This window comes from Phyllostomus discolor, chromosome X (genome assembly GCF_004126475.2).
Source record: "Phyllostomus discolor isolate MPI-MPIP mPhyDis1 chromosome X, mPhyDis1.pri.v3, whole genome shotgun sequence".
Classification (NCBI taxonomy): domain Eukaryota; kingdom Metazoa; phylum Chordata; class Mammalia; order Chiroptera; family Phyllostomidae; genus Phyllostomus; species Phyllostomus discolor.
In genome coordinates, this window is record NC_050198.1 from 47858398 (window position 1) to 47930486 (window position 72089).

Genomic DNA, 72089 nt, shown 5'->3' on the forward strand with positions numbered 1-72089 from the left:
AAAAGATTTGAAGCTTTAGTTTCCCACACTGAAACCCTGGGCTGGACAGTCTATCTTGCTCCCTAGTTGTTCCTCTTGGTTTATCTGCCCGCAAATGTGGGACCACCCAGTCCACCAGCTGCCACCTTGCCATGTGTCCTCTCTGCCCCTTCCACCAGTCTGGATGAATGTTTCTTCTTTAACTCCTTGGTTGTCAGACTTTCATACAGTTTGATTTTCTGGCAGATCTTGTTGTTTTTGTTTTTAAGTTGGTTATTGCCTTTCTTTTGGCTGTACGAGGAAGCAAAGCATATCTATCTATGCCTCCATCTTGACAGGAAGTTCTATTTGATATCTTTTTTTTTTCTTTCTTAATGTAGTCATGCAAAGCAAGAAATAAATCTCAATGCACTGTTTAACTGAATGCCCTAAGTTTGGGTATAGTATGTCTTCATTTTTATTCATCTAAAGTTTATTTAATTTTCATTCTTATTTCTTCTGTCTCTTTTGTTTTTTAGGAGTTTGTTGTTTAATTTACATGAATTTTGTTCTGTATTGATTTCCAACTTTATTTCACTGTGGCCAGAGAACATAGTTATTTTTTCCAGTTTTTAAAATGTATCAAGGTCTATTTTACAGCTTGACATATAATGTATTCTGGAGAATGTGCCAAGTGCACTCAAGAAAGATGTGTTATAGTATAGACATCTTTGAAGTCTAATTGATTTGTAGTGTTATTAAGTCATCTTGTTGATATTTGCCTACTTGCCTATTAAATGTGGAGTATAGAAGTTTTCCACTATTAATGCCAAATAGTCTATTTCTCCATTTCTTTCAAGTTTTTGGTTCATGCAATTCAGTGCTCTGTTATTAGGTGAATACACACACACACACACACACACACACACATGCACACACTTTTATATCTTCCTGATGGATTCTTTCATCATTTTTAAATGTTACTTTCTATGTATAATAAATTTATTTGTTTTCATGTGAAGCTATCTGGTGGTTTCTCATTCTATGATCTATTCCTTTTTATCTCTTAATGTAATTTTTATTTTTATGTTTTAATTCATTTTAGTTTATTTTTTGTATTTGAATAGAAATTGTGGCATCTATGTACAGAAAACATTTGGACCAGTTTTTCATCTGGTCTGTTGCTGATTTTGAGTAAACTTAAATTCATTCACATTTAATACAATTATTGATATATTTGGATTCACATCTTCCATGCTAGCTTTTGTCTCTATATATTTCATAGTCTCTTCTAGTCCTCCTTTTTCCCTTATAGCCCTCCTTTACTGCTTTCCTTTACATTAAGTGATCATTTTGTAATGTAGCATTTTATTTTGAAGGATTTTTACTATTTTTAGTTACTTTAAAATAACTCAAATAATTATTTTCACATATTTGTATAGCTCTAAGTATTATAATATACATCTTACATTACCAAAATCAGCTTTTGATATCTAACAATTTTAGCTAAATATAGGAACATTACTCCTTTACAGATCTATTCCTTTCCCTCTTTTGTGATATTATTGTTATACATACAATATTATACCAATAAATTTAGAAACACACCTTTATATTGTAATTATTACTTTATATAATTTTATATCTTTTAAAGAACCTGAGATAGGATAAGAGAACATTTTTGTATTTATAGTATTTGTTTTATTAACCTTCTTAACATTTTAGGTTCTCTTCATTTTTTCATGTGGATTTAAGTTACTATCTAGATTATTTCTTTTGCTTATTATACCTTTCTTTCCACTTACCTCCTTTGTGCTGACATTGAAAAATATGTTACATTTCTATATTAATATATTAATACACCATGTATATGTTTATACAATTTTAAATCAATCAAGAATAAAGAAATATACACATTTATATCTTTATAATTTAAAAAAAATTACCATTACAGCTGTTCTTTGTGTTTTCTGTACATTTGCGTTAGTATCTGGGGTCATTTGTTTTCAGCTTGAAGAACTTCCTGTAATATTTATTGTAAGACAGGTCTTCTGGAACAAATACTTGCAGGGAATGACTTTATTTTGCTTTAATTTTTGCAACATAAATTTTCATAGTATTGGCTACTTGAACAACATTTTTCTTCTTTAACTATTTTGAATGTTATCTCACTACATTCTACTCTCCATTGTTTTTATTGCAAGTCAGCTGATTATCTTATTATGATTCTCTTGTGGATAATGAGTCATTTTTCTCTTGCTGCTCTTAAAAATTATCTTCTCTTTTGGCTTTCCTCATTTTGACTATGATGTGTCTGTGGATCTCTTTGCATTGATCTAACATGGAATTTATTGAATTTCCTACATGTATAGATAATGCACATTCAATAAATTTAGGAAGTTTTCATCCATTACTGCTTAAATATTTGTTCAGTCTTTCTATCTCTTCTCTCTCTCTCTTTCTCTTCTCTCTACCAGGTATTTCCATTATATTTGCTATAGTGTACTTAGTAGTGTCCCACAATTCTCTGAGATTCATTTTATTTTTCTTCATTTTTGCTGTTGGTTCTTTGGCTCATATACTCTTTATCAATATATCTTGAAGTTCACTAATTCTTTCTTCTGCCACTTTAAATACCATGTTTTGGTGTGTATAATGCATACTTTTTGCCCAAATATTTGAGTGAAAAATAAGGGTGCCCATTATACTTGGGTAGTACTAATTCAGTACATCTGATATTGACAGTGACAAAGAGTTCTTGGCCTTAACTCTGATGCATAAATATTGTGAATTTGTTACTGGTACATAAAATTTCTTATACCTTGTATCTGTTTTTGTGTTTTGTAATTGTTTGTTACATAAAATTTCTTGTGCCATAATATGTTCAAAAAGAAATGCTAAAATTTCTTTATAATGCAAAAATAAATATCTAAACATAAACAAATAATTGAATTAAAAATTATAATGAAATATTTTTCCTGAAAGTTTGGGCCAGAAATGTGGGTGCGCATTATTCACCCAAAAATATAGTATACTGTTGAGACCCTTAAGTGATTTTTTTCATTTGAGTTATTGTAGTTTTCAACTCCAGAATGTCCATTTGCTACTTTTTGTATAATTTCTATTTCTATTTCTATCTTCTATTTGATGCTACATTGTCATCATATCTTCCTTTTTTTCCTAACTTCAGTTTCCATTAGTACTTAATATATATTCATAATAGCTATTTTCAAATATTTTTTGATCTGACTACTATTTGCTTTCACGAGTAATTTTTTAGCCTGCTTTTATACCAGTATATGGGTCATGCTTTCTTTCTTTCTTTGTTTTTTGGTGTTTTTTGCAGGTTTTATCATTTTTATGTTAAAAAGTAAAGGCTTTAGATAATATATTTTAACAATATTTGGAACCTGACCCCCATCCATGGATTATTGTTATTATTTGCTTTTAATTAATTTAGTGATTGATTGGGTTATTTTAAGGATGTCTATTCTTGCCCTGTAGTGTTTAGGCTCCTATGTTACTCCTGAGGGAGGCATAGCCTTTGACATGCCCATATTGTGAAATGATCACCACAAGATGTTTTAGTTAACAACTGTCATCATATACAGTCATAATGTTTTTTTTCTTGTGCTAAGACCTTTTAATATCTGAGAGATCTGGTCTTTTAACTCCAACATTTTTTACCAATTCAGTTTATTTATATTGACTTCTCTTTGTTTCTGTTTCAGTTCTCACTTTTCTGTTTCTTTGGATAGTCAATAACTTTTTATTTAAAAGTGCACATTGTTATATATTATGATACTCATACTTCTTGTTTTATCTTATGAAAAGTATTATTTTTGTCTTCTAGTAAGCAGTTATCTTCCTGGACTCAAACTATAAAATGTACCCTTCAATATGCAGCATCTAAAGCCTATGCTCAGTTTCCTTGGCTTCCAGCTGCTTCTTTTTTAGTGTTCCTACAATATTTTCCTCTGTGCCCATATAGTTTAAAGATCAGTCAAGGATTGGGGCAGAGTTTATATACAGATTTAAATATTGCTAATATATTACTAAGGAATTCTGCATCCATGTACATTAATGATATTGTTCTGTGTATGTCCTCTCTGATAAGGTTCTTTTCTGGTTTTTACACCAGAGTTATGCTGGCCTCATGAAGTTACTTAATGGTGTTTCCTCATTTTCAATTATCTGAAAGCATTTGTGTAAATTTGATAATGTTTCTCTCTTAAATGTTTGCCAGAATTCACTGATGAAGCCATGTAAATCTCAATTCATTTTTGGGGAAATGTTAAAATATTGATTTCATTACTTTGATATGTGAGAAGTAATATTAACTTTTTTACTTCCTTCCATTTTGATTCATTCTAGTTCATAGCCAGTTTATAAGACAAATATAAATTAAATGAAGATAATAAAAACGGAAAAGTTGAAACTTTTATACTTGAAAATAACCATCTATGTGGGAACTCTTAAAGAACTTACAAAAAGGCCCTTGGCTGGTGTAGCTCAGTGGACTGAGTGCAGGCTGTGAACCAAAGGATCGCTGGTTCGATTCCCAGTCAGGGCACGTGCCTGGGTTGCAGGCCACGGCCCCCAGCAACCACACATTGATGCTTCTCTTTCTCTCTCTCCCTCTCTTCCCTCTCTAAAAATAAATAAATAAGATTTTTAAAAAATTGTTTAAAAAAATGAAGAAAATTTAAATATAAAAAAAGAATTTACAAAAAGGAAACTTTACTAATATCAATAACTAAATTTATAAAGTAGCACAATATCAGAATTAATATACCATACAAAAATAAATTGTATTTCCATACACTAAAAACAATTGAAATATGTGAAAACATTCTACACTATAAACTTCAAAATACTGTACAGAAGAATTAAGATAGACTAATTAGCTGGAGAAATATTCTGTATTCTTGAATTGGAACTAAAATCTAAAATATCACACTCAAATTAATCTATATATAGACTCATAGAATCTCAAAATAATACTATCCATTTCTTGTACAATCTGACAAAGTTATTTCAAAATTTATATGCAAATAAAAAACACTGAGGATAATCAAAATAATTTTGAAAAAACGAATGTAGGAACACTTACGCTATCTGATTTTAAGATTTATTATAAAGCTAAAGAAGGCAACAGGATTTTTACTGGCAAAGGAATAAATTGATGCAATTTTTAAAAATAGTTTAGAAAATACACTACAAAATCAAGTTTCAAAAAACGTGCCAAAATAATTAAAGGTAGAAAATAGTTCTTTCAACGTGTTCTGAGTCTTTTGTATATATTGACATGAAAAATACTAACCTTGATCCCTAACCCATACTATATAAAAATTACTTTAAAATAGATTTAGACTTAAAAGTAAAACCTAAAGATAAAATTATTATAGATAAATTTTAAGAGATTATCATAATAACCATGCCATAGGCTAATATTTTTAAATAGGAAACAAAATACATTAACAATGAAATTGCAAAGTTGATAAATTGAACTTTCTCATAATTAAAAACTGCTTTTCCTATGACATTGCTAAGGAAATAAAACCAAGCCACAGACTCAGAGCAAATCTTGGCAAAATAGTTCTAACACAAAACATATACTAAGAATATTTAAAGAAGTCTTACAATTAGATAATAATAAGGTAAAAAACTCAAAAATTGGCAAAATCTTGATCACTTTTAAAAGAATGCATCTGAATGGCAATAAGTACATGAAACAATACTCAGTGTCCAGATCTCCCACCATTTGTTGAAGAGGCTATTTTTACTCCATTTTATGCTGCTGCCTCATTTGTCAAATATTAATTGACCATAGAGACTTGGGTTTATTTCTGGGTTCTCTATTCTGTTCCATTGTCTATGCGTCTGTTCTTATGCCAGGGCCATGCTGTTTTGATTACAGTGGCCTTGTAATACAGTTTGATGTCAGCTATTGGGATCCCTCCTACTTTGTTATTCTTTCTCAAAGTTGCTGTAGCTACTTGGGGTCCTTTATGGTTCCATATAAATTTTTGAAATGTTTGTTATATATCTGTGAAATATATAATTGGTACTTTGATAGGGATTGTGATAAATCTGTAAATTTCTTTGGGTAATATGGACATTTTTATGATGTTAATTTTTCCAATCCATGAACACTCTATCTGTTTCCTTTATTTGTCTTTCTTAATTTTTTTTTCAGTGTTGTATAGTTTTCTGAGTACTGGTCTTTTACCTCCTTGATTGGATTTATTCCTATGTGCTTTATTTTTCTAGTTGCTATAGTAAAAGGGATTTTTTCCTGATTTCTGCTTCTGATAATTCATTGCTGGTATATAAAAATGACTTTGATTTTTGAATTATGACTTTGTATCCCATTGTTTTGCCAAATTCACTTATTAGTTCAAGTAGTGTTCTGGTAAAGTCTATAGATTTTCTATGTACACTATCATGTCATCTGCAAATAATGACAATTTTATTTCCTTCTTTCCAATTTAGATGCCTTTTATTTCTTTTTCTTGTCTGATTGCTGTGGCTAAAACTTCCAATATTATGTTGAATAGTAGTGGTAAAAGCAGACATCCTTGTCTTATTCCAGATCTTAGTGGGACCACTTTTAGTTTTTGCCCATTGAATATGATGTTGGCTGTAGGTTTCTCATATACAGCCTTTATTATGTTGAGGTATGCTCCCTCTACTCCCACTTTGATAAGTGTTTTTATCAGAAATGGGTGCTGTACCTTATCAAAGGTTTTTCCTACATCTATGGATATGATTGTGTGATTTTTGACTTTCCATTTGTTTATATGATATATTACATCTATTTGTGTGCAAATATTGTACCATCCTTGCATTCCTTGGATGAATCCCACTTCATCATGGTATATGATCTTTTTAATTTATTGCTGAATGTGGTTTGCCAATATTTTCTTGAGGATATTAGTGTCTATGTTCATCAGCACTATCGGCCTATAATTTTCTTTCTTTGTTGTCTTTATCTAGTTTTGGGATTAGAATGATGCTGGCCTCATAAAAAGAGGTTGGCAAGTAAAACATATAGTGTGCCAGAGGAAGTTAAGGTTTTTGGAGAAGAAAAACAAGGAAGGAGCTAAAATGCTAGAGGCAGGGTGAGGCCATCATAATTAGATCTGTCCTCAAAAGGCTCACTGGTGAGCAGAGGCTTGCAAAGGAGAAAAACATTCACACTTACTTTATTTTATTTTATTTTTATTATTTTATTTTATTTTATTTTTTGACTAGTGTCTTATCTCTTCTACTATACTGACAGTTCCAAAGGGCTGTGCTCTGTTTTTATTTACTGCTCTATTTCAAGGTTTAACACAATGACTAAAATAGAAGTACTCAGAACTTGTGTAATGGATAAAGAAACCTTATATAATAGAGTATGGAATAATAAATTGTGAAAAAATGGCATTAAGAAATATAGCACACAAAAGTAATTACAAAAGACTTAATGCAATAAGTAAACTGAATATTAGTTTGCAGTTGTTGTATGAATTTTATGCAAACTAAAGGGAATCCAGTGTTTTGTATTCAACCATATTGTTTGATATAACAGAAATTAATTAGATGTTTCCAGAATCAAATTTTCTAAATTGTGTTGTAGAGAACATTCAGTGTAATGAGAATGTGTGATATCCAATTAAAACAAGTTTTATGTAATTAAAGATGTTTAGGGGAGAAAAGGAGTTTGGAAATCTTCCCTCTTCTTGGATTTTTTTGAATAATCTGACAAGGATGGTGTTAGCTCTCTGTTATAGGTTCTGTAAAATTCTTCTGTGAAACCGTCTGGTCCAGGACTTTTGTGTGCTGGGAGTTTTCTGATTACTGCTTCAATTTCAGTATCTGCTAGTTGGTCTCCTAGGATTTTCTGCTGCTTCTTGATTCAGTTTTGAAAGATTATATGTTTCTAGAAATTTGTCGATTTCACCCAGGGTTTCAAATTTCTTGGCATATAGTTGTTCATAATAATTGCATACAATCCTTTGTATTCTGTGGTATCAGTTGTAATCTTTCCTCTTTCATTTATGATTTTATTTACTTGTGTCACCACTCATTTTTTTCTTGATGAGTCTGTCTAAAAGCTTGTCATTTTTTGTTTATCTTTTCAAAGAACTAGTTCCTTGATTTATCAATCCTTTGAATTCTTCTTTTAATCTCTATGTCATTTAATTCTGCTGTAATCTTGGTTATTTTCTTCTTTCTATTTGCTCTGGACTTTGTTATTGTTCCTCCAGTTCTATAGATGAAGGGTTAGTTTGTTTTTTTGAAATGTTTCTGTCTTTTTTAGGTACACCTCTATTATTATGATCTTCCCTCTCAGGACTACCTTTGCTGTGTCCCACAGGTTTTGGACTGTTGTGTTTTCATGTTCATTTGTTTCCAGGTACTTTTTTTTCTTCCTTGATCTCATTATTAACACATTCATTTTTTAATAGCATGCTATTCAATCTCCACAGGTTTCAGTATGTTTGAGTTTTTTTCTTGAGGTCAGTTTCTATTTTCAAACCCTTGTGGTCTGAGAAAATTCTTCATATGATTTCAGTTTTCTTGAATTTGTTGAGGCTTCTTTTGTGTTCTATTAAGTGATCTATCTTTGAAAATGTTCCATATGCACTTGAAAATAATGTCTAATTTGCCTCTTTGGGATGAAAAGTTATATATATATATATATATATATATATATATATATAATCGGTTAAGTACATTTGATCTAGGGCATGGTTCAGTGCCACAATATCTGTGCTGATATTTTGTTTGGAATATGTGTCCCTTGTTGATGGTGCAGTGTTAAAATTGCTTAGTGTAATTGTGTTGCTATCTATCTCTTTTTTGAAGTTCTCCTAGATTTTCCTTATATATTTGGGTGCTCCTATGTTGGGTTCATATATGTTTACAATGTTTATGTCTTCTTGACAGATTCTTCCCTTGAGTATTATAAAGTGTCCTTCTGTGCCTGTTTTTATGGCCTTTGTTTTGAAGCCTATTTTGTCTGATATAAGTATTGCTACCCTGGCTTTTTGTCCTGTCCATTTGCTTGGAATGTTTTTTTTCTAACTCTTTACTTTCAGTCTGTGTAGGTCTGAGGTGGGTCTCTTGTAAGCAACATCTGTGTGGGTCATTTTTTAAAAATATTTTATTTATATTTTTTTTAAGAGAAAGAGAGGGGAAGGGTAAGCAAAAGAGAGGGAGAGAAGCATCAATGTGTGGTTGCTGCTCATGTACCCCCAACTGGGGACCTGGCCTGCAACCCAGACATGTGCCCTGACTGGGAATTGAACCGGCAACTGTTTGGTTTGCAGGCCCGCACTCATTCCACTGAGCTATACCAGCCAGGGCGGGTCATATTTTCTTATCTATTCAGTTACCCTATGGCTTTTGATTGGAGCATTTAATCCATTCACATTTTCGGTTATTATTGTTAGGTACTTATTCTATGCTATTTTGCCTGCTTGGTACCTGTGTCCCTCTTTCACTCTTTTCCTTCATCTTCTTGAAACAGTCCTTTTAGCATGTCTTGCAATGCTGGTTTGATGGAGGTATATTCTTTTACCCTTTTTTTGTGTGGGAAACTCCTTATTTCTCCTTTCATTTTAATTGAAATGTTTCCTGGACAGAGTAGTCTTTGTTGCAGCCTTTGTTTTTCATTACTTGGACTATTTCTTGCCATTCCCTCCTGGTTTATAGTCTTTTGTTTTTGTTTTTGTTTTTTGAGAAATCAGCTGCCAGCTTTATCAGAGCTCCCTTGTATGTTACTATCTCTTTATCCCTTACTGTCATTAAGGTTCTCTCTTTGTCTTTAAAATTTGACGTTTTAATTACTATGTATTTTGGAGTAGGTCTCTTTGGGTTCATCTTGACTGAGACCCTCTGTGCTTTCTTAACTTGTGTGGCTTTTCCCCTCTCCAGATTTGGGGAGTTTGCTGTTATTATTTTTTTCAAAGAGGGTTTCTATCCCTTGCTCCTTTTCTTCTCCTTCTGGTATTCCTATGATTCCCATGTCATTGTGTTTCATGATGTCCTGCAGTTCCCTTAAGCTATCTTCATATTTTTTTAAATCTTTGTTCATGCAGCTGCTCGACCTGGGTAATTCTTTCTAGCTTTTCTCCAGGCCACTAATTTGGTCCTCTGCTTCATGCAGCCTGTTTGTGAGTCCTTCAAGTGTATTTTTTATTTAAGAAATTGTATTCTTCATTTCTTCCTAGTTCTTGTTTATAGTTTCTATTTCCTTTTTCATGCTGTTATAGTTCCCATTCAGTTCCTTATAGTTGTCACTGGGTTCCTTGAGCATCCTTATAATCATTCTTTTGAACTCTATGTCCATAGTTTGCTTGCCTACATTTCATTTAGCTCTTTTGTTGGGGATTCTTCCATTCCTTTCTATTGCAGGTTCTTTCTTTGTTTCCCCATTTTTGTGACTCTTTTTGTTTGTGTCTGTGATTCCAGATGCTCTACTTTGCCAGCTGTCTTTGTGGGGTGAACTTCTGTGGTAGAAGACTGTGGAACTCATTGGTACAGACTCTTTGATCTCTTTGTCTAGATGCTCTAGGGTTTCCCTTTCTTCTGTTTGTGTGGGCTCTCTTGTTGTACTTTGGGCTTTACTTGTTGGTGGCTTCTTTGTCGGTGGGTTCTCCCCTCCAGCTGGTTTACTGAAAGTCACAACTCCCACCTTGTCTTGTATGCTGTTGTACAGGTGTTGGTTAAGAAAGCATTATTACCACACAACCAAAGCTACATCAGCAAAAAGAAACTCCCCTACCACATCAGCAATCTCAACTACAATTGGAGATTGTGGATATTATAAAATATGTCAAAGAGATATGATATGACTAAAAGAGGGGAAACTGTTATTGCATGGTAAGAGGGAGGATAATTTATGAGTTGGGATTAAACCAAGGTGAAGAAATGGAAAGAGAAAAATTTTAAACATAAGTAAAACATGAAAGGGCAATGGGAACAATAGGTTAAGAAAAGGGAAGAATATACTATGAGATTTGAAGTAAAATTGAAAAGGTACTGGACCAATTGGATCAAAATTGCAGAAAAACACAGCCAGGTCAATAGCAACAATAACTTAATGATGTTTAACAAAGATGGAACAGGAATGAGAATATTGTAGAAAAGTGAAAAGTGAATATGAAATGTCTACAATAAAAAAGAATTATTTTGAGAGGATGGGGGAGGCAAACTAATAAGGCTAAGGAGTAAAGCCCAGAGTGAGAGAGGGTAAAAAAGGGGAGGGATAGGAGAAAATAATGAAATAAAATTCCTCACTCAACTGATCAGGGGCAGGAAGAAGGCAAAATGGAGTAAGACATTGGGACCGTATTCTATGAGATTTAAAATGCAAACAAATAGTGAACAAATAGGAGTTCCTTTGGAGAAGTACAGCAATAACTGTGCTATTTCACCCAAATAGCAACTGTTTATAAAAGGTAAAAAAGAAATAAGACTCTTATTAGAGGGAAAAAAGAATATGATCTGACTTAAGAATATGATCTGACTTAACCTTATGCAAGGTTAGTTGGAGGTGAAATAGTGAGAGTAAGGGATAAAAACTTGGCATAGTATGAGAGAAAATAAAGTTTACAACAGTAATAGAGCTCAGAAAGGTGATAAAACAGATTAAGATCAGGGAAGGGTGCTGTGTGGGATTTGGAATAACAATAGTATGACAAGAAGTATATAATCTGAATAAAAAGAATAAAAAGTAAAAGACCAAGAGTAGTGAGTTATTTGGAATATGAGTGAAGTGAAAGAAGAAAAATTAAAATGCAATCTGAAAGAAGAATAAAAACAAAACAAACAATCAAAAACTAAATAAATGGAAAGAAGACAGAGAAATTAAGAAAACATGCAAGTTCTGCTGAAGAGCAAATGAAATTTGTCTCAGCTGTTGGTTTTCACCTTCTGACTTCTTTCTGGATCTGTCTCTGGTTTTCTGTCAGCTTCAGGTCTTACTGTCTTCCTCTTGAAGAAATAGCAAAAGTTTGCTTAGCTGGTTTTGCAGATCTTCCCAATTCCTGCAGGCAGAGGGGAGCTGGGCTCCCATTTTTTTTTACCTTTCCTGTGATTCTGCAAGGATGGGGGCTCTGTCTAGGCTATAATAATCAGAGGTGCCCAGTTTCCTCCTGCACCTTCAAAGAACTGTGTGGCCCACACTCTCCACTGTGTGCATTTGTGCCCATTTAATGCCAATAAGCTACTTCACCTTGCTCCCCTTGATCAGTCTGTGAGGTGCACTGAGTGAGAGCAAGTTGTGTTACCTCTCCTCCTTCTTTGTTCGCCTGGCTGCTGCATACAAGGTCCCTACACAGTGCACCTTAGTCCCCCTTTTGTAAAAAATCCGTGGGCACCCATGCCACTCTGAGCCACCACCTGGCTTTCCATACAGTCCTATACTCTGGCAAGTTGGGAGTCTATATGGGTCACAGCCAGTCTTGGCCCATCTCCTCTCCCAGCTCCAGGTGTCACTGGGATCTCCAAAATTCTCTGACAATGTCCCAGTATGCAACTGTAGCTACAGCCTGGGTACTCTGCTGTCTGTGCTGCTTGCTGCCTCCCCCCACCCCAGTGACCTTCTGTGTTCAGATCTCTCCTGGTGCAGGTCTAGGACTTCCCCACCCCAGGAGGGGAGGGAGCTGCTAGGCTGCTATCACTGATCTGGCTCTCCTCCAAAGTCCCTGTGGCAGCCCAGGTCTCCAGAGTCAGGCCCAGAGACCTTTCCTGTAGGCCAATAAAACCTCTTTACTGCCTGTTTTAAAGCATCCTCTGCACACTTTGGCTTCCAAACTTCACATTGGTTGAGATTCAGTTTGCTGTTCACTTTGTTTTTCAGAATATCCCCCAAGTATCCTAGTTGGGTGTATGAGCAAGTGGGCTCAGCTCCCACCTGCATAGCCCTCATCTTCTCCCTTCCTCCTTATTTTCTTAATACGTAAGATATGTAGTGATATTCTCTTTTTTATATTGATATTGATAATTTGTGTTCTTGCTCTTTTTCTTAATATGTCTCGTTAGAGATTTGATAATTTTATTGAACTTTTCAAAGAACCAGATTATTCTTTGTCAGTTTTCTCTATTTGTCTGTGTTCTCTTTCATTGAACCATGCTTTTGTCTGTTTTCTTTCATTGATTCATGTTTTTCTCTTTATTATGTCCTTCCTTCTATGTAGGATTTACTTTTCTTTCTTGTTTTCTAGCACAGACATTCATGGCTAAAATTCACTCTATACACTTTTCAAAATCTTCATCATAGTGTTTTAACACTTTTCCTTGAGATCTCTTTTTTGCTCATGAGTAATTTAAATATTGTAATTTGATTTCCAATTATCTGAGGAGTTTTCTCAATATCTAATTATTTCAGACTTCTACTATGGCATTTATTTTGAAATCTACTTTTATTGACTTTATTCGATTGACACTGTTTACTAAAACTATGTAAATTTCAGATGTACAATTCTATAATACATCATCTGTATATTATATTGTTTGTTCACCAGCCCAAGTCAAGTCTCTTTCCATCACCATTTATCTCCCCCAGACCCTTATCTACCTCTACCCATACCATTTTTCCTCTGTTAATTACCACATTGTTGTCTGTGTGTCTATGAGGATTTGTTTTTGTTTTTGTTTTTTGTTTGTTTTTTTTTGTTTTTTTGCTTAATCCCTTCACCTTTTTCACCAAGCTCCTCAACCCTCCTCCCTTCTGACAGTTGTCAGTCTGTTCTCTATGAGTCTAATTTAACTGTTTTTTGTCAGAAAACATACAGTAAAAGATTTCAGTATTTTTAAACTCCTAAGATATAGTTTACATTCCAGCATATGATTTACCTTGGTGACCATTCCATGTGAACATTTAATATATAGTAAAAGACACGTGTTCAGAAGTATTTGGAGTAGTCTTTTGTGAATGTCAGTTCCATCAAGTTATTTGAGAGTATTAATATTTTGTATATCTCGACTCTTTTTTCTAATAGTTACTGAGGGAGAAATGTTAAGTTTGCCAATTGTGATTGCAGATTTGTTCATTAATTCCTTTAGTTCTGTTAAATTTTGTTTCATGTATTTTGAAGCTGTATTATTTGAGAAAAACATTTAGGATTGTTATGTCTTACTCTTGAACTTATTGTTTTATTGTTTAGAATGACCCCTTTTATTTCTGGTCATATTTTTTCTCTTTGCCTGTTATTAACTTGGCCATACCAGTTTTTTACAGTGACTGCACGATGTCATTTTCATTTTTTTTTAATTTTCAACTTATATGTGTCTTCATATTTAAAGTTCATCTCTTTTAGACAGTGATAGTTTGCTTTTTTATCCTAATCTAAGAAGTAATGCCTTCTAACCAAACTATTTCTTCCAAATGTTCCACCAATGCTGTTCTGGAGCAGAGGTGGGGTGCAATTGCCTGCAACCAAGAAGTGTGACTCCCAATACAAGAGTTTTGTGTAAAAGGAAATAATTTGTTTATTTAAAGGTTATGCAGATTTAGAATAATGGCACATGTCTGCTGTTAAGTCCAACTCCCTTTAAAAATACCCCAAAACACATAGTCCTGCCTCTCTTTGCCAAACCATGGCAGTTTCAGAACATGCCAATCAGAGGCACCATCTTTCAAAGAAGCAGAAGTCTGCAGCTCAGCTTTTCTGGTTATAGTTCAGCTCCAAGCATCCCCCAGTGAATACAGGAGGCTAAGCAGGTCTCCACAATTCCACCAGCTCTGACAACTGATTTCTCCAGTCAGACTTGAATCTGGGTGGCTGCACAAGTCCCCCACAGCTGCACCACCAACTGTGGCAACTCACTGAACTGACTTTCAGGCCTTCTCTCTCTTACTCAAGACTCCCTGCCTCTTCCCTTTCTTACTCCAGACTGTGTGACTTCTCTTCCACATCAGACCTCATGGCAGACCCCCTTCTCTGTCAGCCCACCCTCAATGCTTGGCCTGAAACTTCTGGCATGATTTCATATCTTGCCCTTCCTATGATGTGTTAGTGTCTGCCATTTTTGCCTGTTCCACCATATCTTTTAATTTTGGGGGGCTGCCATCTTTAATCAGAGCAAAAGATCCCCACCAATGCAGGCACATCTGGGGTGGGCATCCATTCCTACCTTTCTCACAAGTGCCACCTAAGCCCCCCACCCCCTGGCTATGTCATGAGTCCCTGAGTGTTTTCACAGTCAAGTGTACACCCTGGGCAGCAGCCCTCCTCCCTTCAGGAAGTCATGGTGTTACAGGTGTGCACAGGTAACCAGGTTCTTAGTGATTGAGGACAAAGAATTGAACTGAACACACAAAGTTTATAGCATAAAGAAGGAGGGCAGATTTATTAAGCGATAGTACACTCCACAGGACATGGGAGTGGGCCAACTCTGAGCAGAGAAGGAACACATGGGCTGGAGGAATTCTATTCTCATAGGGCAGAAGCTTCCTGGCTAGTCTTTGGCGGGCTTTTCCTGCACAGGTACAAGGAGTTGGATTTCAAAGCTACTGCGCATGTGTGGTTTCCCATGATTTTCTTGATTGGCTACTGGAGAAAGGAGTTCCACAATGTTAATTCATTATAATACTATTATAATGAATCAGGGGTAGTGCGCAGGTTCATTCCATGATTCAGAGTTATCCCAGAAAACAGGAACAACTGGTCTTAGGGGGTCTTTGTCATGTATGGATGTTTTTTATCTCAGCCCTTGGGGGCCTCTGGAGTTTCCTTCCTGACTATCCCCTGCCTCAATGGCTATTAACTTGCAATTTTTGTGCAATGTATCTTAAACACCATATCATCCACTTCCCCCTTCTCCAATTCAAGGATTGTGGGGGTTGTTTTCCTCTTTGGGGGAGACTTAGCTTCTATACCCCATTACACAATTACATTTTATATAATTATTGATATGATTGGGTTTAAACATCTTGCTCTTTGTTTTCTATTTTTCTCCTCTTTTCTTGCTTTCTCTTCTGTTTATCAATTTTTTTGGCATTGCATTTCAATTTCTTTATTAAATTTTTAACTATACATATTTTTAATTATTTTTAGCTGATCTAGTGATTACCATATGCTCTCTTAGCTCATAGTCATCCCTAAATTTACTAATGTTCCACTTTCCCATTTCAGACTTCAGAAATGTGAGAAAAAAAACAGTATAATGTCATTTAGTAGGCCTGCAGTGTTTTGCTATTGCTACTGTTGCACATATGTTATTTCTATACATATTATAGATACAACCATTAAATTAATTTATTTTTTCTCCAAAACCACATTTGTATCTTTTAAGAAATTAGGATAAAACAAAAAGTAGTCTTTTATATTTACTTACATAGTTACCACTTCAAGTATTTCTCTTTCCTTCAGTAGATCTGAAATCCTCCTGGTATCATTTGTGTAAGTCTAAAGATGTTCCTTTAGCATTTTTTTTAGTGAAGGTCTATTGATAACAAATATTCTAAGTTTAGTCTACCTGAAAATGTCTTAAATTTACCCTCATTTTGAAAGATATGTTCACTGAACACAAAATCCTTGGTTGACAGGTATGGGTTTTGTTCTTATTTTGTTCTCTGTAAAGATAGCTTGATTATCTTCTATCCTCCATGTTATCAGATATAAAGTCCTCAAATATTTGTATATTAACTCTCTCCATGAAATGTCACTTTTATCTTGCCTTTTATACTTAGTATTTATATTGTTTATTAGTAGTTTTACTGTGATATTCTTATGACTTATTTTCTTTGGATTTACACTAAGTACTTGTTGAATTACATAGAGCTGCTACTGATTAAAACTTTAACAAACTTGGGAAATTTTTACCATTATTTCCTCAAACATTTTCCTGCCCCACTATTTCTTTTCTTCCTTCTTACACTTTAATCACATGTGTGTTAAGGTGCTGTTCCATTGGCCACTGAAACTTTAATCTTTTGTTGTTGTTGTTCTTCAAATGACTAATTTTTATGAATGTCTTCTGGTTTATGTTTTTTTCTTCCTGCCATTTCTAACCATCTGTTAAACTTGTCCAGTTTATTTTTCATTTAGATATTTTACCTTGTAGTTCCAAAATACTATTCTATACTATTTTATAACTTACATTTCTTTACCATGAGTCAGCATCTCTTCACAAATCAGGACCACACATTTTAAATCTTTGAACTTCTTTATAATAGTAGCTGCAAATCCTTATAAAAAAATTCCTCCCTTCAGTGATATAGGAAATCTGAAAAGAATACTTTCAAATATTCAGGCCAGTTTTATAGTTGTTTTTGGCAAGATAACAAGTCTTTTTTGTTTTATTTTTCAAATACAGTTAACTTTTAATATTATTTTGGAATAGTTTCAGGTGTACAGCATAGTGGGTAGCCAGTCATATACTTTACAAAGTAACCTCCCTGGTATTACAAGTGTCCACCTGGTACCATACATAATTAGTACGATATTGTTGACTATATCCCTTCTGCTATAATTTACTTCCCCATGACTACTTTGTGACTACTAATTTGTACTTATTCTTTCACTTTTTCACCCAGTCCCCCAACCCCTTTCCTTCTGAAAACCCATCTGTTCTCCAGATCCATGAGACTGTTTATATTTTTGTTCATTTTTTTGTTCTATATATTCTATAGTCCATATGTAAGTGAAATTATATGGCACTTGTCTTTTTCTGTCTGATCTATTTCACTTAGCATAATACCCTCTAGGTCTATGCATGTTGTTGGAAATGGTATGATTTCATTATTTCTTATGGCCAAGTAATAGTTCATTGTAAATATGTACTACCACTTTTTTATCCACTCATCTATTGATGTTCACTTGTGTCGCTTTTATAGCTTAGCTATTGTCAATAATACTGCAATGAACATAAGGGTACATGTATTCTTTCTCTCCTAAATATATTCTCAATGCCATATAAGTTTGTTTAACTGTCTGATTTTATTTTTTAAAAATCTCACTATTTACATTCATCTATCTGTATTAACTCTCCTTATTTCTTACTGCTTTTTGAAATCAGCACATATCTATCTAAATAATTTGCTTCATCCAGTTAATAATTCTCCTCTTTTACCACCTAACATTTTTCACTTCTATTTATCCTTTTTTCACCTTTTCATATCAGCCCTGGTAATTTCTGCCACCCATTCATACAACCATCTCTTCTGATAGAAAGTAACAACCATTTTTTAGTAACAGCCATATTTTGTCCTAATGTAATTCTTCCAGCTGTTTATGACTTTTCTTCCTAGGGGGCCTATATCCATGTGGAGGCTGAAAAGATAATGTTTTTTTCTCCCACCTCCTAATTCCTCTAACTGGGCTAATAATCAAAGAGATTAACAGGAAAAATCAAATTTTAACACATGGGCATGTGGAATTCACATAAGCATGAAAATTCCAAACACTGTGAGGTAAAATTTGGCATATATATATATATATATATATATATAATTCTGGCCAAAGGAGAAGGAGAGGAAGCAGTAATGAGTGATCTAAATACCAGGTCCCTAGTTTGGAGATGGTGGTGAGGTAGGTTGAAGCAAAGTCCACTTACCCCAGTGCATGGGTGAAATACCTGGCTAATCTTCTGAGGAACAGAGCGAACAGCCAAGGGTATTCCAGAATATATAAAGATTGGAGACCAATAATTATAGAGGACATTGAAAAAATCAGATGGTAAAGAGAGTGCTTAAGGACAATAAGGTCCCTGGAACCAGCGCATGGACCAGGGTGGCTGCAGCCCCAGGCCCAGGGCCTGCCAGGTCTGCTGCAAGATTCTTGGGAGAGAGCCAGGCTGGGCCATGTGAGAGGCCAGGTGCTCTTTTAGATGGGGCGGGGTGGGGGAGGGGCTTGAATAGGAGGAATTTTTCAAAAAGAAAAAGAGAAAAAAGAGGCACTCCGTGGCTGTTTGGGGAATTCTCCACAGCAGCCTCCTGCCTCCTGCACCCCTACCCCCTCAGTCCGAGCTTGGGAGGCCCACCTGCGCCCACACCTGAAGAACTGGGATGGTGTGTACATGGTACAGCCTGGTGGGGCCCCATACTGACTCCAGAAGCACCTGGACGGTGCATGACCAGTCCATGGCCCAGCAGCCACCTAGCTGCGCCCACGCCAAAAGCACTGGGGTTGGTGCACACCCTGTCTGAGGTTTGCAGCTGCTGTCTGTGCTCATGCCTGAGACACCAAGAAAGGAGCACCTCCCACCTGGCCCCTGCTCCCAGAGCCCTGCAGAGCCAACTGGCTGTCTAGGAGGAAGGCGGAAAAGCCCCTCAGAGGGGAACTGCAGTACCCAGAAAGATTTGACTCAGTGGGGGACTGACCTACCTTGAAGGGGGGCTGAGAGTCCCTAGCATCTAGGACAACAAAGAGCAAGAAGATAGTGTGTGAGTGCCCTTAATTGGTGTTCCTGGAGGACAGCGCAACTGGAGGACTAACAGCATAGGCTGGGCACAGAAGTGCACTTAGAAACTGGGCTGGAGGCTGGACAAAAGAGAAGAGTGTGGCTCATGAAGGGAGAAAAGTGAAACCAATCCGTCCTCAGCCTGACATAGCCAGGAGGACCAGCAGCAGAACTGGCTAGACCAGCTTAAAACCAGCAGAAGTCTTTTTTTAAAATTTCTTCTTCTTTTTTTGTCCTTCTTTCTCTCTTTTTATTCCTTCTTCCTCCCTTTCCTTTTTTATTCCTTCTTCTTTCCATCTTTTTAAAATTTTTTAATTTTAATTTTTTAATTCCTTCTTCCTTCTATCTTTTTTCATCCTTCCTTCCTTTCCTTTTTTATTCCTTCTTCCCTCCTTATTTTTTTAAATCCCTAATTCCTTTCCTTCTCTTTCTCTTTTTTTCTCATTTTTTCTTTTCTCCTTCCTTCCTTCCTTTCTTCCTTCTTTCTTTCCCTTTCCTTTATTACTCCTTCTCCCTTCCTTCCTTTCCTTTTTTCCTTCTTTTTTTCACAGGTGAGACAATAACAACTGGAGTGGAGAAAAGACCAAAGTTTGACCTAAAAAGGGATGTTCCCAACAAAAGACACAGGGAGATGAATTTCATTTTGCTACTCCAGAGAACTTGCAAGGTGGGAGTGGTGAACACCAGTATACCGGCTGGAAGAGGAAACCCACCAACAAAGGAAACACCAACAGATAACAACAGAAGAAGTTAAAAAAGGGAGTGGAAGCCACACTAACCTCAAAACAGGATTGATCTGGAAATACAACTAAAAGGTGGAGAAATTACCCACAACAAACAACTGAACAAGAGCAAGAAAAAAGCCTCAAAACCTTGTAAACACAGAAGAATGAGCTTTAACAAAACCTGTCCACCCCTGCATGACAGAATACAAGACATGGTACATGGAGTGATCCTAAGTTAACCAGCTTGTAGGAAGAACCGAACAAAGAAAGACCCAACAACAATCAAAACCCAGGATATACAGAGAGCCAATATAAATGACAGCCCCAGACCAGCGAGCTCAAGAGATAAAGGAGACTGCATTGCTGAATCTTACAGGTATTCTACCATAGAAGTTCACACCATAAGCCCAGGGAGTCAGAGCAGAACAATTTAAGAAGCGGAGGCTAACAAGAAGAGTCTCACAAACAATGGGAAGACAAAGAAACAATCCCCAAAGGAAAGAAAATGAGGAAACCTCACAAAGAATGCTAAATGAAAAAGAGGCAACTCAACTATCAGATATTGAGTTCAAAGCAATGGTTATCAGAAAGCTCAATGAGCTCACAGAGAATTACTAGAAACTACAGGGAAACTACAATGAACTCACTACAAACTATGTCAACAGGAAAAAGGAAATAGAAACTATCAACAAGGGCCAAGAGGAAATGAAGAATACAATTTTTGAACTGAAGAACACAGTGGAAGGATTCAAAAATAGCCTTGATGAAGCAGAAGATCGGATCAGTGAGCTGGAGGACCAGGTAGAAAGAAATACCCAGAAAGAGCAAGAAAAAGAAAAGAGGCTGAGAAAGAATGAAGAGGAATTAAGGGAAATGCAGGACAACATGAAACGTAATACTGTCCATATAATAGGAATACCAGAAAGAGAAGAAGAAGAGCAATGGATAGAAAACCTATTTGAAAAAGTAATGATGGAAAACTTCCCTAATTTGAGGAGGGAAAAAGTCGCAGAACCAGGAAACAGAGAGACTCCCAATCAAGAGGACCCCAAAGAGGACCACTTCAAGACACATCATAATTAAAATGGCAAAATTCCAAAGCAAAGAGAGAATCTTAAAGGCAACAAGGAAGAAACAGGAAGTAACATAAAGGGGACCCCAATATGGTTAGCAGGTGAATTCTCAATGGAAGCACTCCAAGCCAGAAGAGAATGGCAAGAAATATTCCAAGTAATGAGAACCAGAGGCCTGCAACCAAGGCTACTTTACCCAGGAAGGCTCTCAAAAGGATAGAAGGCCAACTAAGGAGCTTCCAAGACAAAAAGAAAAAGTCTAAAAGAATAAACCTCCACCAAACCATCTCTGCAAGAGATGCTAAAGGGACAGCTTTAAGGGAAGGAAGGAAGAGAGAGAGAGGGGGGAACACAAAAAAGGGCAATGAATAAGTACATATCACTAATAACCTTATATGTAAATAGATTAAATGTTCCAATCAAAAGACAGAGACTTGCTGAATGTATAAGAAACAGTTACCCATGCCTATGCCACCAACAAGAGACCCACCTCAGGACAAAAGACAAACACAGACTGAAAGTGAAGGGCTGAAAACAAATTTTCCAAGCAAACGGACCAGAAAAAAAACCTGGACTAACAATACTCATAGCAGACAAAATAGACTTCAACAAAAGGGCCATAAAAAGAGACCCAGAAAAGCACTTTATAACACTCAAGGGAAGAATCCACCAAGAAGACATAAACATTGTAAATATGTATGCACCCAACATAGGATCAGCAAAATACATACAGAAAATCATGGAGAACTTCAATAAAGATGTTGACAGCAAAACAAGTATAGTAGGATAATTTAACACCCTACTGTGAAAAATGAACAGATCTACCAAACAAAATATCAACAAAGATATTGTGGCATTGAACAATGCCCTAGATGAAATGGACTTCGCTGAGACATATAGAACCCTTCATCCCAAAGAAGCTAAATATACATATGTTTCAAATGCACATGGAACATTTTCAAAGATAGACCACATGATAGGACACAAAACTAGCTTCAAAAAAGCAAGAAAATTGAAATCATACCAAGCATTTTCCCGGATCACAAGGGACTGAAACTAGAAACCAACCCCAAGGAAAAGAACCCAACGCATTCAAAATCATAGAGATTTAATAGCATACTATTAAACAATGAATGGGTCAAGAATGAAATTAGGGAAGAAATCAAAAAGTTTCTGGAAAAAAATGAAAATGAACTCACAACAATCCAAAACTTATGGGACACAGCAAAGGCAGTCTTGAGAGAGAAGTTTATAGTGATGAAGTTCTACCTAAAAAAAAGATAGAAACATTTCAAACTAACAACCTAACCCTCACAAGAACTCGAGTAACAACAACAAAGACAGTCCAAAGCAAGTAGAAAGAAGGAAATAACCATGATCAGAGCAGAATTAAGTGACATAGAGACTAAAAGCACAATTATAAGAATCAGTGAATCCAGGAGATGGTTCTTTGAAAAGATAAACACAATCAACAAGCATTTATGCAGACTCGTCAAGAGAAAGAGAGAGAGAACCCAAATGAACAGTCAGAAATGAAAGAGGAGAGATTACGACAGATATCATAGAAATGCAAGGCATTGTAAAAAATTACTAAAAGAACTGTATGCCAAGAAATTTGTAAACCTCAGTGAAATGGACACATTTCTAGAAAAATATAATTTTCCAAACTCAGTGAAGAAGGAGAAAGCCTGAACACACAAATAGGAGCAGACAAAATTAAAGTAGTAACCAAAAAATCTCAACACACAAAAACCCTGGACCAGTAATGGTTTCTCAGGAGAATTCTATAAAGTGTTTAAGGAAGACTTAACCCCTAACCTTCACAGACTATTGCAAAATAGCCAAAATAATGGAAGACTCCCAAACTCTTCTTCATGAAGGCAGCATCATGCTAATTCCAAAACCAAATAAAGACAGAACAAAGAAAGAAAACTTCAGGCCAATATCACTGATGAACATGGACACTAAAATCATAAACAAAATATTGTCAAACCACATCCAACAATACATTTAAAAGATCATACACGATGACCAAGTGGGATCCAATTCAGAGATGTAAGGATGGTACAATATTTGCAAATTAATAAAGGTAATAAATCGCATAAACAAAAGCAAAGACAAAAATCACATGATCATATTGATAGATGCAGAAGAAGCATTTGATAAGGTACAGCACCCATTTATGATAAAAACACTCAGCAAAGTGGGAATAGAGGGAGCATTCCTCAACATAATAAAGGCCATATATGAGAGACCTACACCCAACATCTTACCCAATGGCCAAAATGTAAAATCTTTTCCACTAAGATCAGGAACAAGACAAGGCTGTCCACTTTCACCACTGCTGTTCAACACAGTATTGGAAGGTTTAGCCACAGTGATCAGACAAGAAAAGGAAAAAAAAAGGCATCCAAAGTAGAAAGAAGGAAACAAAACTGTTATTGTTTGCAGAGGACATGATAGTATACATAGAAAATCCTATAGACTCCACCAAAAAACTGCTCATCCTAATAAATGACTTTGGCAAAACAGCCGGATACAAAATCAATATCCAGAATCAAAGGCATATTTGTATACCAACAAGGAAACAGCAGAAGCAGAAATCAAGAGAAAATCCCATTTGATATAGCTACAAGAAAAATAAAATACCAAGGAATAAACCTAACCAAGGAGGTGAAAGACCTGTATGTAGAAAACTACACAACACTGAAGAAGGAAATTAAGGAAGATACAAACAAGTGGAAAAATATACCATATTTTGGATCTGAAGAATTAACATCTTCAAAATGTCCATACTACCCACAGCATTTTACAGATTAAATGCAATAGCTATGCAAGTACCAATGACATATTTTGCAGACATAGGACAAACATTTTGATAATTTATATGCAAGCATAAATGACCTTGAATAGATGTTGCCATTTTGAGAAAGAAGAGCAAAGTAGGAAGGATCTCAATACCTGATACAAAACTATTACAAGGCCACTGTGATCAAAACAGCCTGGTGTTAGCATAAAAACAGACAGATAGATGAATGGAAAAGAATAGAGAGCCCAGAAACAAACCCAAGTCTCTACAGTCAATTAATATTCAACAAAGAGGGCAGTGACATAAAATGGAGTAAAAGTAGCCTCTTCAACAAATGGTGTTGGGAGAGCTGGACAGCTACATACAAAAAAGTGAAACTCGAGCACCAACTTACACCATACACAAAAGTGAATTCAAGGTGGATGAAAGATTTAAATATAAGCTGTGACACCATTAAAGTGTTAGAGGAGAACATAGGCAGGAAAATCTTAGATAGTTCATGCAGAATATTTTCACTGATGTCCCTAGAGCAAGGGACATAAAAGAAAGAATAAACAAATGGGATCTCTTCAAAATAAAAAGCTTCTGCATGGCTAAAGAAAACAGTATTAAAATAAAAAGAGAGCCAACCGTATGGGAAAATATATTTGTCAATGATACCTCAGAAGGGTTTAATCTCCAAAATATATAAGAACTCACACAACTCCATTCTAAGACAAGCAACCCAATTAAAAAATGGGCAAAGGACTTGATCAGACACCTCTCCAAAGGGGACATGCAGAGGATCCTTAGACATATGAAAAGATGCTCAGTATCTCTAGCTAACCACAATGAGATACCACTTCACACCAGTCAGAATGGCCATCATAAACAAATCAAGTAACAACTGTTGGAGAGGTTGTGGAGAAAAGGGGACCCTAGTGCACTGTTGGTGGGATTGCAGACTGATACAACCACTATGGAAAATAGTATAGAATTTTCTCAGAAAGCTAAAAATGCATCTTCCTTTTGACCCAGCAATTCCACTGCTAGGATTGTATCCTAAGAACCCTGAGACACCAATCCAAAAGAACCTATGCACCCCAATGTTCATAGCAGCACAATTTACAATAGCCAAGTGTTGGAAGCAACCTAGGTGCCCATCAGTAAATAATGAATCAGAAAACTATGGTGCATGGAATTCTATGCAGCAGTAAGTAAGGAGGAGCTCCTACCCTTTGCAACAGCATGGATGGAACTGGAAAGCATTATACTAAGTGAAATAAGCCAGGTAGTGATAGACAAATACCATATGATCTCACCTTTAACAGGAACCTAAACAACAAAACAAAGAAACAAGCAAAATATAACCAAAGACACTGAAATTAAGACCAGCTGACAGTGACCATATGGGAGAAGGGAAGGAATTTCATGGGAAAAGGGTGAACAGTTTGCAGGAAGAAGTATAAAGGACACATGGACAATAACAAGGTGGGTTGTAAATGGGAGGGAGGGGGGAAGGCTGGGAGTGGGCTGGGATGGGAGTAAAAGGCAGAAAACTCTATTTGAACATCGATTAAAATTAAAATATAATTACCAAGTCTCTGACTGATACCTTCTTGTCTACCATAATAAAGTCAAATTAGGTTAAGATGAAATTTTCTTTCTTAGAGCCATCCTTTTCATCTATCTGAATTTCTTAGGTGGGAAAGAATGAAGGGTCAAAGTTTCTGCACCTTTTGTTTTTTAATCACAATCTTAAAATCAGTATTCCAAAAGGCAAAACTTGCTTTTTTTCAGTCATCATATGTAACCTTTCTTTTTGTATCTTAAAACTCTTCCATTCTACTGATTCTCAGCTTTAATGTATATGCACATTATTACATGTCAAATATAATCTTTAGTTTCCTCAAAGTTCATTAGCTTGTGAGTAACATAAAAGAAAAAAAAATTCTTTCTACCCTTCTGCGTTCCTGGCTTAGATGCTCTGTAATAAAAAACAGATTAACAAAAGAAGTACAAACAGAATTTTAATAACATGTATATATCCATACAAATTGCAGCTCATCCACATGGTGCCTTGACACATGACCCAACAAATGGTATTGAAGGAAACAGGTTTTTATTTACAGCATTACAGCCTCAGGGGTTGGGGCACTGGGATCACTCCTGCTTAAAGCCTTGTTCTCCCATAAGACCCAGCACTTCCCTTGCTCCCCATCAGGCTATAGGCCAAAACATGCCCAAAAGTTCCCCATATCCTTATCTGTTCTTAAGCTGGCTACACGAGCAGCCCCCAACCTTTCTATAAGGTACACTTGTGGGTTTCAGAGTTGCTGTCCTCTCACGGCAGCTCTCTCCTTCAGGATCAGGTGTGTTGTCTTCAGCCTCCATGTAGTAGTCCAGAAAAACATGTGCCATGTTACACTGGATCATGAAGGCAGATCCCAAGAGAGTGGCTTCTCCATACATCCTTCAGAGAAACAGAAGTCTGAATTCCCTCGTCAAAGTTCAGCATTCCAGGCATCTCTCACAAACCTGTGCTTGGTTTGGCAGGTTCCAGCAATCTCCAGGTCCATCACTTTTGCCGGCATCTTCCTCAGGCAGGTTTCCCAGCAGATCTCCTCTTTCTTACCCTAGCTTCTTCCACACTACAGATTGCATGGCTGCATCTCCTCATGGCTGCCTGCTCAGAGGAGTAGATGTAGCTCTTCCCTCACTACAGACAGCATGGCTGAATCCTGATTCCTGGCCAGCTTGGCTTCTGCCTTACATACCAGTCCTCATGGCAGACCATTTCACTACAAATGGCATAGCTGCTTGCTGCTTCCTTTCTTAGACCTCATGGCCAAATCTCCCTACTTCATGGCTCCTTCCTCATGGCAGCTACCTACTCTCTTAGTCCTTGTGGTAGACCAGCCTTCCTCTCTCTGCCTGCCCTTATTTTAAGTGCTGATCCAGAACTTCCTATATGACCTCATATCCAGCTCCTCCCACGATGAGCTACTCTTGCCAGTTCCTTCATACCTTTTCACCTTCTTTTGGTGAAACTTTGCCATCTTTAGTCAGAATAAGAGTACCCTGTGACACAGGAACCTTTGCCTCCTTGCCTCTCATGTGGGTGCTGTATAAGTTCCACTGGCAACACCACCAGTCACTATACATTCTGAAAATCTTGTATTCCTTTTGTCCTGCGGTGGGAGTGACAGCCTGCTTCCCTTCAGGAAAGACATAGCTATCCACTTGCCATTGTGTGTCTTAAAGAATCATTCATTCCCCCTTCCTCCAATTATGGGCTATGGGGGATAGTCTCTTCTCTGCACCCCATTACATGTATGCTTTAAGTATACATGGAAGATATCCAGAAAAACTGAGTAAATCCCCCAGATGGCACAAGCCATCATCTTAAATACTATCTTCAGCAAAAATCAAAGAAAGATGTTGGCTATGAGGCTGTCAATTATAGAAGGTTACAAGGACAACCACAGTAAACAAGGATAAGATTTGTTATGCAGATTTAAGTGGGTGCCTTATCCATTGACAACATTATCTTGTGATTTAGAGTAATCCTCTTCTTGGGACAGAGAGGGAAACATTTACAGTGGAGATTTCTTTCATAAATGCAAATTTCCCTCACAAAATGTTTACTTTTACTCTGTTTTCAGAGTTTCTCTTGTGCCTGTCATTTCTTAAAATAGTCCTTATGCCTAAGAAGCATATTTTGGGGTGACATATTCTGCTACCTTTCAGTGTTAACTGTGCTCATATTTCATTGCTACCTGAAATTTCACTTCCTCATGCCTTCAGCTACATTGTTGTTGCATACTACGACCCCTTCCACTGCTTCTCCACAAATGCTTTTCCAAGAATATCTTACAAAACCTGGACACTCCTCTCAGTTCATGGAGTGTCTGCTCATGCTTTCCCGCTTATAAGCTTTCTCTTTTAGTTCAACCTCCTTCAAATTCATTTAAGGTCTTATCTTACCACTAATTTGCAATTATTGTCTTTTATTTAAATATGCCTATGTTCTTACTATTGTTACTGGGCTAAACTGGTCCATTTGCCTGCATGCATCAAAGTCCAGTTAAGACATAAACAGGAGCTTGCAGCAAAGAAATTAAGGGTATATTTTCAGAATGTCACCCATGTCTTGGAGACAGGTGAGCCAATGCTCAAAAAGGATCTGGCTCCTGGATGACTTCTAAGAGGTGGGCTATTTAGGGGAAAATTTTTAATTATGATGACTAAGGGAGTTAGGGTCATGGTTGGGGTCACAGTATCTGCAGATTGGTCATCACTAGAGTAGGGTGGGCGACTGGTGCCTCTAGCCGTGATTTCAGCCATGGCATTGCCTCCCCTGGTGTCACCACTTTGCTGGGTCTGGAGCTGAAAGAACACTGAAGTATACATGTTATCTCTAGTTGAGGACTATGTCTCTGGTGTCCATAGTGCCAAGGTTTTGTTCCTCGGCTATTTGATGCTGATCAGAACCTCACTGATGATTAAAGGAGTAGACTTGCAAGGGAAAATGAGGCAGGTGAGTCAGGGTGCTGGATGAGGAAAGTTTGAATCAAAGGAAAGAAAGGAGAAAAGGTCATATTTTTAAAATGCAGTTTCTATGCTGTTACACTATTCCTAAAGCTGAAAATAACCCTTGGAGTTCAAAGCTGACTCTGAATGTCACTCTGAATTTCTTAAAACTCTCACTGCACTAATACCATACTGATCAAATTACAAAAGCATTCAGAATGCTTTTTTTCTCAAATCTCAGTAATACTTCATTACCTGAGAACTGAGAAGCAGCTCTGTGTTTTGTCTTCTGTGTTCTCTGAAAACAGTTCCTTCATCTTCTGCTGTTAACTTCCATGTTCAAGGGATTCACTTGTTATCCCACAAGGTAAGATACCACTCGTGTCAGTTTGACATGGTGTGGTCCTCCTAGGTGTCCTTGAAAGAAATTCTTCATGAAGATAAACACTTCTCATATAGCCCTGCAGTTTGGTAATAATTTTCTTAAAATATGTTTTCATTTTAATGTTGACCAATCTGTTCCAGGAAATGTATTTTATAATCTCTCTCCTCTTTCACATTATCATTTATTATTCATCTGTTAGAAATCTGCATCCTGTCTTCACTATTCCACTGAAAGTGTTCTCCTCATAATCACCAGTAACCACATCTTTTTCAAAGACAGAGAAAATGTTCAAATTCTAGACCTCTCTGTGGCGTTTGATCCTGTTGAGAATGTCTTCTTCAGAACATTCTCTCTCTTTGCCTGTTATGATTTTTGGTTCACACTGAACTATTTTACCTGTTGATTATGTGCTGTTCATACTCATTTTTCATATCTTGCTGTTGGTAATTTGGACATCATGCCAGAAGATGGCAAAAGAAGATTATTCAGACCAGGTTCATATATGCATTGGCAGTGTCAAATATATAATGACTGCTACCTGGCCATCAGTGATATTTATTATTTATTTATATTATTTTTATTGTTTCAAGTACAGTTGTCTGAATTTTCTCCCATGACTCCCCTCCACCCCAAGCATCCCCACCTCCCATCCCTGATCCCACCCCACCTTGGTTTTATCCATGTGTCCTTTATACTTGTTCCTGAAACCCCTTCCCACTTTCCTCCCATTATCCTGTCCCACCTCCCCTCTGGTTATTGTCAGATTGTTCTTAATATCAATGTCTCTGATTATATTTTGCTTGCTTGTATGTTTTATTGATTAGGCTCCATATAAAGATGAGATCATATGATATTTGTCTTTCACCACCTGGATTATTTCACTTAGCATAATGCTCTCCAGTTCTACCCATGCTGTCCTCAAGGTTAGGCACTGCTTCTTTAGTTCTGCTGTGTAGTATTCCGTTGTGTAAATGTACCTTAGTTTTTTGATCCATTCATTTACTGATGGGCACTTAGATTGCTTCCAGTAATTTGCTATCATAAAAGTGCTACTATGAACATTGGGGTTCATGGGTTCTTTGGATTGGTGTCTCAGGGTTCTTAGGATATAATCCTAGAAGTGGAATTGCTAGGTCAAAGGGCAGCTCCATTTTTAGTTTTCTGAGGAAATGCTATATTGTTTTCCACAGCAGCTGCGCCAGTCTGCATTCCCACCAACAGTGTGCTAGGGTTCCCTTTTCTCTACATCCACTCCAACACTTGTTGTTTGTTAATTTGTTTATGATGGTCATTCTGACTGGTGTGAAGTGGTATCTCATTGTGGTTTTAATTTGCATCTCTCTAGTGGCTAGTGATGCTCAGCATCTTTTCATATGTCTGTGGGCCCTCTGTATGTCCTCCTTGGAGAAGTGTCTCTTCAGGTCTTTTGCCCATTTTTAAATTGGGTTTTTTGTCTTCCTGGATTGGATTTGTGTGAGTTATATATTTTGGAGATCAAACCCTTGCCTGAATTACTATTGGCAAATATGTTTTTCCATGTAGTTGGTTCTATTTTGTTTTAATGCTATCTTCTTTATCCATGCAGAAGCTTTTTATTTTGATGAGATCACATTTGTTTATTCTTTCCTTTATGTCCCTTGCTCTAGGGGACATGTTGGTGAAAATATTGCTGCATGGAATATCTGAGATTTCCCTGTCAATGTTTCCCTCTAGGACTTTTGTGGTGTCATGATTTGCGTTTAAGTCATATCCACCTTGAATTTATTTTTGTGTGTGGTGTAAGTCAGTAATGAAGTTTCAATTTTTTGCATGTAGCTGTCCAGATTTCCAATCACCATTTTTCAAAGAAGTTGGTTTTACTCCGTTTTATGCTTCTTCCCCTTTTATAAAATATAAATTGACTATAGAAACTTGGGTTTATTTCTGGGCTTTCTATTTTGTTCCATTGATCTATGTGTCTGTTCTTATGCCTATGCCATGCTGTTTTGATTACAGTGGCCTTATAATACAGTTTGATATCAGGTATTGGGATCCCTCCTACTTTGTTAATCTTTCTCAAAGCTGCAGCATCTATTTGGAGTCATTTATGGTTCCATATAAATTTTTGAAACATTTGGTCTATGTGAAATATGTCACTGGTAATTTTATAGGGATTGCGCTGAATTTGTAAATTGCTTTGGGTAGTATGGACATTTTGATGATGTTAACGCTTCCAATCCATGAACACAGTATATGCTTCCATCACTTTGTGCCTTTCTTAATTTACTTCTTTGGTGTTGTGTAGTTTTCTGAGTACAGATCTTTTACCTCCTTGGTTAGGTTTATTCCTAGGTATTTTATTTTTCTTGTTGCTACATCAAATGTGATTTTTTTTCTGATTTTTGTTTTTGATATTTCATTGTTGGCATACAAAAATGCCTTTGATTTCTGAGTATTGACTTTTTGTATCCTTTGCTTTACCAAATTTACTTATTATATTGAGTAGTTTTTTTGACAGAGTCTATACGATTTTCTATGTATACTATCATGTCATATGCAAACAATGACAGTTTGTTTCCTCCATTCCACTTTGGATGCCTTTTATTTCCTTTTCTTGCCTGATCTCTGTGGCTAAAACTTTCAACACTATATTGAATAGAAGTGGTGAAAGCAGACATCCTTTTATTGTTCCTGATCTTAGTTGTAATGCTTTTAGTTTTTGCCCATTGAGTATGGTGTTGGCTGTAGGTCTCTCATGTATGGCCTTTATTATGTTGAAGAATGCTCCTTTTATTCCCACTTTTCAGAGTGTTTTTATCATAAATGGCTGCTATACCTTATCAAATGCTTTTTCCATCTCTATTGATATGATCATGTGATTTTTGTCTTTGCTTTTGTTTATGTGAAGTATTATATTTACTGATTTGTGAATATTGTACCATCCTTGCATCCCTGGGATGAATCCCACTGGATCATGGTGTATTATCTTTTTAACGTATTGCTGGATGGGGTTTGCCAATATTTTCTTAAGGATTTTAGGGTCTATGTTCACCAGTGATATTGGCCTTAAGTTTTTTTTTTCTTTGTTGTGTCTTTGTTTAATTTTGGGATTAGGATGATGCTGGGTTCAGAAAAAGAGTTTGGAAGTCTTCTATCTTCTTGAATTTTTTAGAATATTCTGTGAAAGATAGGGGTTAACTCATCCTTAAATGCATTGTAAAATTCTCCTCTTAAAATATCTGTTCCAGAGCTTTGTGTGTTGGGATTTTTTTGGTTACCACTTCAATTTCATCAGCTGTTATTGGTCTGTTCAGGCTTTCTGCTTGTTCTTCATTGAGTTTTGGAAGATTATATTTTTCTAGAAATTTTCCCATTTCACCTAGGTTTTCAAATTTCTCAGCACACAGTTCTTGGTAGTAATTTCTTACAATCCTTTGTATTTCTGTGGTATCAGTTGTGATCTCTCCTCTTTTATTTCTGATTGTGTTCATTTGGGCCCTCCCTCTTTTTTTCTTGATGAGTCTGCATATATGCTTGTTGATTTGGTTCATCTTTTCAAAGTCCCACCTCCTGGATTCATTGATCCTTGGAAGTGTTCTGTTACTCTCTGTGTCATTTAATTTTGCTCTGAGCTTGGTTATTTCCTTCTTTCTACTTGCTCTGGGCTGTCTTTGTTATTGTTCCTCCATTCTTGTAGATGTAGCATTAGGTTATTTGAAATGTTTTTATCTTTTTTAGGTAGTCTTGTATTGCTATGAACTTCCCTCTCAGGACTGCCTTCACAGTGTCCCATTGATGCAGACCCTGGCTTGTGGATTCTGCCACATTGTACATAAGACATGAGACATTCACAGGGACTACCGAGTCCTGTGGAGGGTAAAGGTGAGCATGGCTTTTCTCTCAAGGGGAGAAAAAGCCACGGCCCTTGCCATAACTAGCCTTTATTGGGTTTCTCGGCACATTACATGATGATCCTCATTTACTATGCACAGGTTCACTTTAGGCTGTCACCTTTTGCAGAAAAACAACAGATGTGATGCCGCTAATCACATCACAGAAGAAGGATATTTGCAAATGAAAAGGGAAATGTAGGTGAACAGGTTACACTCCTCCTTGGAAGGTTTAGCATGGATTTTAGGAAGTTACAGTAAGCACTCCCTGTCTCAATTCAGGGAGAGGGAATTTTAGCAAAAGCAAGTCTCAAAGCAGCGTAGGTACATTGCAGGCCTAATTCCCCACAGGAAAGCCTATCTGTGGGTGTGGGTCCTGTGTGTCTCCAAGTGGGAGCTGGGCCCACACCATGCAGAATGGTCTCCTACATCCCCCCCTTGTTTTTAGTTAGGACCACTATAGATCCCACAAAGCTGCTACTTGCTGGTCTCTCACATGACCCTGGGAAAATAATTTGCAAATACATCAAAGTGCATAAAGCATTATTATAATCAGTAAGCAACCAGCGGTTCCAAATACCCACACTCTCAGATTAAGCCCATCAATCATTGTCAGGCAGTAATGATCAAATAGATGACATTCAAAGGACTCTGAGGGCCTATTTTGAGTCAGGGTCACATAGCTAACATGCCACAAAATTTTGGGGAAACAAACTCATTTCAGGCTTGGACCCTTATCATTTAAATTGAGAGTATTAGCAAAGCAGGTTTAATGGGATTTTATACTGTCTCTCTTAGGCCTGATTGCCCTGGGAAATCCGCCCTTTCCAGCACAGGGCTGCACTCACCACTGGCATTGTTTCAGGCTTAGGTTGAGCAGGGGAAGGAAGGCAGTCAAGAGGTTAGGAGACTTCTCACAAACAGAATGATGACTCAGGCTATGTCAAAGCCAAGAGACGAGGGTCCATCCCCCTCTTTTTCTAAAGCCCCTCAAGTCCTTCCCTGAGGGCCTTCCTGTGATCGTGCCTGTCTTAGGTCTATCCTCCCTTGAGGAATCTTATCTGTCACTGGATAACTGACCAAGCATTGGGGGCCAGGCAGTGTGAAGTAAAGTGGGTAGAGGCAGTGTGCCTGCCAGGGAAATAAACTTTGTCTCCTTCATGGCTTATGGTCCCAAAGTCTCTCACTCAGCTTTAGCCATCGGGGGGTTACAGCTTCTGAAACCAGGCAGGGCAGTTCCTAATATCTGATCTCCCCACTTTTTCATTTGTAAATGCAATTGTAGCTACTAAGCCTGTGAAACCTACTATTTTCCATTCCTGAATGCAATCTTAAGAAAACAACCTCTCTCTCTATATATATATCATAAAGCACAAATAAGGTTAAGACAAGGGGTCACCCAAGGGCTGTTAGGACCCAAACCCATAAATTCAGCCCATTGAACCAGTTTTTAGGGTTCAACCATTAAACATTATGGGGCACCAAGGGGTTGTTGCCCTATGCAGGAGGTGCTTAAGCTTTGGCCTCTGTCATTGGGGCAGGCCCCATCCTTCTCTGTTGGCAGACCCAGACCCATGAGTGATGGTGTGAGTGTTTGTTTTCCTTCTGGTGTTCAGGGTCAGCTGGGCCATCTGGTCTGTCAGTCGATTGGTTCTCGGCTCTAGGTAGCAGAGCTTGGTGTCTATCCCACTCATGATAAGGCTTTACTCTTTTGGTTGTTAGCCAGACAGGACCTGTAGGGATGGAAACACATGCCTACCCTCTTCCCCAAGTTAAGAGGTCTACAGAGTCCTGCCAAGAGCCATCTCCCAGTGAATATCTATATAAAACCTGAGGATAAGGTGACTTTGGCTCTTTCTTTTGAAAATGTTTTTCAATTGGAGTACAAAGTGATTCATCACAATTTTAAAAATTATAGGTAAACATGGCTAATAAAATCAAGTTTTGGGGGGAGGACTCATGGCCACCCCTTTTTTGTTTTTTAAGAAGATTTTTTTTAAGTATAATGTGCCTGTTCTATAATTGTTTGACCTGTTGGATTATAAGGTATTCCTGTTTTATGTCACATATTCCAGCACTGAAGGGAGACCTGAGTAGAATATACAAGGTATCCAGGGCCATTATCAGTTTTAATTTGCTGAGACCATCCTAAATGACTAAAGGCCTCAAGCCAATGGCTTGTGTATTTTTAGCAGATTCTCCTGTTAAGGCAGATGCATGTAGGGCACCAGAGAAAGTATCAATAGAAATATGAATGCATTTGAATTTCCCAAAGGGAGCGTAATGCATGATATCTGTTTGCTAAATTATTTGAGAACCTAGTCCTTGAGGATTAACTCCTGTGGATGGGGGTGCCTTGCTAAGGGCTTGGCAATCAGGACATTCTTTAATAATTTGCTTAGCTTGGAAAGACAGGCCCCCTGCTGTTTCCACAAGCTGCAATGAGTTTAAGCAGCAAGTTAATTGCCCTGTTGTTCTCAGGACCTGGTAGCTCCTAGGTTCAGAGTTTTCAAGGAAAGTAGGAAAGATGGGGGGCCAGGGTGCTCTATTTAAATATGTTTTAGACAAAGATGGTTATGCACCAAGGGACTTTTGTGACTCGATTCACTAACCATTCCCTCTGGGAGAATAGCCAGTTCTTCCCTAAGGAAATGATCAGTGTTTACACGTACTGAGTTAAAAGATGGTACTTTGTCTTCCATGGAGAAGGGCTAGTTCTCCCCAGGAGACACTACACCTATATTAAATTTTTACAATAAAAGGCCATGGCTCTGGCATAAACAAGGAGGATTCTTAATATTTCTTTAACACGTCACACCCACTAGCCCCCTTATAGCATGCTTTAGGTTGACAAATTTATGATCGTAACTTTCCGAAACAGTTTTTTCTCTACTGGCAAATACATTTACATTTTGTTGTTGTTGTTAATTCTTATTGATTACTGTATTCCTTGAGTGTGTTCAGAAGTGAGCTGTCTCATTATCTAGTGTCCTTGACAACTTTAGTGAGGCTGGAGAAAAGGGAGGGAGGATGCTAAGCTTGGAACAGCCTGTTCTGAGGACCGAAACAGTCCCTGAGCTTTCAGAAGGAAGATTCAGAGTGGTTAAAAGACACATTTTCTCATTATTTTTCTTTCTGCACTTTTTACTGTCTTAGGGAAATGAGATCTTATTCCTTTCTTTAAACAGTCAATTTAAATTCTTTCTGAGTAGAATCCTTATGATGTAACAACATTAGAGATCTTATTCTATTTACCAGAGGTTTAACAAAATATTCTGAGACTGAGCCCTTTTTTTTCAAAACAAAAACAAAAACAAAAGCAAAATCTAAGCAAACCTGTATTTTCAAATTAAATCCTCTAAAGGAGAGATTGAGACACTAACCTAGACTCTTATCTCACATCACCTCGTGTTATTTCGACTTCTGCCCAACTTTTTCCTAAATAACTAAGTCTAAAAATCCCTTATCGGGAAGACATTCAGCAGCCCCATAGCTACTGAACTAGCTGAAAACATTGTTCTTGATCCCCAGAGACCCCACTCCCCATGGTTGAGGATTCGCAGAAACCTTTAAATAAATTTTTTAACAAATAAAAGAACTGTATTCTGAAATTTCTCCCACCACAAACAGTGATTACAAAACCAGTCTCAATTTTGCCTTTTTTCCATCTGCACCTTTAAATCCTTATGCAGGTAGACAGAGGGAAAAGACAAAAGTGAAGACATTGCAAGAGGCAGCTTAAAAGAAAGAATTTGCTCATCCTGGACTAGTTGATGTTTTTAAAGCTGATTAAAGAGAAAATCTTTGTTGTTTCTCCCAAGCCTAGACCTAGTTGGGGGTTGTGCTGCAGGGATAGACTTGTGGGTGTTTTTACAGTGTTGTGGCAAGCATCCTTGTGGCTCTTAACTGCTCGACCTGAGCCCTAGAGGTTGTGGCAAATACTTGGGGAAAAGAGCAAGGCTCCTGCTTACTAAAGAAGGTACAGTTGCAAAGTGGTCACAAGAGAGAGTGACCTAGGAAGAAAACCCTTTTCCTCTGAAATCCAACACAACCTTATGTATGACCTTACTGAAAAGCACTCGGTGTTGTTGGCCCTTACCTGGGCTAATGCGCAAATACTCCAACCAAGTTGGTGTGTTGTCCACAATGATGGCTCATAGCCCTGGTCGCTGTTCATGGGCGCAAGCTGATGTGGACCCTGGCTCATGGTGTCTGCCACATTGTGGATGAGACATGAAACGCTCACATGGTCTACCGAGTCCTGTGGAGGAAAAGGGTGAGCATGGTTTTTCTCTCAAGGGAAGAAAAAGCAACAGCCCTTGCTGTGACCGACCTTTATTGGGTTTCTCAGCACATTACATGATGGTTCTCATTTTTTATGCACAGGTTTGCTTTAGGTGATTACCTTTTACAGAAAACAAAGGAGCCAATGCCACTAATCACACAAAAGAAGGATATTTGCAAATGAAAAGGGAAAAGTAGTTGAACCAGTTACACTCATCCTTGGAAGGTTTAGCGCGAGTTTTAGGAAGTTACAGTAAGCACTTGCTGTCTCAATTCAGGGAGAGGGAATTATAGCAAAAGCAAGTCTCAAAGTGGCCTAGGTATATTGCAGGCTTGATTTCACATAGGAGAACCTATCTGTGGGCATGGGTCCTTTGCATCTCTGAGTGGGAGCTGGGTGCACACCATGCAGAACGGTCTCCTACATCCCATAAGTTTTTGATTATTGTGAGTTTATTTTCATTTGTTTCTGGAACTTATTTCTTCTTTGATTTCATTCTTGACCCATTCATTGTTTAATAGTATGCTATTTAATCTCTGTGAGTTTCAGTGTTTTTGAATTTTTTACTTGAGGCTGATTTCCTGTTTCAGTCCCTTGTGGTTGGAAAAAATGCTGGATTTGATTTCAATTTTCTTGAATTTGTTGAGGCTTGTTTTGTGTCCTATCATATCATCTATCTGAAAATGTTCCATGTGCATTTGAAAAGAATGTGTATTTTGGTTCTTTCGGATGAAAGACTGTGTCTCTCTCTCTCTCTATATATATATCAGTTAAATCCATTATTTATAGGACATTGTTTAAGTTGCAATATTTTTGTTGATATATTTTTTGGAAGATCTATCCATTTTTGTCAGTGGGATGTTAAAATCCCCTACTATAATTATGTTGCTGTCGATATCTTTCTTGAAGTTCTCCAAGATTTTCCTTATTTACTTGGGTCCTGCTATGTTGGGTGTATATATATTTACAATGTTTATGTTTTTTTCATGGATTCTTCCTGTATTATGAAGTGACTTTTTGGGTCTAATTTTATGGCCCTCGTGTTGAAGTCTATTTTGTCTGATATGAGTATTGCTACCTCACCTGTTTTTATTCTATTCATTTGCTTAGAACATATTTTTTCCATCTCTTCACTTTCGGCCTGTGTAGGTCTTTTTTTCTGAGGTGGGTCTCTTGTAGGCAGCATATGTGTGAGTAATGGTTTCTTATCCATTCAGCTATTCTATGTCTTTTATTTGCAGCATTTAATCCATTTACATTTAAGGTTATTATTGATAGTTACTTATTTACTGCCTTTTTATGTCCTTCATACCTGTGTTCCTCTCTCTGTCTCTGTCTCTGTCTCTGTCTCTCTTTCCTTTTATTCCTTTTCTTAAAGCAGTCTCTTTAGCATCTCTTTCAATAATGGTTTGGTGAAGGTGTATTCTTTGAGTATTCTTTTGTCCGGAAAACTCCTTATTTCTCCTTCCATTTTAATTGATAGCCTTTCTGGGTAGAGGAGTCTTGGTTTTAGGCCTTTGTTTTTCATTACTTTGTATATTCCTTGCCATTTCCTTCTGGATTATAGTGTTTCCATTGATAAGTCAGCTGCAAGCCCTATTGGCTCTCACTTGTATGTTACTTCCTGTTTCTCCCTTGCTACCTTTAAGATTCTTTCTTTGTCTTGGAATTTTGCCATTTTAATGATGATGTGTCTTGAAGTGGGCCTCTTTGGGGTCCTCTTGATTGTGACTCTGTGTTTCCTGGATTTGTGTGCTTTTCTCTCATCAAATTAGGGAAGTTTTCCATCATTACTTTTTCAAACAGGTTTTCTGTTATTCTTCCTTGCTCTTATTCTTCTCTTGCTGGTATCCCTATTATATGGATATTATTATGCTTCATGTTGTCCTGCAGTTCCCTGAACACTTCTTCTTTTTTTCTGAGTCTCTTTTTCTTTTCTTGGTCTTTCTGGGATTTTTTTTTCTACCTGATCCTCCCTTGCTGATTTGATCTTCTGCTTCATCTAACCTGCTTTTGATTCCTTCTACTGTGTTCTTCAGTTCAAAACTTGTATTCTTTATTTATCTTGACTCTTGTTGATAGTTTCTGTTTCCTTTTTCGTGTTGATATAGTTTGCAGTGAGTTCATTGTAGTTTCCCTATAGTTTCTGGTAATTCCCAGTAAGCTCATTGACCTTCCTTATAACCATTGCTTTGAACTCAGTATCTGATACTTGACTTGCCTCTGTTTCATTTAGCATTCTTTCTGAGGCTTCCTCCTTTCCTTTCATTTGGGGATTGTTTCTTTGTCTTCCCATTGTTTGTGAGACTCTTCTTGTTAGCCTCTGCCTCTTAAATTAATCTGTTCTGACTTCCTGGATTTGTGGTGTGAACGTCTATGGTAGGAGATCTATGAGATTCAGTGATGCAGTCTCCTTGATCTTCTGAACTGGCTCATCTTCCGTTGTCTTCTATGTTGGCTCTCTGGAGCTATTTGCATTTTGATTGTTGTTGGGTCTGTCTTTTGTGGGCCCTTCCTTCTAGCTGGTTGACTGACAGTCACTCCACCCACCACATGTTGTATTCTGTTGTGCAGGTCTGAACAGGTCATGTCGAATCTGGTTCTTCCGTCTGTCTGAGGTTATGAGGCTTCTTTGTGTCTATTGTTCAGTTGTTGTTGTTTTTTTTTCTGGGTAATTTCAAAAATGATTAGTTGTAATTCCAGGTTGGTCCTGGGTGGAGGTTAGTGTGGCTTCCACTCACTCCTCCACCATCTTCTTTTATTATCTGTGGGTGGGTTTCTTTGTTGGTGGGTTCTGTTTTCCAGAAGGTATATTGGTGTTCACTGCTCCCACCTACTCTTTTATGTGGTCAGTTGGAGAAGGAATGCAAAATGGATTAACATAGCCAAAGTGTGTTTTATGGTATTTAAATTACCAGCCTGTTAGGAGAATCTTTGGATAAGTATGGTTTTAACCATGATATTTCACCCAACTAGCCACTTTTTAGAATGGGTGAAAAAGAGATAAGACCCTTGTTAGAGGGGGGAATGATTGTGAGCTGAATCCAAAAAACCAGAATGCTTGTGGGAGGTCACATTATGAAATACAGGGAGAGTAAAGGATAAAAAAGAAACATTGTGTGTGAGAGAATAGAGTTAACCACAACAGTGATAAGGCTTGGGGAGATAGTCAAATGGGCTAAGATTCAAGAGAAGTGCTGTGTAGTATATACAATTGTATGGAATAACAATTTTTTGCAATAATAATGGGACAACAATCATATGACAAGAACTATATGATCTGAATAACAAGAACAGGAAGTACATGACCTAGAGTAGTGTGCTATTGGAACACAAGTGAAGTGAAAGAAGGAAAAATAAAAAATACACTATGAAAGAGAAAACAAGGAAAACCAAATAATGCAATTAAACAAACAAATAAAATGAAGAAAACTAAACAGAAAGAAAAGAAATTAAAAAATACTAATAAATAAAAGAAGTAAAAATAATGAAAACATATTAATAATAAAAATAAACAATAACATGCAGGTTCTCTAGAATAGCAAATTAAATTTGTGTCAGTGTCTCAGTTGTTGGGATTAGTCTTATGTTCCTTCTTTGGGCCTGTCTCTGGACCTTTCACAGTTCTATGTCTTATTGCCTCACTTGGGTGAAAAAAAAAAAAGAAAAGAAAAGAAAAGAAAAGCCTCCTGTGGATTTAAACCCACCAAGAGAGTTCTGCTGGTGTTCCTGAATGCCTCAAGCTGAGGGGGGTTGGGCTTTGCTTTTCTCCCTCCTTATGGTTTTGTGAGGATAGGGGCCATGTCTTTGCCATAATCTTCACAGTTGCCTAGTCTCCAGCCCAGTTCCTCTGTATGTTCCTGGGCTCCCACTGCCCATCTACACCATGCCGGCAACTTCTGTCCACCAATAGTGCCATCCCTGAGGTGCACTAATTAGGGGAAACTTACACACCACCTTCTTGCTCTTTGCTGTCCTAGGTGCTAGGCACTCTCCAAATCTCTTCAGGGTAGTTCAGCTCCCCCACTGAGTTAATTCTCTCTTGGGACTGCTAACTCCCTAGCCTTGCTGCTCTCCTCTACTGGGGGCACTTCCTCCTTCCTCTTAATGAGTCAGACAGGCTACATGGGGGCAGGGGTGCTGTTGCTATTGCAGCAGGGATGGGGCACACCAGCACAGCCACTGTGTCAGCAGGGGTGGGAGACTATCAGTGATTTTAAGACACTATCAGTTGTAAGATGTATTGCACTGCAAGATGTATTCAAACATGTTAAAATGTGAAAGGAATGAGAGTCTAAGAATCATTGGCATATGGTATTATTATCTGTTTGTTTGAAGAGAGCTGATCTGTGTTGTTTGAATTCAAGGCTTTAAGAAATAACACGAACATCATTATACATTCTCTGAACTTGCATTATTTGCAATAAAATATACTGAATTATTTTATGGCTCTAATGAACCTGGAATGAAATAATGCATGTAAAGTGTGTAATCCTGATAAAGTTCCAGAGTCAGAAAGCACTCATTGAATGATAGTAGTAATAGTAATGGTAACATTAGTCCTCATAGTAGTCATAGTAACACATGATATTTTCAATAAAAACTGGACTATATCTGTTATTAAATTCAATGTTTTTGAAATGCTAAGATCCTATACATTTATTGAAGGTTTTTTTACTTTGAGTTTAAGTAGTCTTAGTAAATAATAATCACTGCTCAGTGCTTTTGATGAGATAATATATACAAAATTGCCGATTGTTTATTGGTTAAAATAGTATTTGATACTTTCAGAACATGAAATATAACTTTTGTTGTTTCTAAATTTCTAAAGATTATACAGATTTATTGAAGTTAATTTCAGAAAGATTAAGTGATTCTAGTTAATAATTCTTTCTATGTTTTTATCTGGGTTGAATAATATATGAAAGTATATAATAATTGTAAAATAATTGACACAATTTGTAACAAATAGGAAATACACAGTAAAATATATTATCATTGCAATTGTTATTTGTAAAGAGTATTTTCTATGGTAGTTCATTTTTCCCTTTTTCTCCTTGGCCAAGTCAAAAGTTTTTAAAATGTCGCCCTGGCTGGTGTAGCTCAGTGGATGGAGCATGGGCTGGGAACCAAAATGTCCCAGGTTCGATTCCCAGTCAGGGCACATGCCTGGGTTGCAGGCCATGACCCCCAGCAACCGCACATTGATGTTTCTCTCTCTCTCTGTCTCTCCCTCTCTCCCTTCCCTCTCTAAAATAAATAAATAAATAAAATTTTAAAAAAAAGTTTTTAAAATGTCAAAGTTTGCTCCATTATGCTTGCTAAATCTATTTAACTTTTCTGAAGTTAACTTCACCAAATAATATGTCTTTCAGAATTTCTATGAAAATGAAAGATGATGCATGAGATGATGCATGTGAAGTATTTTGTTGCTATTACTGATGTGTAATATTTATTTTTTCCTGGCATTATAATATCACCTGAATATTTACTGGTTGACAAATTTAAAATACTGAGAAAGACTTAATACATTTGCTGAACTTAACTCTCTAAAACTAATGTAACTTCATCCACTAACACAGAATAGCAGTTCTCAAACTCTTTGGTGTCCAGGCCACATTATATTCTCAAAATAATTGGAAACCACAAAAAGTTTTTGTTTATGTGATTTATATCTTTTGATATTTATTATGTTACAAAGTACAACAGAAATATTTTGAAGTTTATGAATCATTTCATTTAAATGACAATAAGCCCATTTATTGTTAACATACATACTATATTTTCATGAAAACTAACTGTATTTTCCCAAAATATTAAGAAAGAAATCAAGCATTGTTTTACAGTTTTGAAATTCTCTTTAATGTTTAGTTTTATGGAGAGACAGTTGGATTTTCATACATGCATGTATATTCAACCTGTTGTGATATGTTGTTTGGACTGAAGTTTATAAAGAAAATGCAGTTTTAAAAACAAATAGTTGGAAAAGGGAAACCTAGCAAACTCTCTAAAAGAGTATCAGAGTCTAATAGTCATTGAACCACACTTTGAGAACTGCTGACACATATCTTTAATTTTTAAGGTATTGAATAAGATGATGTATGCAATATATATTTTATTAATGCTACCTTAGAGGTTGCTATTATTTATACTTTCCAGATATTCTCAAAGAACTTGAGTTTCTTCTTGTTTTGTTGACTGCATTCATAGTTTCTAAAAACAAACAAAAAAAATGATGGTATAGATTTTGTAAAGAAGTTAAGTTACTTTACCAAATAATATCTGTATTAACCCAATTGAGATCATGATTTTTACATCTATAATGTCAGTAATATGCATAGTTCCATGCCTGGCACATATGGTAGACTCAATAAAAACCAACTTTACTCTTTACTCAATGTACGTAAAATTATACCAGTAGATGCCAGGGATAAAACTAGCCTCAAATATTCAAAAACCTTTTCTGCTCATCTGGAATCACTCTGCTACTCTCTCTTGTTTTTCCTCAACAAGCCCTACTTTCAGGCCCTAGAATCCATTAGGAAAAAGAATAAATCTTTTAATAGAAGCAAGCTAACACCACTCCATACCTGGGCTCATGAGTAATGCTGATTTCTATGGATCTTAGAGTCAGTGTGTGAGACCTTCTCCAGAGACATCAGGTGACTCTAGGAATACCTAGAAGATTGTGCATAATTTCCTGTGGAGATTGAATCTCCACTTCAACACTTGTTTCCTGAGTGTAGGTGTGTCTATCTTGTCAGTATTCCTTTAAACTCTAGTTCCCACATTGCTGGGGGGCAGTGCAGGAGGACATTGGGGAAAAACAGTTCCCCTATATTCCTCCTCTGGTCTTATTACAAAATCCTGAGAAAACATAAGCATTTTTGTCAGAAAATGGGCTTCTTCCCTATAATTATATTGAAGTGGTTACTGTTTCCACTTACCAGTCTAAGTGTTTAGTTCTAGAGGTAATCACTTTCAGGATTAGCAGTGGCCACTATGTCTTGGAGACCTTTCTGATATTAATTGGGATTTATTTGTCAGTTTCAGAAGGGACCTCTATGTTTTCTTTTTCCTTTTATAATTTAAAAAATATTATTAAACTTTGTTTATGGAGACTTTCAAAGGATATAAAAGTGCATAGAATTATGAGAGGGACCAAAAAAAAAACCCCAGACTTTATTTATAAAAAATGTTTATTAATTCTTACATGTTTAAATGTCAGTCACCTTCAAAGTACTTTCTATTTGATGCAATATACCATTGAGACTTTTCCACTGCTCAGAACAGTTCTTTAACTCATCAATGTTGATGCCTTTTAGTGTTTCTGCCATATGTTGTTTTATCTCTTCCACATTGGCAAAACATTCCCCTTTGATGACTTTTTTCTTCTGGGAAACAGAAAAAAATGTCTCTTGGGGAAAGATCAAGTGAATAAGGAGGGTGGGGCATAGGAGTCATGCCATTTTTTATCAAAAACTGCTGAACACTCAGCATGGTATTCACTCATAAATCACACATTGTAAGATGGGCAAACCTTTTGAGTCTTCGAAAAATCCATTAAAGCCAAATTCAACCTCTCACAACAATACCAGCTGGTACATGGATACAGATGTGTTCCTAGAACATTCACCTAACGTGGGAAGCCTGTACTACAAGGGGCTCACCCTCCAGAAGATAATTGTGGTTTCTCTTGGGTCCTCCCTTATGTATAATAAGACCCATGCATTCATTATCCAGCTCCAAAATTTATCAATTTATGGACTGTCTTGTTTCATCCATACTTCCATCCACTTCTCTCTCCCATTATATTTTGACATAAACTCCAAACAACATAATACTTCATTCACAAATACTTCAGCACATATATCTAAAAATGTAAGAACTATTTTTCTATGTAACCACGATGTGAACATCACTCTTAAAAATTAATGAGCAATAATTATTTAATATTTAATATCATGAAAAAGCCAGTCATTGCTCAGAATTTCCAGCTGCATCATGAATATTTTTAAAAATTTGTTAGCATCAAGAACCCAAGGAATTTCACACATTACACTTGCTTGATAGGTCTTTTAGTTCTCTTAATCTGTAGATTCTCCCTCTACTTTTTTATCTTGTAAATTATTTGTTTTGAAGAAATCTTTCCCTCTTTCTTTAATCCCATATTAGCTTCATTAACTCCAGAAAACTTTCTACAGTCTAATCCTTCACTAAAACATTTCAACAAGGGTAAGTCAATACCTACTTCTTTGTGGCAGGCTTTCACTGCACTCTTTCTAGAGATTCCCTACATTTATGACTTTTGGATCAAATGTTCTAATGATACAAGCTGGCAGTATTCTTACTGCCTTTTTATATTTTTAAGACATGTAACCTGTATGGTTTTATTGTATTCTGTACACCAAAAAGCCCGTTGAAACTCCTCAACCATTTCAATAAACTTGATGAAAATCACATTTTGATACTTGCCACTCTTCCCATCCAGGCTTAAAAATTTCTTCACCAGGATCTTGCACTATATTACCTGAAGATATGTTTTTTTTGTTTTTGATATCTCCTAGTTTTTATAGCCTTTCTTACTTTTTATGGATAACATGCTTAGATTCAGAATTGTAGGGATGTCCCAATACCCCCAAGGAGTCTTATCACATCTATTGCTGCTTCCCACACCATCACTTGGTCTCTTTTTTCTAGTATAAGGCCAATCATTTTAGAATTCACTGTCTGAAGAAGAAGGTTTAAATATCACTTTCCAAACATCCTGAGAGAACTCTCACACACACAAAAAATATTGACCACTTTTTCTCTCTTGATCATCCAGTCACTTTATACCTGAGAAAGTATATTGAGACAAACTGTAGGGACGCTCAGTTTCTGATTTATTCCCTCTGTGTTCAAAAGCCAGCAATGATCTCTGAGAGTGCCCTTCTTTTTATTTTTGGGGGGGGGGTATTTTTTTAATTTTATTTTAATCACTTTTCAGGTACAGTTTTCTGCCCTTTACTCCCATCCCAGCCCACCCACCCACCCGTCCCTCCCCACCTCCCTCCCATTTCCACCCCCTAGTTTTTGTTCATGTGTCCTTTATATTTGTCCCTATAAACCTTTTCTATTCTCCCCTGAAATTCCCTCCCCTCTCCCCTCTGGTCACTGTCAGACTGTCCTCTATTTCAGTGTCTTTTGCTATATTTTGCTTCTAGCTCTTCTCACAGTTCATAGTGTAGATTTCTGCCAGGCCAGGATTCCTAATAATAATCTCTGTTAGAATCCTAAAAAAGCAATCTGAATTTTCCCAAGCTTCAACTTCCTGTGGACGCAAGAGAGAATAAATTAACATTGAGATTTGAATTTCACTTTCAAGTTATCCCTACTTATTGATGCAAGACCTCTTCAAGATCTACTGTAAGAGAGAGGAAGATGGTGGCGATGGGGAAGGAGGGAGCAGATTCCACTTCCTCCTAAACACAGGAGGAAAACCTAGCTGATCTACAGAGGAACAGAGCAAACAGCAAACAGTACCCTAGCATATGAAAATAAGAGACCAAAAATTGTAGTGGACACTGAAAAACCAGACGGTAAGGAGAGTACTTGAGGCCAATAAGGTTTCAGGGACCAGCTCGGTAAGCAGGGTGGCTGCAGCCCCAGGCCTGGCACCCACCATCGGGCCTGCCACAGAGTCCTTGGGAGAGAGCCGGGTCAACTACTCCCTCCCTCCCTGGCCAATCAAGGTTTAAACAGAACTTGGAGAAACCTGGTTGCTTGAAGTGGCAGAGAGGGGATCACCCACAGAGTCTGTGGAAGCCAGCTTGGGAGAGTTGAGAGCCCCGCAGTAACAAGCACTGGCCTGGATAATCACTGGTCTGTTTGGAGAATTGGGCTGTATGGAGCCAGAGCTGCAGACTTGAGTAGGAACAATTTCTCAAAAATAAAAACTGTTTGGTGAATACTCTAGCATCAGCTGCTTGGCCTTCACCCCAACCAGCAGGGCAACGATCCCGAGGTGGCGGGAAAGTTTGCACAGAAGGCTCTGCCCACCTCCATACTATTAGGAAGGGTGTGCACCCAAGCCCACAGCACTGAGACAGCCTGACCTAATGAGTGTGTGCTGCACCCCAGTTCACAGGAGTAATCCCAAGGAAAGAGCACTCTCAGGAAGACCTGAATCCAACATCCAAGGCTTGGGGAGAGTCTTCAGACTAACTCTGGGGAGAGTGGGTGTAAGACTGGCTGAGTGCAGAATGGGAAGGGAGAAAAGCCATACCAATCGCCCCTTAGCCAGCAAGACTGCAAAAACCGGTTTGCGGTTTGTCCAGTTTGAAACCAACAAGAGGTGATGGTGGTAGTTGTTGTTGGTGTTGTTGTTGTTGTTTTGTTTTTAGAAATTTTTTATTTTTTATTTTTTATTGTTTTATCTTTCAATACCTTCTTCCTCTCTTTCCTTCTTCATTGATTTCCAATTTAATCTCTTCTTCCTCCCTTCTTCTACCTTTTCTTTGAATACCCACAAGTGAGACAAAAAAGAAAAAAATACCTGGGACTGTGAAAAGACCAGAGTTGGACGCAAAGAGGGGGCATCCCAACAGTTGAGACAGAGGGACAAGATTCACTTTGCTATTACAGAGAACCTGCAAATTATTGCATATTTGTATTATTATTTTTTTATTATTCCTACATCTTTTATTTTAATAGTATTTTTGTACTCCTTTCTGTATAATCTTCATTGCTTGGCTGGTTATATTATATCATTTGACAGGTTTCCTCTGTTCTCTCTGACATAGTGTATTGCTAATTTACTGTCCTTCACATCACTTGTGTTCCTTTAGCACACTACTCAAGGTCCTATACTCCATATTCTTGTTATACAGATCATATAGATTCTGTCATATGATTGTTGTTCTAATATTACTGTAAATAATGGCTGTTCCATACAATTGTAAATACTTCAAAACACCCCTCCCAGATCTTAGCTCACTTTACAGTTTCCTGAACTCTATTACTGTAGTGGTTAACTCTATTCTCTCACACACTGCAACTATTTACTAACCTTTACTCTCATCTTACCTCAGAATCTGAACTCCCATAACCTCACTGCTTTCTAGATCCAACTCACAATCCATCCCTCACTAACAAGAGTCTTATCTTATTTCCATCCTTTCTAAATAGTGACTAGCTGGATGGAAGATTGTGGTAAACACTATACATAGCCAAAGGATCTCCTCTCTCTTCTCTACTGGCTGCTACTGTAAATATCATAGAATACTCTCTTGCTGTCTTAAACCACTTTTCCTTACCCCTCCAAATGATCACAAAAAAAAAAGAGTAGGGGGAAGCTGGGAACTCCAGGATACCGGAAGGAGACTGCACCACTGAATCTCATAGGTATTCTATCACAGAAGTTCACACCATAAACCCAGGGAGCCAGAACAGGTCAATTTAAGAAGCTAAGGCTAACAAGAAGAGTCTCACAAACAATGGGAAGACAAAGAAACAATCCCCAAAAGAAGGGAAAGGAGGAAGTCTCAGAAAGAATGCTAAACGAAATAGAGGCAATTCAACTATCAGATATTGAGTTCAAAGCAATGATCGTCAGGAAGCTCAACGAGCATACAATGAGCTACCAGAAACTACAGGGAAGCTACAATGAACTACCTGCAAACTATATCAACATAAAAAGAAATAGAAACTATGAACAATGGCCAAGAGGAAATGAAGAATACAATATCTGAACTGAAAAACACATTAGAATGAATCAAAAGCCTGTTCAATGAAGCAGAAGATTGCATCAGCAATTGGAGGACAAAGTATAAAAAACACACAGAAAGAGCAAGGAAAGGAAAAGAGGCTCAGAAAGAATGAAGAGGGATTAAGAGAAATGCAAGACAATATGAAATGTAATAATATCTGCATAATGGGGATATCAGAAGGAGAAGAAGAAGAGCAAGTGATAGAAAACCTATTTGAAAAGTAGTGATGGAAAACTTTCCTAATTTGATGAGAGAAAAAGTCACACAAATCCAGGAAAGACAGAGAGTCACAATCAAGAGGAACCCAAAAAGGCCCACCTCAAGACACATCATAATTAAAATGGCAAAATGTCAAGACAAAGAGAGAATCTTAAAGGAAGCAAGGGAGAAAAAGGAAGAAACACACAAATGAGCCCCAATAAGGTTAGCAGCTCACTTCTCAATGAAAACATTCCAAGCCAGAAGAGAATGGCAAGAAATACTCCAAGTAATGAGAACCAGAGGACTGCAACCAAGGCTACTTTACCCAGCAAGGCTCTCAATCAAGATGTAAGGCTGAATAAGGGACTTCCAAGACAAAAGAAGTCTAAAAGAATACACCTCCACCAAACCAGCTCTGCAAGAGATGCTAAACAGAGTGCTTTAAGGAAAGAAAGTAAAATAGAGAGAGAGAGAGAGAGGAACACAGGTACATAAATGGCAAAGAATAAGTACCCATCAATAATAACCTTAAACGTAAGTGGATTAAATGCTCCAATCAAAAGACATAGAACAGCTGAATGGATAAGACAGCATGACCCACACATATGCTGCCTACAAGAGACCCAACTCAGGATAAAAGACCTGCACAGGCTGAAAGTAAAGGGCTGGAAACAAATTTTCCAAGCAAATGGACAGAAAAAAAGGCCAGGGTAGCAGTACTCATATCAGAAAAGAAAGACTTCCAAAGAAGGTGCATAAAGAGAAACCCAGAGGGTCACTTCATAATATTCAAGGGAAGACATAAACATTGTAAATATATATGCACCCAACATAGGATCACCAAAATACATACAGAAAATCATGGAGGACTTCAAAAAAGATATTGACAACAACACAATTATAGTGGGGGATTTTAACACCCCACTGTCAAAAATGGACAGATCTACCAAACAAAATATCAACAAAGATATTGTGGCATTGAACAATGCCCTAGATGAAATGGACTTCGCTGATACATATAGAACCCTTCATCCCAAAGAGGCTAAATATACATATATTTCAAATGCATATGGGACATTTTCAAAGATAGACCACATGATAGGATACAAAACAAGACTCAAAAAACCCCAAGAAAATTGAAATCATACCAAGCATTTTCTCGGATCACAAGGGACTGAAACTAGAAACCAACCCCAAGGAAAAAAAAAGACCAAAACACTCAAAATCAGGGAGATTAAATAGCATGCTATTAAACAATGAATGGGTCAAGATTGAAATTAGGGAATAAATAACAAAGTTTCTAGAAACAAATGAAAAAAAACTCACAAAAACCCAAAACTTATAGGACACAGCAAAGGCAGTCCTGAGAGCGAACTTCATAGTGACACAGGCCTACCTAAAAAAAGATAGAAATATTTCAGACAAAGAACCTAACCCTATGTCTACAAGAACTCAAGGAACAACAGCAAAGACAGCCCAGAGTAAGTAGAAGGAAGGAAATAACTAAGATAAGAGCAGAATTACATGACATAGAGACTAAAAGCACAATTATAAGAATCAATGAATCCAGGAGCTGGTTCTTTGAACAGATAAACAAAATTGGCAAGCCTTTAAGCAGGCTCATCAAAAAAAAAAGAGAAAAGACCCAAATTAACACAATCAGAAATGAAAAAGGAGAGATTATAACTGATACCACAGAAATACAAAAGATTGTAAGAAATTACTATGAAGAATTATATGCCAAGAAATTTGAAAATCTAGGTGAAATGGACAAATTTGTAGAAAAATATGATCTCCCAAAACTCAATAAAGAAGAAGCAGAAGGCCTAAACAAACCAATAACAACAAGTGAAATTGAAGCAGTAATAAAAAAACACCCAACACACAAAAGCCCTGGACCAAATGGTTTCACAGGAAAATTCTACAAAGCATTTAAGGAAGAGCAAATCCCTATCCTTTACAGACTATTCCAAAAAATCAAGAATAACGGAAGACTCCCAAGCTCTTCTTTATGAAGGCAGTATCATGCTAATTCCAAAACCAAATAAAGACAGAACAAAGAAAGAAAACTTCAGGCCAATATCACTGATGAACATGGACACTAAAATCATAAACAAAATATTGTCAAACCACACCCAACAATACATTTAAAAGATTGTACAGGATGACCAAGTGGGATTCAATTCAGGGATGCCAGGATGGTACAATATTTGCAAATCGATAAAGGTAATAAACCGCATAAACAACAGCAAAGACAAAAATCACATGATCATATTGATAGATGCAGAAGAAGCATTTGATAAGGCACAGCACCCATTTATGATAAAAACACTCAGCAAAGTGGGAATAGAGGGAGCATTCCTCAACATAATAAAGGCCATATATGAGAGACCTACACCCAACATCATACTCAATGGCCAAAATGTAAAATCTTTTCCACTAAAATCAGAAACAAGACAAGGTTGTCCACTTTCACCACTTCTCTTCAATATAGTATTGGAAGTTTTATCCACAGCCATCAGACAAGAAAAGGAAATTAAAGGCATACAAATCAGAAAAGAGGAAACAAAACTGTCATTGTTTGCAGATGACATGATGGTGTACATAGAAAATCCTATAGACTCTACCAAAAAACTACTCAACTTAATAAATGAATTTGGCAAAACAGGGGAATACAAAGTCGATGTCCAGAAATCAAAGGCATTTTTGTATACCAACAATGACACAGCAGAAGCAGAAATCAAGAAAAAAAATCCCATTCAATATAGCAAAAAGAAAAATAAAATACCTAGGAATAAACCTAACCAAGGAGATAAAAAAAAACTGTATGCAGAAAACTACACAACACTGAAGAAAGAAATCAAGGAAGACAGAAACAAATGGAAACAGATACCGTGTTCATGGATTGGAAGAATTAACATCCTCAAAATGTCCAAACTACCCAAAGCAATTTACAGGTTTAATGCAATACTTATTAAAGTACCAATGGCATATTTCACCGACATAGAATCAACACTTCAAAAATTTATATGGAACCATAAACAACCTAAAATAGCTGCTACAGTTTTGAGAAAGAAGAGTAAAGTAGGAGGGATCTCAATACTTGATAATAAACTGTATTTCAAGGCCACTGTCATCAAAACAGCCTGGTGCTCGCATAAAAACAGGTACAGGGACCAATGGAACAGAACAGAGATCCCAGAAATAGACCCAAGTCACTACAGTCAATTAATATTTGACAAAGGGGGCAGCAAAATAAAATGGAGTAAAAATAGCCTCTTCAACAAATGGTGTTGTGAGAACTGGACAGCTACATGCAAAAAAAAAAAAAAAACAAAAAAAAAAACAACAAAAAAAAAAAAAAAAAAACTCAAGCACCAACTTACACCATACACAAAAGTAAATTCAAGGTGGATAAAAGATTTAAATATAAGCCATAACAACATTAAAGTCCTAGAGGAGAACATATGCAGGAAAATCTCAGATATTTCATGCAGCAGCATTTTTACTGATATGTCCCCTAGAGCAAGGGACATAAAGGAAAGAATAAACAAATGGGATCTCATCAAAATAAAAAGCTTCTGCATAGCTAAGGAAAACAGTATTAAAATAAAAAGAGAACCAACTGTATGGGAAAACATATTTGCCAATGATACCTCAAGGGTTTAATCTCCAAAATATACAAAGAACTCACATAACTCCACTCTAAGGAGACAAGCAACCCAATTAAAAAATCGGCAAGGGACTTGAACAGACACTTCTCCAAGGAGGACATACACAGGATCCAGAGACACATGAAAAGATGCTCAATATCGCTAGCTATCAGACAGATGTAATTTAAAACTACAATAATATACCACATTACAGTGGTCAGAATGGCTATCATAAACAAAGCAACAAATAACAAGTGTTGGAGAGGTTGTGGAGAAAAGGGGACCCTAGTGCACTGTTGGTGGGATTGCAGGTTAGTACAACCACTATGGAAAACAGTATGGAATTTCCTCAGAAAACTAAAAATGGATCTGCCTTTTGACCCAGCAATTCCACTGCTAGGATTATATCCTAAGAATTCTGAGACACCAATCCAAAAGAACCTATGCACCCCAATGTTCACAGCAGCCCAATATACAATAGCCAAGTGTTGGAAGCAGCCTAGGTGCCCATCAGTAAATGAACAGATCAGAAAACTATGGTACATTTACACAATGGAATTCTGTGCAGCAGTAAGAAATAAGGAGCTCCTACCCTTTGCGACCGCGTGGATGGAACTGGAAACTATTATGCTAAGTGAAATAAGCCAGGTGGTGATAGACAAATACCATATTATCTCACCTTTAACAGGAACCTAAACAACGAAACAAAGAAACAAGCAAAATATAACCAAAGACACTGAAATAGAGAATAGGCTGACAGTGTTCATAGGGGAGAGGGGAGGGAATTTCAGGGGAGAAGGGAAAGGGTTTATAGGAACAAATATAAAGGACACATGGACAAAAATTGGGGGGGTGGAAATGGGAGGGAGGTGGGGAGGGCTTGGTGGGTGGGCTGGGATGGGAGTAAAGAATAGAAAACTGTACTTGAACAATAATTAAAATAAAATACATTTTAAAAAAAGATCTACTGTAGTGATTTCTGAAAATTTCCATCTTTCTTATTTTTGGGTACAAGACCACCTTCACCTCGCACATTTTCTGCTTGGTAGCCTATTTATCATTGGATGTGCTTATCCAAAACACTGCTTCTCAGTATTCTTTAAAAAATCTTTCAAATTTCACACAAAAATGGGAGGATTGTGTGTCTTCCAACTTTGCATTTTACTGTCTCTTAACTTTAAAACAACATTGCCTATGCCCAGAGTCTCATTAAAAGTCTTGCTAAACAGAGAGTTTTTTCAATTTTTACTTATGCAATGTTTTTGAATAATGGTCTCATATAGTCCCTGTAACATGTTTGGGGGTCACACTGTCCTCTCTATTCCCAATAACTCCAGAGTTCCCAGGCCCTGTCTCCAAAGGACTGACACACAAACTTTCGTTTTCTTGACTCTTTTCCTTGGGAAAAGGTGTGTGTGTAAATGCATATTACCAGCTAAAAACTGATCTCAAGTTCAGCCCAACCAACCCTGATATGCTTTTATTACTCTTATAGGTGATGTACATATCATTTTTATTGCATTTGGAAGATGATAGGGTAAAATAGAATTAATTGAATTTTTAATTTTATTGAGTACAGATGTAAATGTTTTCATTCATTCAAGAAATATTTATTGAGTACCTTCTCTGAGCCAGAACAGTTTTAAGAACTGGAAATAAAACAAACAGGCACAATCTAGTCTTACACAAACCTTATCTATAGTAGTTAACCTCAATAATGATAATTCCAAGCCTTCTACATGAATATGCAGAGAAAGTATTCTTAACATGAAAAAAGAACTTTCATTTTCTGATATCATATTTTTATTCTTTCATGTAAGTCTTCTTTTATACTGTGAATAGCTTTCAACAAACATCAACTCTAAATTTTCTCCCCCAAAATGCAATTGAATACATGCCATTGCACAAATCTGTTCAATCCTTCAATATGCTATAACAATGTCCTACCTTTTCTGTTCTTGCTGTTCCTTCAGGTGTATCAGTTCCTATACCAGTGATTGGACTGAGAGATGAAGACAAAGTGTTCATCCACAACACCACCTGCGTGCTGAATGACCCAAATTTTGTTCTTATTGGGTCTTTCGTAGCTTTCTTCATACCACTGATGATCATGGTGATTACCTACTGCCTGACGATTTACGTTCTTCGCAGACAAGCTCTAATGCTACTCCGTGGCCACACGGAGGAACTGCCAGGAGTGAGCCTGGATTTCCTGAAGTGCTGCAAGATGAATATTATTGATGAAGATAATGCTGCAAACCCTAACCAAGATTTGAACCTGCGTCAAAGAAAGAAGAAAGAAAAACGTCCTAAGGGGACTATGCAAGCTATCAACAATGAGCGGAAAGCATCTAAAGTCCTTGGCATTGTTTTCTTTGTGTTTCTGATCATGTGGTGCCCATTTTTTATTACTAATATTCTGTCAGTTCTTTGTGAGAAGGACTGTAATCAAGAGCTCATGGAAAAGCTTTTGAATGTGTTTGTTTGGATTGGCTATATTTGTTCAGGAATTAATCCTCTGGTATACACCCTGTTCAACAAAGTTTACCGAAGGGCTTTCTCTAACTATCTGCACTGCAATTATAAGGCAGAAAAAAAGCCTCCTCTAAGGCAAATCCCGAGAGTCTCTGCCACTGCTTTGTCTGGGAGGGAGCTCAATGTTAATATTTACTGGCATACCAATGAACCAGTGGTAAAGAAAGCTAATGGCAATGAGCCAGGGGTAGAGATTCAAGTTGAGAATTTGGAGCTACCAGTTAATTTCTCCAATGTGGTTAGTGAAAGGATTAGTAGTGTGTAAGAAAGTGAAGCGCAGTCTTTTCCTACAGTAATTCTAGAAATGTATGAAAATGTTCCATAATTCTTCTGTCAGTCCTAACTAATGTAAATATTGCTGTCTGAAAATAATGTTTTTATATATAGCTTTGCAATCCTGTACTTTATAATCATGTATATGATAGTGAGATTTAGGGTTCTATATTTACTGTTTTTAATAGATGGAGAGTAACTTATTTTGATTCTTTGATGTGTAAAAAGTTGATTGTTTTCTTTCCCTTCCTCCCTTCATCCCTTCCTCCTTTTCTCTCTCTTTCATCCCCCCTCTCTCTTTTTCACTCTTTTGTGAATAAGGAAATGTTCATCTGTTCATCTCAGGTGGCATTTGCAGGAGACCAGAATGATGCATGTGACAGTGGTTATATTTTAACTGCACCAAAAATTAAAAAATTAGTGTTATATTTTCAGGGTTAACAGTAAATATATACTTTAAATTCTTGCTGTGTTGTGCTCATCTACACACATAAAGACAGTGAGATAGTTTCTGCCTTCCTATACTCTATCTCATCATTAGTGAGTCATAGGCAGAACTTCACCTTATTGTCACATATGGGACACAATTTGACATTGTCAGAGAGTTGTGTTGGTATTTTACTGCAGTGTCTGTCCCCAAACGTAGTGGTATTTTAACATAAGCAGCTGGTTAACCTAGACTACAGAAGTGGAAGGATGATAGTATATATATCCACCAATAACTTTTCACTTCTTAAGGATAATGTTCAAATTCTGATTATAATGACAAGCAAATTGAAATTAGTGTTTTCATTCTGGTCTGTACTAAATACCCAATCCATAATTAAACTTGGAAATGAGATCCCAGATTTTATTTCCCAACCCAGAATTAATATCAATTGGATTTTGATCTCAGGATCTGGAAATTCATGTGCTTTACACAAAGTGAAGTTAACATTTTGAGCCTTATTAAAATATTTTTAAAATTATGGTACCCCTATCTATAGGACCTAATTTTGTTGTCCTTTTTTTAGTAAAACTTGCATTTGAAGCATAGACAGTCAAAACCTTGAAAGTTTTACTTGATTAAGGACTACAGAATTAGGCCCTTAGAATGTGAAAAAAAAAGTAATTAAAAAGAAACTTTTACTGAACTCTATGAATAAAAGAAATACAGAGTTTCCATTTGGGTTTTAAACAAAATTTTCCTCACTTTCAGTTCCTTCCAAACTCTATTCCAGGAAAAGACTGCAGCTAATTTGTGAAAGTGGCAAACTCTTCATTGTACTGCAATTATGTACCAGAAGTTTAAACCTTTGTCAAAATATAGTGTTGTATTACAATCAGTGTTGGCCATCGTTTTATTCATGGCCCTGCTGCTCTCTAAGAATTCAGTCCCAGTCTACTAGCTTGTTAACCATGAAAGGTTTTCAAACATTGCTAATGTCAGACCATTAAATCTATGCTGTGTGCAGTGTACAAGTGTTTCCAATAACTGTATTTCCAAATGTGTCCATCTCACACAATTGTGGATCACTTTCTAAAGAATTCATGATGCTATTTCTTATGCCTGACAGTTATTTACACACCTTAGAGTGTGCCTCTCAATATCCTGAAACTTACGGAGGCAGAATCTGAATTTCTAAAACCCCTGATCTGTGTCAACACACAGCATAGTAAATCCAACAGTCTGCCACAAGGGGCAGTGGGAGAGCTTCTGTACTTGAGGAAACTCATATGGTCTCTACTTGCTTTGCAACACTGCCAAAATGTCAGTCAATTGCTTGAGCATGCCCAAATATAACATGAAAGTAAAGCCTACCTGCCTGTTAGCTTTGTCAAACTGCATGTTAAAACAACTATATGAAGTTGAATGAGATGATCTAATTCTTATTGAAACTAAAATGTCTGAAGAAACACAGCATGTATCGAGCATGAGTTCCACATGTACAGATGGTGTCCTGCATGTATGTCATGTATATTGCATGAATCTACCAATCTGTATTAATGTAGGACAGCATAGGTGATACCAAAAGGACTGAAGAAAATCCTCCAGCAGTTCTTAGAAAGACCACACATTCAGATCTGAAGTATTGTATTAGAGAAAACTGGAAACATCTGATTTCTTAACTATCAGGGCAAGCTCATAGCACATGTTTTACAGAGAAATAAAATATAAACCACAATTTTCAAAAGCACTAGCAATAAATTGAATGGCAATAGCTTATAACACATTTGTTAATAATTCTTATTTCATCAAGTAGTAGTACTTAATAGTACCCACCACAGTAATTATCCTCAAATTGTGTGCTATTTATAAGTTTTGTGCAATTTGGTATGAAACAAATATATTCATTTGGATATAAATCTTGCAGCTCAATGTTAAATCTACAAACTTTTATAAATGTTTTAAAATTCCATGTTATAAATGCCATGTGGTGAATTTACTGTCAAACCTATTATTTTGATTAACTATTATATATGTACATCTGTTTAAGAAACATGCAACAGACTGCCTTATTTCATTTCCTGTGAAATTTCTCCTTTGTTATATGGTACTTTTTGAGAGTGGTGGCAAAGTATTGTCTTATTCCTGGTTCCTGTATGTTATTCACTCCAGGTTTTTGTGATACTTCCTATTAATTTATTAAATTTGTTAAATGTTGGCTGATATGTCATGTCTTTTTCCCCTGCATAGTTTGAGGGGAAAATATAACACTTCATTTTCTTTTAAAATAAGTTTATAAACACTACAAGAAATTGTCACTCTTCTGATTAATTCTGCATGTACTCAAAGGCTACAACACCAGAGGAAAGACAATAAAGAGGTGTAAACAACAAAAACAATATTAAGAACATTAGTGGTTACTCATGAGCAGAATAACTGTGCTTCCAAGTTATCCTACCTTACTTAACCTGAGCAGGAAACTGAGATGGCTCACTTGCTCTCCCTGCTGTAAGTATCATTACTATCTTATTCCCACCAGTCTCCAAGCTCCTCAAGAACAGAAAAGGCCATGTCTATCTTCTTGATAGTTTTAACCCAAATAATTAGTTGCCACTGTACATTCAACAGATATATATTGAGCATCAATATCTGTGGACATTGTATTATCTTTTCCTGTTGCAAAAATGGGCCTTGCAATTCCCTGCTCTTCAATAATGCAGTGTCACATAATCACCTTAAATTATCTCTATCCCAAATGGCTTTGGATGTCTCTGCAGTCATCTAGGTCACCATACTAAGCTGCTCTGTCCCTCTCTACCTGGAGCCAGGGATGACAAAATACATTATATTGTTCTTTCAACATTTATACCTTCTTGCTGCTAGGTGAACATACGCGATATTAGTATGACTTCAGTTTTCTGAGAAGAAAGCAGGAATACTTTATTTCCTTGCCACTATGAATAGGTTGATTTCTAGGAGTGGGTGAAGAGATAAAAGTCCAACTGACACTTGAAATAACAGGGTCACTGCTGCCCATAATCAGAAATATTGTGTACTATTGAAGCTACAGGCTACCCTTCCCCAACAGCTATGCAATGGAGAGAGGTTGAAATTTCTGAAGGTACAGAATTAGAGGGCTACAACTATTGGAAAGGAAGGTGGATGGAGGAAGACTGAAGTGACTGATTCCTTAACATTGGAAGTTCTTTATGTTCTGAAGTGAGAAAGATGTTTCCTGTTATTAAGAACCAGGAAGTTTCTGCCTACTGCAGAGACACACGGTTTCTCAGTTTACACTTAGGCCAACACAATCTGCAAGGTTGTAGCTCACTGCTCTCTGCATCTTCTCACTAAACATATGTTAACATAACACCTACAGAGCAGAGTATGTTAAAAAGGTATTTTTATAGGCAATGCCAACAGGAGTAGGTGGCATCTTAGTGGTTCTCAAATATTATGTGATGTATAGTATATTTATAAACATAAATAGTTCTAAAAGATAAGTTGGGTTTCTCAGGATATAAATTTTGTGATGGAAATGGAAATAAGCATGTGAGATATTTATTGGGAAGTGATCTTGGGATTCATATGCAAAGGGAAAAAGAAAGAAGTGGTATTGGGCAGAGGGAGAAGTTGGGCTGTGATGTAGTTATAAGGGCTTATCCAATGTGTATCTTGAGAGGAGAAATGTACCATTTCACTTCATTTTCTTTGAAAGTTAAATTGAATTCTGTAAAATAAATTCACAAAGCTAAATGCAACCACAAAGTATCACCCCTCCTGATTAATTCTGCATGAACTCAAAGACTACAACACAAAGAGAAAGACAATTAAGAGGTACGAACAACAAAATCAATATCACACTTAGTTGACTCCCATGAACTTTGAATCTAGGATTTCCCTTCAGAATTGTACCAAGTGGGAGCAGGGGGACCAGACATCTATACTTCTACTTCCCCCAGGAGAAATGTATGACCTTATGCAAGTTCACTCTCTTCCAAAGAGGCAACTCCAGAAGAGGGCTTATAGCTGAAAGCTATCAGCCCACAGTCAGCCTAGCCCCTGAGGAAAAAATCCTTTAGTTCCAAAGGCTGGATCTTGGCAGGAGAGCATGGCATCCATAACAAACAGTATATTTATTGAGTAGGGAATATTCACCACCTAGTCTACCACCTTATGTAAATAACACAAAAAAAACTGGCTGGCTGTCATACTAGACAAAATTAAAGGAAATAGACGTGAAAGAAAATCCATGTTTTTATATGTGGTTCTCTTATTAAAGGTATTCTCAATCAACAATTTACCAGGATTCCTAGATTTCTGAATCCACCTGGATAGCTTAGGCTAAGCTGTAGTAAGAAACAATCCCAAAGTCTCAGTAGCTTAACAAAAAAAAATGCACATTTTGTTGCCAGCAAACCTCTGCTCACCATAGTTACTCTGGAAAAAAATGGTGATAGAGGCTCCATCTCCACGTATGCTTTCACATAGCAGAGGGAAGGGAATTTAGTGAACATATTTCTCTCACTAAATTTAACCCTACTGCTAATTTTCAGTTTAATACTAAATTTATCCTTATCCTTGCACCTTACCTATGACATTATTTCTATCCTTACCTTTAGTCTTAAAACTATCTCTACATGCAATCCTATTTCTGTCCTTAACTTTATTTTTTAAATTTTTTGTTGTTGTTCAAGTACAGTTGCCTCCATTTTGACCCCACTATGCCACCCACCCATCCCTGCCTCCCACCCTCAAACCCACCCCCTTTGGCTTTGACCATGTGTCCTTTAAGCATGTTCCTTGATGGCCTCCCTATTTTCCCCTATTATCCCTCTCCCCCCTCCTCTCTGGTTACTGTCAAATTGTTCTTTATTTCAATGTTTCTGGTTGTATTTTGCTTACTTGTTTGTTTTGTTGATTAGGTTCCACTTACAGGTGAGATAATATGATATTTCTCTTTCACCACCTGGCTTGTTTCACTTAACATAATACTCTCTAGATTCATCCATGCTGCCGTGAAGGGTAGGGGCTCCTTCTTTCTTTCTACTGTATAGTATTCCATTGTGAAAATGTACCAGTTTTTTGATCCAGTCATTTACCAATGGGCACCTAGGTTGCTTACAGCACTTGCCTGACATTAATTTTATAATTAATTATAACCCTAATTCTTATCTCTAGATTTTAACATTATCTCTATTATCTTGCCTGTCTCTAAGCTTTAACATCACTCAAACCTCTAACTCTACCCTTATCATTAACTTCAATTTTCCCCTTCCTTTAACCCTCCTTAGGGTTAACTCTAAACTTAACTTTTAACCTTATATCTAAACTCAAGCTCTAGAACTAATTATTTTTGCTTTATTCTGAAAAATTCTGTTTTTGTTATTATCCAGAGAAGCTGGACTGGAGGACACAAATAAAAATATGGTTGATCTTTGTTTACTTCTCTGTCTTAAAACCTCACATCTAAAACAGCTTCAAGTGACCTACTCCCTACACACTCTTGACATTATCAGTTGTGTTATATTTATTGACACCTGACTATGTGTGAAGTATAAATATGCTTTGTTTTATGTAGCTATGTTGGTGTATTCAAAATCTCCTCTTTACTCTTATGGAAACTGAGGATTCAAGAGTGGGGTGGGCAATGGGTCTTCACCTAAGTCACAATGCTGGGAAGAGCAGAGATAGAACTATCTGCTTTCTAAGTCTGTGTTGTTTCCAGTGTGCCATATGATTCTTTCGTAGAGTCCCATAGGCAAAACTGGCTTTCCCAGAGCAGAAATCATAACCCACACCAAAGTGCATCTTTCCAAATGTTACCATTTCAAAATGGGAAAAGGAAGTAGATGAGTGGAAGAGAAGAATAAACCTTTTAATATTCCTTCACTCCTGCCACTAAAGTTAATAAGGATGGCCAGGTATAGTCCCACTGTGAATCCCCATCATTAAAGAGTCCTTCTTATAACAGCTTGGAGAGAGAGACAAGGTTTGAACAAACAGCAACTAACCTGAGATTAAAAGCGACAAAGACCCTTCTTTCATAAGTGACTTGTTTAAGCTTATGGTCAAAGTGGTACTTGGAACACTTACGATGATGAAGATTATGTTGCTGATGATGCTCTAACATCAAGAGAAAATACAATTAATATTTCAATAGTGTCTTAGTCCATTCAGGCTGCTACAACAAAATACCACACACTAGGTGGAAATTTATTTCTCACAGATCTGGAGGCTGGAAAGTCCAAGATCATAATGTCAGAATGTTTGCATTCTGATGAAAGTATCTCTTGGGGTACAGACTACTTATATTGCTGCATCCTCATGTGGTTGAAGACACAAGGGATTCTCTGGTGCCTTTTTTATAAGGGCACTAATCCCATATCTGAGGGCTCCACCCTTATGTCTAAGCACCTCCCAAAGGCCCACTTGTTAATGCTATCACATAGAACATAAGAATTTCACCATATAAATTTAGCATGGAAACAAGCATTCAGGCCACAGCAAAGTTTAATTTTATTAGCAAAAACACCTAAAACCTTATTTAAATGTTTAATTTGTAAATTAATGTTGGGGTCCACCCTGCTTGGTCTCAGGAAGCTGTAACCCCCCATGGCTAAGGCTAAGTAAGAGACCTCCGAACAAGGAGACACTAAGGAGACAAAACTTATTTCCCTGGCATGAACGCTGCCTGTTCTGTGCTGGCCCCCAATGCTTAATCAGTTAGCCAATGATGGGTAAGATTTACCAAGGGGGGAATTGTCTAAGGCAGGCATGATCATGTGGAGGCCTCAGGGAAGAGACTCAGGGGGGCTGTGGAAATGAAGGGGTGATCAACATTGACCCCTGACCCCTCGGCTTTGCCAAAGCCTGAGTCCTTGTTCTTAGTTGTAAGAAATCCAAGTCTCCTGGCTGCCTTTGTCTCCTCTGCTCAACTCAGGCCTATGGAAATAACAGGGGCAGTGCAGTCCAGACCAGAGTCGGCAGGCCCCCAGGGTAATCAGGCCTGGGACATAGAATATGCAAGATCCTGTGAGATCTGCTTGCTGGAGGATGCTCTTGAATTAGAATATGAAGGCACGGACAGGAAACAAAACTAACTTTTTAGGTCCTATAGACTTTTAAAGTGATGAAACTCCCAAATCTTTGCCCAGAATCCCAGCAGGAGTTCTGCCAGCCCCTTTGAAAACTACCTACTTGTTTTATCTTCCCTGCCAGACTGTAATCCACAAACTGTATCTGTATTCTTTTTAATATATTTTATTGATTATGCTATTACAGTTGTCCCATTTTCCCCCTTCACTCCCCTCCACCCTGCCCACCCCCTCCCACCCACATTCCCCCTCTTTAGTTCATGTCCATGTGTCATAAGTTCTTTAGCTTCTACATTTCCCACACCATTCCTACCCTCCCTTGTCTATTTTCTACCTATTTTCTATGCTACTTATTCTCTATACCTTCCCCCCCCCTCTCTCCTCCTCCCACTTCCCTGTTGCCAACCCTCCATGTGATTTCCATTTCTGTGGTTCTGTTCCTGTTCTATTTGTTTGCTTAGTTTGCTTTTGTTTTAGGTATGGTTGTTACTAACTGAGTTTGATATCTTTTTTTACTGTTCATATTTTTTATCTTCTTTTTCTTAGATAAGTCCCTTTAACATTTCATATAATAAGGGCTTGGTGATGATGAACTCCTTTAACTTGGCCTTGTCTGAGAAGCACTTTATCTCCCCATCCATTCTAAATGAAAGCTTTGCTGGATAGAGCAATCTTAGATGTAGGTCCTTGCCTTTCATGACTTGGAATACTTCTTTCCAACCCCTTCTTGCCTGCGAAGTCTCTTTTGAGAAATCAGCTGACATTCTGATGGGAACTCCTTTGTAGGTAACTGTCCCCTTATCTCTTGCTGCTTCTAGAATTCTCTCCTTCATTTTTACCTCAGCTAATGTAATTATGATGTGCCTTGGAGTGTTCCTCCTTGGGACTCTCTGAGCTTCCCGGACTTCCTGAAAGTCTATTTCCCTTGCCAGATTGGGGAAGTTCTCCTTTATTATTTGTTCAAATAAGTTTTCCAGTTGTTGTTTTTCCTCTTCCCTTTCTGGTACCCCTATAATTCAGATGTTGGAACATTTAGAGATGTCCTGGAGGTTCCTAAGCCTCTCCTCATTTTTTTGAATTCTTGTTTATTCATTCTTTTCTGTTTGTTCCTTTCCTCCTTCTGGTCCTTTCCATTGATTTGAAACCCAGTTTTATTTCCATCACTATTGATTCCCTGTGCATTTTCCTTCATTTCTCTTATCATAGCCTGCATTTGTCCATCTAATTTATGACCAAAGTCAACCAATTCTGTGAGCATGCTGATCACCAGTGCTTTGAACTGTGCATCTGATAGGTTGGCTATCTCTCAGTCACTTTAAAAAAACTGGCTCTGGGGATTTTAATTCTGTTTGAGCCATCTTTTTATTTATTTTTTTTTTCCTTTTGTCTGGTCATGCTTGTTACCTATGAGGGGTGGAGCCTTAGATGTTCACCAGGGTGGGGCACTTCAGTTGCTGGGTTGTGAGTTGTATGTGGGGGTGGGGTCTGAGAGGGAACAATGGTGCTTGCTCCACTGTCTCTAGGACTTCAGTCCTCTTTGCCGCTTCCCACAAGCAAATTGGGTCCTTCTGGTGCTGGCTCCCGGGCGGGTGGGCTTGTGTACTTTCTCGGACTCTGTGGGTTTCCCCAAGGAGCCTTCTGTGAGGCTGAGAGAATCTCCCATCCTCAACTCCCACAGGTGTTTTCAATTGGTGCCTTTAGGCTTTGTTTCCTGGCTCTGGGTCCCTGGGTTGCATGGTCTGTATTGCTGCTCGTCTTTGCTTAGTTTGTCTGTGCGCAAATGTGTGGCTGTGGACAGCCAGCTGCCTTGCGCACCTCACTGGATCTGCTCATTGCCTCCTGCACCTAGGGTCTGCCACCGGTCTGTCAGCTGCCCCTGTGCTTCCAGGGTCCGCCAACTGCTGTCTGCGCCCTGTGCGCCCGTATCTGCCAGCCACTGCTTTTTCCTGCTGGGACCCCTACCCCTCGACCCCTCTCTGTATGCCTCCGACTCTGCCCCTTTTTACTGGTCTTAATGAATGGTAGTCAGACTTCCATTCGGTTCATTTCTCTCTGTTCTGGTTGTTTTTTTGTTTCTAAATTTTTGTTTTCCTTAGTTTTGGTTGTGCAAGGAGGCACAGTGCAACTACCTATGCCTCCATCTTGGCCGGAAGTCCCCTTATCTGTATTCTTAATAAAAGCCTACTCAGGCAGTGACTCAGGGTGCTCTCCACTAGAGAGAGAGGCCATTTTGTCCCTATTTCTCCACAGGACTCGGTTGTCCATGTGTATGTTTTTCTCGTGTTTCGATGGGCATCTATAGTGATGGATACTACTGGCTGGTATCCGCCACAACTTAACTACATGCTTTTTGTGACAAAACTAAGATGAACTTCTTCCAGTTTGAATATTCATTCTTTGTAGGGTAATCTGACAGAGGAAGTCAACACAAAGTTCAAAGGGGAAAATAAAAAGCAGGTGAACCCTGACTGGTGTGGTTCAGTAAATTGAGTACCAGCCTGCAGACCATCGGGTCACTGGTTCAATTCTAATTCAGGGCACATGCCTGGGTTGTGGGCCAGGTCCCCTGTAGGGGTGCATGAGAGGCAACCACACATTGATGTTTCTCTCCCTCTCTTTCTCCCTCCCTTCCCCTCTCTCTAAAAATAAATAAATAAAATCTTTAAAAAAGAGCAGATGAGACATTTAATTCCAAAACCTAACACGTAGACACTAATGTAATTTGAAGTCTCCAGTGTATGGCTTTAAGGAAAACTTTGCAGGCACTTAAGATACAAGGGTATGTGTTCCCAGTAAACCTTTGAAATATAGGACTACTCCACTTTCAAGTGTCTCCACCCCACCATTAGGCACTTGCCCTCTAATGTTCACTTTTTTTCTTTCTTATCTATACCATTTTTAGTTTTATAAATATTTTAATTTTGACAATAATTATAAGCAATATTGAAGGAAGCAATGCAAGATAACATTTTATTTAGATTTTTGACACTGTTATTGAGGTATAATCTACATGTCTCAGCTGATAGTAGTAGTGGAGATTCACTACAGACAGGCATGAGGTAAGTTTTGGGGTGATGAAAATGTTCTAAAATGAGATTATGGTGATGCTAGCATAGCTATATCAACCTACAAATATTATTGAAGTATATACTTACAGTAAGTGTCTGTACAGGTATTATTTAGAATGGATGCTCTGTAAACAGTACATTCAAGCAGGTAATGAATCCAAAGATAAAACCACAGTGAGTTTAGAAATCTCTAGACAAACTGCAGCCCATGTTGCTGCTGAAGCTTCATGATAGCCTGGATCTCATATCCAGGTGAAAACTAAGGACTTTGGAGATTCCATTGGTTGCTCCAGAGTACTTTAAATTTTTGTTAAGTACTGTTACAGAGGTTTGAAATAAACTAAACCACCCAGATGCCTCCTGGTTTTATGTCTCAATTAAAAAAAAATGGCTTCCCAGCCCTAGATGATGTGGCTCAGTTGGTTGGAACATGATCCTGTAGCCAAGAGTTTGAGGTCCTATTTGTGGTCAGGGCACATGCCTGGGTTGCGGGCTCATCACCAGTCTAGATGCATACAATCCTTGATCAGGCATGTGTAGGAAGGCAATCAATCAATGCTTCTCTCTCTCTTTCTCTCACTGATGTTTCTCTCACTCCCTTATTCTCTCAAAAAACAATGAAAAAAGAAATGTCCTTGGGTGAGGATGAAAAATAGCATCCCAGGAATATGTTGTCTTTAAGAAATGGGTTGGGAACCAAGTACCTCTACTAATAGCAACTGAGATGCACACATTCATATCTATATACATTCTCAATCCCTCCTCCTCACCTTCCATAATGATACCATAGGACAGAGGCTGTCTTATAGAGATATAGTCTCAAAAGAAGGACACTTGTCCTTCATTTTGTTGTAGAAAACACCTTTGTTTTTAAATATATTTTATTGATTATGCTATTATAGTTGCCCCAATTTTCCCCTTTTGCCTCTCTTTGCCCAATACCTGCCTACCCTCCAGAAATTCCCCCCTTAGTTCATGTCCATGAGTCATGTGTGTAATTTTTTGGCTCCTCCATTTCCTATGCTATTTTTAACTTCTCCCTGTATATCTTGTTACTACCAATTATGCTTCTTAATCCCTGCACCATTTCCCCATTCTCTCCCTTCCCCCTCCCAGCTGATAACTCTCCAAATGGTCTCTATATCTAAGATTCTGTTCCTGCTCTGGTTGTTTGCTCAGTTTTTTATATTTTTGGGGGGATTCAGTGATTGACAGCTGTGAATGTGTTGCCTTTGTAATGTTCATGGCTCTGATCTTCTCTTTCTTAAAGAAACCCCTTTAACATTTCTGTAATAATGGTTTGGGGGTGATGAACTCCTTTAGCTTTACCTTGTCTTGGAATCATTTTATCTGCCTTTCCATTCTAAATGATAACTTTGCTGGATAGAGTAATCTTGGTTGTAGGTCATTGCTTTTCATAACTTTGAATACTTCTTTCCAGTCCCTTCTTACCTTCAAAGTTTTTTTGAGTAATCCACTGGTAGTCTTATGAGGACTCCTTTATAGGTAAATCTCTGCTTTTTCTTGCTGCTTTTAAGATTCTCTCTTTATCTTTAAACTTTGATATTTTAATTATGATGTATCTTGGTGTGTCCCTCCTTGGATCCAACTTCTTTGGGACTCTCTGTGCTTCCTGGACTTGTATGTCTATTTGCTACACCAAATTGGGTAAATTCTTCTTCATTATTTTTTCAAATAAGTTTTCAATTTCATCCTCTTCCTCTTCTCCTTCTGGCACCCCTATTATTTGGACACTGGCATGTTTGGAGATGTGCCAGAGGTTCTTCAGCCTATCCTCATTTTTTAAAATTCTTGTTTCTTCTTTTTTTTTCTGGTTGAATGTTTATCTCTTCCTTATGTTCCACACCATTGGTTTGAATCCCAGCTTCCTTCCCTTCTCTGTCAGTTTCCTGCAGCTTAATCTTTATTTCACTTAGTGTAACCCTCATTTTTTCCTTTAATTTTTGGTGTACTCAAAGAGTTCCCTAAGCATCCTGATTACCAGTGTGTTGAACTCTGCATCTGATAGGTTGGCTATCTCTATTTCTCTTAGTTCTTTTTCTGGGATTTTGTTCTGTTCTTTCATTTGGGCCATTTTTCTTTGTCTCTTCACTTTAGCAGCCACCCTGTGTTTGTTTCTGTGTATTAGGTAGAGCTGCTTTTACTCCCTGTATTAGTAGTATGGCCAATGCAGAAAAGGTATCTATAAATTGTGTCAGGTAGAGCCTTAGGTAATTTCCAGGGTGGGCAATACACTTCACTACTTTGTGGCTGTGTGGGAGGGTTCCAAGAGGGAACAATTCTGGTTCCTGGCTTCTGGCAATTTGCCCAGCACTCCCCCTATTTCCACTCACTTCACTCCCTTCTTGTGTGCAGCTGGTGTCCTTCAAGCTGCCACTCTGGTGTTGAATTCCTGAGTGGGTGGGTTTGCATACATTCTAAGACCATGCTGGCTCTTTAAGTGGCAAATATATGACAGTTTCTTCTGATGCCCAAGCCCCCACTGGTTTTTAGAGCCAGAGGTAGTAGGGTTCTATTTCACCAGTGCTGGAACCCTGGGCTGTGTGGTCTGGCCTGGGGCTAGGATTGCTCAGTCCCAAAGGTATCCCTCAGTCCCAAAGGTATCCCTTCCATATGTTCTGCCACTTCCACCACTGCCACCTTTCCACACCACACTGCCTCTCTGCCCTTCTCTGTGACCTCTCCCCTCCTGCCTGTCTGCGTGAATATGTTTTCTTTAAATCCTTGGTTGTTAGACTTCTACACAACTAAATTTTCTGACAGTTCTGGGTATTATTAGTTTTGAAATCTGCTTATAATTCTTTCTCTGGTTACATGAGGAGGTGAAGCATGTCTACTTACATCTCCATCTTGACCAGAAGTGAGAAAACACCTTTCGGTTTAATTATGGAAAATCTTGGCTCATTTCACTGCCACAATTCAACCAATAGCTCTTCTGTTCTCCAAATATACACTATTTTACCTTAAGTGATTAAAGAAGAATCAAAAATAACATATTACATATTATTGACTAGTTCAAATGACTGTATTTACATATAAGTCTTTCTTTTGTCAGTGTTCAGCAGTTAAGAGAAGACGGATAGCTCAATGAAACTAGTACCAATAAAAGAAATGGTAGACCATAGAGAAGTTTAACAATGTGTGAATGGGAAAAGGGGGCTATGTAATAAATCTGACAAGCTCAATGACAAAGAAATCTCACATGGGTTTTCTGATCATAAATTCCTAACTAGGCAGGTCATGGTGGATAATTATACTTCAGGCATATAACTTCTTAGTAAAGGGTTAATCTTTGTCTTAAGCAAGCTCTGCCCATTGTTCTTCTGTATCTAGGTTAACACACCTTTGAAATGTCAAAGTTATTATCTTTTCCAGACCCCTCCAGGGCAGAGGAGTAATGACCCTTAAGGGAACAAATGATCTTGTTGCCCATATACCATCCTTATTTACTGTGTTAAATGTTAACTATCCTGTACCCACCAATGTAAAAGTATTTACCTCTCATTTTTACTTTATGACTCTTATGACTGGAAATCCTTATCCAGTCATAAGGATTTCCCCACCTTGCTTTCTTCTACCTCCTTAATCTACCACTTATAGATTTCATGTCATCTTCCTTACACTCCCTACTTTGAGGCCTAACCACCCTCAAGAGAGCACATGCTTTTAACTATCCTGTAATCCAAACATACAGATCTCCTAGCTTGGCTTTCTCCCACTGACATGTAATTTTCCTTAGGGTCCCTCCTTAATTGCAAATATATATATTTTAAAAAGCTGCAGAAATGTCATTCCCTGGAGCATTTGAGATCTTGCTTCCTGGCATGTCATCAGTTCAATTCATAACAATTGTCTACAGGTTTGAGCATTCTTACCTTAACAGCTAGGTGCATAGATAGACAGCTCTTAATGGTTTTGTTTCTCTGGAAAGCCCTGAGTAATACACCCTCTCAAAGCCCCTGGAAGGAAGTAGCAAGAAGTCTGGTGCATAGACTTCAGCTCAGTGAGACTAATTTTAGACTTTTGACTTCCAAAATTGTAAGAAAACACAGTTGCGTTTTTTGAGATACTAAATTTTCAGTAGTTTGTTATAGCAGCAATAGGAAACTAAAAAATGTGTGCCATAAGTTTTGTCAAATTCTGAATTGTATAGTTCAGTCACTCTGTCTTGAAGGGGTATAGAACAAGCTGCTCCAGAACATGCCATTCTCGCCTGCAGATTATAGTTGTTCCCGTTATCTATGTTTTGTTTCTTTAGGTTTTATTTACCCATGGACATTCATGGTACAAAAATATTAACTAAAAAGTGAAAAAATTAAAAATTAAATCGATTGCCTTGATGAGCATGATAAAATCTAGCACTATCTTGCTCTGTCCAACCTTGAACATAAATCAGCATATCCATGATATATATGATACCTGACTGTTAGTCATGTAGTAGTCATCTTGGTTATCAGGTCGACTGCTGTGGTATTGTAGTATCTGTGTTTAAGTAAACTTTATTTTACTTAATAATAGCCACAAAGGGCAAGAATAGTGATGTTGGCGGTTTGGATATGCCAAAAGGAAGCCTTAAGGTATATGTATATAGATGTATTAAAAATTGTAGTATAAATGTGATTTGGTACTCTCCATGGTTTCAGGCATCCACTGGGGGATCTTGGTACATATCCCCCATGAATAAGATGAGACTACTGTATTTTTCAGGAGAAGACAGCCGAGGCCCCAAAAGACTCAGGAAGAGCCATTTACATCACCCTTAACCATAAGAATTTAGATAGAGCACCTGGTCCAAGAAAAGACCTATCACCAGAGATAATTGCAAAGAGTGTGGGCTAGGTGGGCTAGGTGTGATAAGCTGGGGGGAGCTGGCAAGACTTGTTTATTTATATCCTTCTTTGTGTCTCATTGTCTCCATGGCATGACAAACATTTGTTTGCCAGACATTGGCTCATCCCATCTTTCTGTGAATCATCTTTCTTCCCTTTTAAGGCCCAGACCCCTAAACCCTCCTACTTAGCTCAAGATGGTATCTAAGCCTCAATTGTCTGATTGGCTTTGGATTTCTCCTGTCTATGTGAGGCTTCTGTACATATGTAATTAGATTTTTTTCTCCTGTTAAACTGGCTTAAGTCCACTTAGTTATTAGACCAGTCAAAAGGACATAGAAGGGTAGAGAAAAAAGTTTTCCTTTCCTACATTATGCTTACTGCTTCCATCAGTGGAGGCATTCCCTTCAATGATTGGTTTTGTTCAGACCTGCTTATGATAAATTCTCCAAGGTTTTATTTATCTTTAATTTTCAGAGGTTTATGATGTATCTAGCTGTGGTTTCTTTTGTATATTTCTTGCTTGGGATTTACTGAACTTCCCAAATGGATAGGTTAATATCTTTTATCAACTTTGAAAACCACTGGCTACATTCTTTTTTAATATGGCTTTTGTCTTATCTCTCTTCTCTATTGCTGGGACCCTAATTGCTCATATGTTCAACCTTTTTAACATGTTCTACATGTTTCTTAGACTATCATCTGGTTTTGCCCATTTTATTTTCCTCTCTTTCAGTTTATGTACTTTCTATTGACCTAGCTTCTATTTAACTATTTCTGAAATGTATGTCCAATCTGCTGTTAAATTAACCCATTGAGTTATTAATTTCAGATATTGTAATTATCAGTTCCAAAATGCCTATTTAATTATTTTTATAGATTTCAATTTTAATATAAAATGATTTACTGATTTATCTATTTTTTATTCTCTATTACATTAAAATTTTAGTCATAGTTATTTTAAAGTGTTTTCTAGTAACTTGAATATAGTGATCACCTATAAAGGTGCTGTATATCAGTATTTTTCTCTTGACTGTCACATCCTTTTGATTTTTTATATGTCTCATTTTTATTGTATATACCACATTGTGAATTAAAGAACCATAAAAACTTCAAACAATATTATCTTCCACAACAGATGATGGTTCTAATAGAATATGGGATGGGGGTAGGGGATGATCATGACAATCTAATCAAGAATTGAGCTTCTTTTTTTTT

At 37.3% G+C, this 72089-nt stretch overlaps 1 protein-coding gene across 1 annotated transcript; it reads left to right on the top strand.

Moving 5' to 3' along the window:
* The first annotated feature begins 23184 nt into the window (after positions 1–23184).
* On the top strand, positions 23185–55577 carry LOC118498392 (5-hydroxytryptamine receptor 2C-like). The gene is made up of 2 exons (XM_036016349.1): positions 23185–23212; positions 54595–55577. The coding sequence occupies exons 1-2, from the start codon at positions 23185–23187 to the stop codon at positions 55419–55421; spliced, it is 855 nt and encodes a 284-aa protein (XP_035872242.1). The 3' UTR covers positions 55422–55577.
* Positions 55578–72089: the final 16512 nt, after the last annotated feature.

Bases quoted from the DNA above. Each gene is read 5' to 3' on its own strand.
- LOC118498392 (XM_036016349.1), top strand. From the start codon at position 23,185: ATGACCAAGTGGGATCCAATTCAGAGAT. The intron at 23,213-54,594 runs GTAAGGATGGTA...CTGTTCCTTCAG, and splicing joins GTGGGATCCAATTCAGAGAT to GTGTATCAGTTCCTATACCA.